Here is a 70,478-nt window from a genome sequence, read left to right on the forward strand (position 1 = left end):
ATATACTGTGCAAAGACGTAATACATAATGAGGTGAAGATTGCCCATTTAGCTGATGACACTACATTATTTGTAGAAGATGTGAATTCAATTTATGTAATACTTGAATGAAAGATTTTGAAAAAGGTTCAGGTTTTAAAATGAATATTGAAAAAAAAGGCAGCTGTCTGGCTGGGTAGTGAAAGGAATTGTAACCAGATATGAACTGAAAATGCTCAGCACGTGTTTCATTATATACCGGTTATGTGTAAATTTGAACCTTTGCCACATGTTTGCAACTTCATTGAAATTATTATGGTCAACATAATGAACAATAATCACCGCCGATTAATTCTAAAAGGTCATGAAGTATACAAATATGTAGTTAGCTGAAATAAAAATAGTAAAGTTCTTTGACTGCTGTCATTGTATCACCATTTTATATAGCAAGTGTAATTACCGTTGGCCAAGTCCTTCAAGCCATATATGCCGAGCTGTGAAAGCTCATTAGATATGCAAATTATTAATTAGTTGACATGAAAATGTGAAATGACTTTCGATATTGTTTTAATCAGGTATAATCATCAATGTACATAGCATGTTTTGCCAACTTTGATCAAGTAAATCCCAGTATATATCCCTAATAAGCAAAGTTCATTATGTAAATAAGGAATTGACTTAAGTAAAAATGCTTAATGATTGTCAATAATGTTGTATCATGGTATCTGCAATATATGTAGCAAGTTTTGTCAACTTTGGTTAAGTCAATTCAGATATATATCTCTAATTAGGAAAGTTCATTAAATATGCAAATTAGGAATTGGCTGAAGAGAAAATGCTTAATGACTTTCAATAATATTGTATTGTAATGTCATTAATGTACATAGCAAGTTTCATCAATTTTGATCCAGTCAATTCAGATAAATATCCCTAATTATGAAAATTCATTTAATATGCAAATTGGGAATTGGCTGAAGTAAAAATGTCTTTTGACTTTCAATAATGTTATATCACAGTATCTTTGATGTATATAGCAAGTTTCAACAACTACAATCAAGTTAATTCAGATATATATCCCTAATTGGGAAAGTTTATTAAATATGCAAATTCGGAATTGGCTGAAGTAAAAATGCTTAAAGACTTTCAAAAATGTTGTATCATAGTAGCTCCAAATACATGTAGAAGGTTTCATCAACGTTGATCCAGTCAATTCAAATATATATCCCTAATTAGCAAAGTTCATTAAATGTGCAAATTAGGAATTGGCTAAAGTTAAAACGCTTAATGACTTTCAATAATGTTAAATAATAGTATCTTTAATATACATACCAAGTTTGGTCAATTTTGAAACGGGTCAAATCAGACATATATCCCTAATTAGGAAAGTTCATTAAATATGCACATTAGCAACTATCTTTCATGTAACCCCTTAATGGTTCCCACTGCTGATATATCTCAGTGTGATCAACATTTGAAGCAAATCTCATCAAATTGTGTGTAGTCATTTTTAAAGGGAAACCTAAGTCCAGCGACATTGACCGTTTATCCCTTCCAAAATCACCCTTGAATAAAATGCAGCTCAAATTTGCAACATAATTGCACGCGCCGACGACTACGGAGCGACGAAAAGAGACATTGAAGTAGACGACATTTATGGAAATGAGCTCGGAATTCCATGGGCGCGAAAGGGCTCATGGGAGGCGTGGCGTGACGTCATCGGCGATACAGACGATTGTAGCTTGCAGCTGAAGGAGTTCTGTAAACAGTTCAGCGCGTTTGTAAGACGACTATGGAGAGTTCCGACAGCGATATTTCTGACATCGAGTATTAATTTTCCCCGACTGAAATCAAACCATACTAATTTGAACCAAGATATCATGAAAGCATCTCCACACATCGTTCATATTTGGTTGTTTGCGTTTTGTGTATGATTCCACGAAGGGAGTCACTGTGCTTGTACAGACCCCGAACTGAATTGGAGACACTGAGTGACCCTGCGATCCTTCAACGCTACGTTTCTAAAACATAGTTTTTCTTTACCAGTCGCTTAAAATTAATTTTTGGTTCGTGAATGATACGGAAGGATTGACTGATTGTATGTGTTACCATAGACCCTCGAGGGTCTATGGTGTTACCATGTAAGTCGAGCTTGGCCAGATCTTTAAGGTTGCGAAATCTCCGATATGTATCGGAAAATATTTATTCGCGATTCGACAAATCTATAGTGTCGTCTATTTTTCGAAGTTCGTTTCGAACTTAGGAAGTCGGGCTTACTCAGATCTACAAAGTGATGAAATCTCCGATATAGTGGATATTTGCCCGCTATTTAAAAAAGACAGTATCGTCTATTGTTGTAAAGAATGTATTTCATACAAGACCAGCCAAAACTCCCGATGATGTCCGATATGTCCTCTGTTCAAGTCCCGATCGATCGCCAAGTAAAAATGTATTACCTGTACAGAATGTAATTCGTGCAAGGCCCTCCCAAACTCACGGTGATATCCGATCGGCCCTCTCGACAAGTCCCGATAGTAGTGTATGAAAGTTCGCGTGGACATTTAATGAACAAATGCTTTGCATGTAAAACATGTATTTCGTGCATGAATAAATCTAATAATGTAAAACATACAGTATTCTTGACTACCGGCCATGGATGCTATTTTTGAACTTAGAGTCGGACAGAGGTAGTCGGATCTGTTAGGTGGTGAAATCTCCGATATACATCGGACATTTACCCTCAATTTGACAATGTATCGTCTAGTATCAGAGTTAAAGTCCCAAGTCGCCGATATTTATCGGATAAATATCTTATTTCGCAGACCCGGCGTGCCGACACCACACAGTGCAAGTAAATCTAGTGACAGTTTTTCGGACAGGGTAGTGAATTTCGCTCAAAGCCGTTTCATAAATGACGAGCACTGCGAAATCTTATTACCATATCCTTCGAAACTATTGCGCTTATCCTCAAACTGTTGACAGGACGGAAGTGTTATTTAGGGGGTCAAAGTTGCCAAATTGTTGACCCCATGTTGAGTGCGTAGTAATTGGACTGCTATCGCAGTAATCGGACGTCGTATTTCGAATGTGATTATAGGGGCTAAATATTGATATTTTGAAACTTCAAACCCCCGATTTTCAATTTCGATGTGTTTAGAAAACTGTTTGTAAAAATATGTGATAAATTAGTTACGTCTAATCCATGGACGACGCAACTATAAGCTTATTTCGACGTGTATGGCGCTTAAATATCGGACATGGGCTGTCTCTGTGTGTTGCGTTCGACACCTTGTATCGAATGGTGTGGCTAAGTTTGTAGCCCGAAATAGCTTCTACCGAAAAAATATCCGAAACGGGACAACAGCGTCACTTGACTTAATATGCTGTCAAATGACTTGTAAAACACTATCAATACAGAGCGAAGTGAGTACAACGAACAGCATGTCATTAAATGTCCGAAAACCGAGGTCGTCCGAAAACAGCCACACTGAATCGTCTGCATTAGTCTAGGAGTCCCGGCGCAATTGATATTTATCGGGTAAATATAATATCGGCGATTTGTCAGACCCTCCGTGCCGAGACACAATAGGCGAGAAGTCATTCCAGTATATCTGTTATATATATTACCAGATATAGTCCCGAAATTGACTATATTTATTGGGTATATATCGGCGATTTCGCAGACCCGGGCTGTCGAGATAAGAGACGCTTTGTGTAGTTTCCGTCTTCGGATTTTAGAGTCCCGAAATCGCCAATATTAATATTTATCTGGTTAAAACCGGCGATAGTAGGCTGACTCAGCATGTCAAGATACGAACCGCATTGTGTAGTATAGTCTTGTATCGGTATCAGAATCCCGAAATCCCTTATAAAATAATCATCATGAAAGAAGTAGAACATAACTTTTTATCTTTTAAAGATTTTAAAACTCGCCCGACTTTCTTTTAGCCACTGTCTTCGAAAAAGCTGTTCTGTGGGACGACGATAAAAGCTGACTCAGTTTGTTCTTCCTTGAGTGATTTTTGCACTCAAGTGAACAACAGTTAATCATTTTTTATGCTACTGAGCATTAAAGAGTCGTAACGTGCAGAACTGCACTGCTGCAGTCATAGACTCCAATGCTTTGGTAAGCTGTTACACACGTTCGTGTATCGCCGATGACGTCACGAACGCTCCTCCCATGAGCCCTTTCGCGCCCATGGAATTCCGAGCTCATTTCCATAAATGTCGTCTACTTCAATGTCCCTTTTCGTCGCTCCGTAGTCGTCGGCGCGTGCAATTATGTTGCAAATTTGAGCTGCATTTTATTCAAGGGTGACTTTGGAAGGGATAAACGGTCAATGTCGCTGGACTTAGGTTTCCCTTTAATGTATATCCGTTTTTTCTAGAATCATTAATTATGCAAATGAGTAAAAGTATGCAAGCCATACCCACCAAAAACTAATCACTTCTTGCCATTTGCTAACTGAATATATGTACCAGATTTGATACTGATCTGACCAGCCGTTTTTGAGATATCGGACAAACAGACAGACAGACAGACAGTACAGACAGACACACGGACACACAGACAGACAGACAGACATCGCTGCGACATATGCTCACTGTGTAAACACGCGAGCAAAAAATAAGATCGCTGATCTGAACTGGACTGACCAGCCTGTTAAAGCCCTTGGTGTCTGGTTTGGATACGATCGTGCAAAGTGTGAACATCTAAATTGGGGCTCAAAAGTTGTTAGTTTTGAAAATACTCTGACGTCATGGTGTAAAAGGCACCTGACAGTGTATGGTAAAGTTGTTATAATTAATGTACTGGGGTTGTCGAAGCTTACATATTTAGCTTCTATGATTCCGGTACCTGAGCATATTATTCAGAAAGTTGACCTGTTAATTTATAAATTTATCGTTAAAGGCTGTAGTAATATAGATAAGAGAATTTTGGCCGGCCCTTTCAATCAAGGGAGCTGTAACATGCCAGTTTTTTGTTTGAAAGTCAGATCTCTTCAGTTAATGTGGATGAAGAGAATTATCAGCAAGGGGGAAGCTTGATGGAAAAACTACCCTCTGTTTTTACTTGAACAATTCAACATTCTATCCTCCGTGATGTTCTGTCAAAGCAAATAGTTAATTGTGGGATTTTTGTAGCTAAATTGCTTGAGTTTTTTGACTGAGTTTTATTTAATTTATCGCTGTATTCTTGAAGATGGAACTTAATTCCAGCAAAAAGAGAACATAGTTTCTCAGAAAATATTGTATGGAATTCTATGTACAGAATTGTCATCTCTTCGAGACGTCGTATAGATATAGTGATTATAGGAGATGTTGTAAAGCTAAAAAAGCTGCATACAAAGCAGGTTTATAAGTTCTTGATTAACAGCATGTCACACCCAGCAAAATGTTCAGCTGGAAGAAAATCTTGTCCAAGCGGTCAATTGGAGCAAGATATGGGTTTTGGCACACAAGATTACAGACGAAAAGAAATTAAAAGAATTTAACTGGAAGTTTTTACATAAAAGATGTGTAAACAATTTAAAACTTTATCAGTGGAAGATAAAAGACAATGCTTTGTGTGATTATTGTAACAGTGTAGACACTACACAGCATCGTTTCTTTGAATGTACAGAAGCTATGAAAGTTTGGAAATTTGTTGAAGACATCATTCAGATTGCCTATGGAACACATACCTTTAAGGAATTGATATTTGAAAATAAAACTAATTGCTAAGTCAGGGATAGAATACAAGCTTTAAAGTGTACAGACTACTTATCTCAGATTAAGGTGGTTGGAAAGGCTAGAGCGTCAGTTATAAACTTCAATAAACTATTAAAATATAAAAGTAGTCAACATTCTCTGTGGAATAAAAAAAACTAGACATTTGGGCACAAAGGCATTTCAGAGTTATAGCCTGTTGAAACTTCTGAAAAACTGACCAAATGAAAAGAAGTTGGGGAGTCCTTAGTGTATTAACTATGGTAGAGGTCCCTTAGCTTTTAATAAAATGTTTGAAAAGGGAAAGTCATTATTTGCTGTTTTTCAGGAAAGTTTGACAAGGCTGTGCTGGCATTCAGAGTGAGTGACTGCTATTGTAAATGCATTTTTAGATTCTTTGAGTGTCAAAGAGGTGTCAAAAGTGAGATTAACCAAAAACTGCTCTGTGACTTCAAAAGACGGGTCAGCAAATATGGCATATTTTCAACATTTTTGACAGAATAAGAGTTTTCCTACATAATTGTATACCAATTTAATCCAACCTTTGAAATGAGGATATGGACATGGAATTTTTACAGCCTATGAACAAGGTTGCAGATAAGATTTGTATGGCACAATTTTCCTGTATTTGAAGTACTTTTTGAAAAATCACATTTTGAAATTTGAAAATTTTTAATAATTTTTTGATATGTAAACCCATGTAAAATCATAAAAACAAATTTTATTTAAAAATCCTGCCGTACAAATCTTACAATAAATGGTGTCAACATATTTATAACCAATTTGGTAATATTGATACTATCCAATTATTATTAATTCAAATATGTAAAAAAATATGAAAAATTAAATTTAATATTTACTGGTGTCATATTTCAAAATCATGGCTGCAAATATACAATTTTCATATTCTTTGGAGAAAGTATTAACTAAGGGAGTTATCCTGAAAATTTTAACTAAATATCTTGATTCTAACACTTGAAACTTGACATAAACTCTGAGAAAAGCATTGGTGCAAAAATAGTCTTTCAAGCCAACTGTCGCAGATTAGTATTGTGGTTTGGTTATGTGTTTTATGTGTTTGACAAACTGGGAAATTATCAGGACCACTTATGTCATTTAGAATTTATTGTTTCATTGGTCCTGTAGAATTCTTTTGCTTCAGACCTGTTGAAGTAAAAACTGCGATTCATGCACTCAGTTCATATTCGTCAGGTAGCCATTTAAAAGAATGCCATCTTGAACAATTATCTTTTTATATCACTTGTGAAGGTGGATTGGTAGTTGGTGCGTGTCCACATGGGATAGTGTATGCAATGAAGAATCTCATACGCTCTGAAAGTCCAAGGGATTATACAGACCAGTTGCAGTCCATGAAACACCACCCTAATATCTGCATTCTTGATATTGCACATTTGCTTGCATCCCATGGTAATGCCACAGTACCAGGTTTATTTAGCCAACATGGTGGAAGAGTGGCCGAGCCAACTGATGAAAACATGGAGGCAGCCAGGAATGGAGCCATGTTTTGTGTACCTGAAGTAACAGAGCACAATGAATCCAAAGGTGACCCAACTGATCCATTCTGTCATCCCCCTTACCGAAATTTTAGGCCTCCCGCAAACTGTTACTGGAAATTTGCCGCAAGCTTTGCAGTAAATTTGCAGCAAACTATTTGCCGCAAATATGCGGGTGGTTCATTTTTCAGATGCAAATTAGGTTTCTTGTGAACTTGCTGCAAATATGCAGCAAACTCCCTGCCGCAACGTTGCTGCAAACTCTTTGCAGCAAATTTGCGGCACAATCCTTGCAGCAAACTTGCGGTAAATTAATTTGAATGTTACTGAAAATTTGCCGCAAACTCCATACAGCAAATTATTTTATTTGCGCTGACCAGTGTTTCTTGTGAAACTGGTATTTCAGAATTTAGTTGGATAAAACACATCTTGTGCTGTCCACAGTCGGCCAATATATAAATATTATTTATCCAACTTAACTCTGAAATACCAGTTTCACGAGAAACAATGGCCAGCGCAAATAAAGTTATTATAAACAAAAGATGACAGAGAAAAAAAAGGTTTAATTCAATTGTGGTACAATTTATTTTATATGCCATGTTCATTTCATGCCACATATTTTCATAAGTGTCATGATCATGTCAAGATTTTCTTTTGACTTGAGAATTTTCATGTAACATTTACATTACTGTCAAGGCTGCGATTTGGCTTTTTGTTCTCTGAATTTCTTGTCCCTTTAGTGTACCAGCAATGGATTCTGAAAATATAAATCGTTCAGGGAAGAGTGTAAGTCTTTACCGTTTGACCAAACATTGTAAATTTCATGAAAGAAATCAATAATTATTTGAAAATGAGACAAAATCAAGTTGAAAAATTGAAGCAGAAAATGCATAAATATTCATGATCGAAATTAAATTAATAATGATTAAAATGTCCGACAGCGGACAACTCGCCGTATGTTGTTTACATACACGACGGCGACAATCTGCAAAAATCTCAGCACTTACTGTAAGTAACTATTGTGAAACAAAAAGTGAATTCAGTATGAATCAATACTCAACGAAAATTTATCTTTAGGTAAAGATTGCAATACAACGATTACAGAACATAATTATAGCGATCGATGTACAGACGAACGGTACATTGACTTACATTTCTGAACGGCTCGCAGACGCTGGACGATTCCCGGTCCGGTTGCAGGTCTCACCGTGCTGTGTGTAAATACCGTACTCAGAAAATATAGTCGGCATCTTTACTGCCGCTCGCGTTCACAAATTTAGAACTCCGCCTGTCCCTTGTACTGTATACACGTTTTTGCAACTATGTGATATCATTTGGCTGGCGATTCCATAGAAAGATCACGAAATTGTCCACTAGAAAACTCCCTGCTCACAAGTGTACGGAGCCGACACTGGCCCATGGTACTAAAATCTAACTTCGCGCCGATCAAGCCTCATGACGATAACGGAAGTGCGATCTATAAATCATTACGCGATTGATAATGTAGTCCCATTTTTAAATGCTGGAATTGACTCTACATCTGCACCAATCCGTTATATTTCATACTTAATATAGCATTTAATTTATTAGTTTAATGAAAATGGTTATTTTTATCATAGAAAGACTAAAAAGAGAGTAAAAATTCTTTCAGCACGAAGAATCAATATCAATGCGCAAACTGACCTTGATGAACCGTGACCGGAGAGTGTAAACATGTCGGCTGCTCGCAGCTGATACACAGGACGTGTTGGACGTTGGTGAAGCGGCGCTTTGAATTTTCGTACAGCGACTCGGGATGGAGTGTAATCCTAAATCTCAAATTTGTGCTCGGCAATACAACTCTAACGCTGAAAACATGGACAAAAGCCTTTTACCTCGACCCATGTTATCAGAAGGCGAGATTTTGTCACAGCATCGATGGGACAGACTGTAAGCTGCAGTGCATTGTACGTACCGTATACATGCGGTCTTACTAATTACTGCCCGTCACTGCCCGTCAGGAAATTATCCTTCCAATTAGTGTAATCTGTCGATATATCAATACCAAAGACCACTTAAACAATAGAAAGCTACAAAATAAGAGTCTGTTTTACTCCAAATGCCCGAGTCCTGTCACAGAACTAACGTGAATATTGGAGCGCTAAAGTTCTCTACTCGACGGGCAGTGATGATAGCTCACCTGTGTTCAAACTGTGTTATGACTTTATATAGCACTGTTCCTTTCACATCTCGACTAATCGGATCACGTTCCTATGATGTGTATGTAGGTAGGTAGGTAGGTAGGCAGGTAGGTAGGTAGGTAGGTAGGTATGTATGTCACAACACAGCTTGAAATACAGCGGTGGAACAAATCACATTAGAATTTATGATTTGCATATTCTTTTGTTAAAATATATTCGCTCCGCTGTAAGCAATACAAGTTTGTTCCAAATTTTGATGAAATATGCACATTTGTATTTTTCAGCCTGATATCGCTATATAACTCCATGGCTAATAGTACGGGGGGGGGCTCCGCACGAACATGGAAACCCAAACTGTTGTGATACCAGTTTTGAGCAAAAAAACCTACCCTTTCTGATACCTAGTTGTCGAAACGCAGCTATCTCTTGGCGGGGTAGCGTGGGGTTGACCTTTGACCCGCATATGATCTGATACCATACAATACCATACATACACATATGTAAAATGTAAAATATATATATATATATATATATATATATACATATATATATATATTGTTACGTGCAGAGAAAACGAACAAAAGGGTGAACTCAGCAGTTTACGTTTAAACAAAATTTATTACGAAAACAAAACTAATTGCTAAGTCAGGGACAGAGTACAAGCTTAAAAGTGTACAGACTACTTATCTCAGCTGGGACGGCAAAGCTCCAGTCTCAGAGTTGTAACAGTCAGTCGGATGAATGAACAGTCCTTTGGCTTGAAGCTGCACAAAGTCCACAGTATAAATCCAGCGTTGGCAGTGAAGGTCTTGAAAAGTCTTGAGAATGACTACTGCTGGAGTTTAGTAACACACAAGAGACACGATCCCAAAAGTCTGACTGGAAGCTGTGCACGTCCCTTTTATAAAGGCATATAAGAACAATCTAGAACTTTTATTGACATGCTAATTACTGTTCTAAAATTATCTCTCTTACACAACTAATCAACTTTCCAGAACATTCCAAACATGACTAATTGAATTCAAGGTTGTGAGGTCATCAAGGGCAGTGACCTTGAGAATGTTCTAGACTAATTGAACTCAGGTCATGATGAGTGTGGGGGAAATGACCTACATAACACACCCCCTCTTCAAAAAAAAGAAAATTTTTCGAAGAAAAATCTTTCTTTTACAAATGTAATCTTGAAAAGGATTTAAGTACTCAAATTTGTTTTACTCTAAAGTAAAATTTCTTGAAAGTGAACAACAATAAACTCTAAATACGAGAGAGACAGTCTGCAATTAAATTGTCTCTGCCTTTGATATGTCTAATGTCAAGATTAAACTCCTGTAACATTAAACTCCATCTTAGCAATCTCTGATTTTTGCCTTTAAATTTCTGCAGAAAAACAAGAGGGTTGTGATCAATATAAACCACTATTGGCTGATTTGAAGAAGTAACATAAACTTCAAAATGCTGTAAAGCTAATATCAAAGATAAACACTCTTTTTCAATTGTAGAGTAGTTTCTCTGGGATTTGTTAAATTTGCGTGAAAAATAGCAAACAGGATGATCTACACCATGACTATCCTCTTGCAATAAAACAGCACCAGCAGCCGTATCACTAGCATCTACAGCTAATTTGAATGGCAAAGTGAAATCTGGTGCAGACAACACTGGAGCACTTTGCAGTATGGCTTTAAGTGTATCAAATGCCTGTTGGCATTGCTCTGACCAACAAACTTTACTTTCTTTTTAAGTAAGTTGGTCAAAGGCTCAGTAATTGTGGAGAAATTTGGACAGAATTTTCTGTAGTAACCAGCCATACCGAGAAAGCGCATCAGTTGTCGTTTGCAGTTTGGTATGGGAAAACTTGAAATGGCACTGATTTTGGCATCAACAGGTTTTACCTCACCCTGTCCTACAGTATGTCCGAGGTAAGTCACCCTCGCCCAGCCAAACTCAGATTTGGCAAGGTTGACAGTCAACATTGCTTTACTCAGTCTCTCAAAGAACTTCCGCATGAGCTTGATGTGTTCCTCCCAGGTGTCACTATACAGGACGACGTCGTCAACGTAAGCTGCACATCCGTCTAGCCCGGATATGACGTCGTTGATCATCCTTTGGAACGTTGCCGGAGAGTTCTTCATTCCGAATGGCATCACCTTGTACTGGAACAATCCGTCTGGTGTAACAAAGGCGGATATTTCACGAGCACGATCCGTCAGAGGGACTTGCCAAAATCCCTTCAGTAGGTCAAATTTCGTCACATACTTGGCTTTTCCCACTCGGTCGATGCAGTCATCAATCCTCGGGATTGGGAAAGTGTCTGTCTTTGTTAAAGTGTTGACCTTCCTAAAGTCCGTGCACATACGATAACTGTGATCTGATTTGGGAACAAGTATACACGGCGAACTCCAGTTACTTTTACTGGGTTCAATAAAGTCATTGTCCAGCAGGTATTTGACTTCTTCCTGGAGATATTTTGCTTTTGTTGGATTCAGTCTGTATGGATGTTGTTTTACAGGCTTACTGTCCCCAACATCAACGTCGTGATAGATGACGTTTGTCCTCGTTGGAACATCTTGAAACAGGTGTTTATATTCGTGGAGCAGTTCTTTCACCTGTTGTTGTTGTTCCGGCTGGAGGTGTGCCAACTTTGTAGACTCCAGCTTCTCCAGGATTTCTGAGTTCTGAAGCTTGACCGAGCCCAGCTTTGAGTTTAGAGTATTTTCACTCAAGTCAGTTTCAGTATCACTATCTTCATAATGGCCAGAACTGACTGTACTGACAGGCTTTGTTTTAGTAGGATTATCCCTATCCAAATATGGCTTAAGCATATTTATGTGACATAGCTGTTTTTGTTTTCGCCTGTCAGGTGTTATTATGATGTAATTTAAATCACTCAATTTCTTATCAATTAGATATGGCCCAAAGTAACGAGCATGGAGTGGTTTGCCAGGAATTGGAAGTAGAACAAGAACCTTTTGACCTGGTTCAAACTTCCGTTTTGAGGTGCTTTTATCATATTTGGTTTTCATTGACTGCTGAGATGACTCAAGATTTTCTCTGGCTAATTCACATGCTTTAGAGAGTTTCGTACGAAAATCTGACACATATTGCAAAATATTCAGACAATCATCATCGTCTGATAGGAATTTCTCTTTAACGAGCTTAAGTGGGCCACGGACTGTATGTCCAAATACAAGCTCAAATGGGCTAAAACCAAGAGACTCCTGAATTGACTCTCTAACAGCAAAGAGCAAAAATAATTCTTCATCCCACTGCTTCTCTGTGTCAAAACAGTAGGTCCTAATCATATTTTTCAAAGTTTGATGAAATCGCTCAAGAGCACCCTGACTTTCTGGATGATAGGCGGATGACCTATACTGTTTAATGCCTAGCTGATCCATTACTTGTTGAAAAATTCCAGACATAAAGTTGGAGCCTTGATCGGACTGGACACATTTAGGGAGGCCAAATAAAGTGAAAAATTTGACTAAAGCTCTCACTATAGTCTTTGTCTTTATGTTTCTCAGTGGTATGGCTTCTGGGAACCGAGTTGATGTACACATAATTGTCAGCATGTACTCATTTCCTGATCTTGTTTTTGGTAGGGGCCCAACACAGTCTATTAGAATCCTACTAAATGGTTCTTGAAATGCAGGAATTGGCTGTAAAGGGCCTTTGGAATGGTCTGATTTGGCTTTCCTACCACTTGACATGTGTGACAAGTTTTACAGAAATGTGCTACATCCTGCCTGAGATTAGGCCAATAAAAGTGACTGAGAATTTTATGATAAGTTTTCCTGACTCCTAAGTGACCAGCCCAGGGCGTTTCATGGGCCAGGCGCAACATTTCAGCACGGTAGGGCTTTGGAACCACAATTTGATGTTTTATAGCCCAATCGTCATCAACCAAAACATCTGGAGGTCTCCATTTACGCATGAGGATACCAGATTTTGTATAATAGGAAACAGAGCTATCTGAAGTTTTACCTTCATCATCTACCCTGTCAAACAAAGACAAAATATCTGGGTCTTTGTGTTGTTCTGCAATGAGATTTGATCTAGAAAATGTCTGACTTTGGTCAGCAGAAGTTTTACTGGAAGTTTCAAATCCATGAGGGATAACGGAATGATCCGTGTCAAACACCTGACTGAGAAAGGTGTCATTTAAGTCAACATCAGTGACATTATTTTTGAGAGTATTTTGATTCTCGGAAGTTTTCTTTGACATGGCTCGAGTAATTGCACACGAAGGGAAAAGGCCCGGAATTTCTTCCTCTATTGGCTCTGGATTCTGATCTAAACTAGGATTATCAGTCACAAGTGGATTAGTAATGACCTTGTCCCCAGCAAGGTCGTTTCCAAGAAGAAGGTGAATCCCTTCAAAAGGCAAAAAAGGCCTAATACCTAAAGTCACAGGTCCAGAAACAAAGTCCGAAGACAAATAGACATTATGGAGAGGAACAGGAATGTAGTCATTACAATCTACCCCCTTAATAAGAACTTTAGAACCTGAAAATGACTTTTCAGAAAACGGCAGGGTATCTGCCAACAAAAGAGACTGGGAAGCCCCGGTATCTCTTAAAATTTTGACAGGGGTAGCGGAAGAAAAATCACTAGAAAGTGATATAAAACCATCATGAATAAATGGTTCGAAAATACCCATAATGCTATCTTGAGAAGAATTGACCTTGACCTCATTAATTGGGGATAAGAGGGGTTTAACCTCAGAAAATGTGTTGCACACATTATTAGACTCTAATTGAGTTGATGAAGAAATAAAGCCGGTGGGCTTAGATCCACTTTGACCACTTTGACCTTCACGTTTTCTTTTCAATTTGAAACAATCTGACATTAAATGGCCGTCTTTCTTACAATAATTACAAGAAAGTGTACCGAACTGTTTGTCAGAAGGAGATTGAGACTTGGGATCTGATGATGTGGGAGTGTTACTTGAACTCTGTGAACTGTTGTCATTTGATTTCCTACTGTCCTTTGAGAAATTCTTGGATGAAAAGGAGGAGTTAAATTTACCTGCATTGTTTCTGTATGAAAAGGACTGGGATGGTTTGCTGAGAAATGAAGATTTGTGGGTCAATGAATAATCATCGGCCAAACGTGCAGCAACCTCCAATGTATCTGCCTTTTGTTCATTGATAAACGTCTTGATGTCACTCCGAATGCACCTTTTAAATTCCTCAATCAAAACAAGTTGTCGTAATTTGTCATAATTCTGACTGACCTTTTCCGAAGAACACCAACGATCAAACAGTTGTTCTTTTGTTCGAGCAAATTCAACATAAGTTTGATCCTTCACCTTCTCACAATCCCTAAATTTCTGACGGTAAGCTTCAGGCACCAACTCATACCCTTGAGAATTAATTCCTTCACAGAATCATAATTTGAAGCCTGCTCTACTGACAACTGAATGTAAATTTCTCTGGCTTTACCCACCAAAGCACTCTGCAAAAGCATAGACCAGGACTCCTTAGGCCAATTCAGACTCTGAGCAACTTTCTCAAAATGAAGGAAATATTTATCAACATCCTTTTCTTGGAAAGGGGGAACTAGCCTGAAATGCTTAGTGATGTCAAAACCGTCTGAAGGGAAGAATTTTCCTGACTTTCCAAGCTCTAAACGTCTCATTTCTAACTGCAGTCGGTGTTCTGCTAATTCTCTTTCCTTTTCTTTTTCCTCTCTTTCTTTCTCCCTTTGTCTTTCTTCCATTTGCAATTCTTTTTCTTTCATTTCCAATTCCCTCTCTTTCTGTCTTTCTTCCATTTCTAACTGCATTTGTATTTTTTCTTTTTCTAATGCCTGTCTCTCCTTTTCCATTTGTAATTCTTTTTCTTTCATTTGTAATTCTTTTTCTTTTTCTAATGCCAATTTTTTTAGCTCGAAATCTGCCTGTATTTCTAATTCCAATTTTTTGAGTTCGAAGGAAGACTCAGGCTCATAATCTTTTAAGGCAGACTCCTCAAAATGGCCAGAATTAACTAAATGTTTTGCAATCTTGAACTGTATTTCTCGCTTGCGCATAGATCTTTTGACATCTACTTTAAGGAAATTGGCCAGTGCTATGAGGTTGTCTTTTCTGAGGGAATTAAATGTGTCCTGATCAAGGTCATCCATAAATTCGTCTGGCTTGAATTCCGCCATGATTGAATTTAGCTGAGTTCACAGTATACAGTAGTTTTGAAAAGGTAGGCAAAATGTTGTCAAACGGCTCAAAATATTCGTATCCCGGACGAGCCCCCAATTTGTTACGTGCAGAGAAAACGAACAAAAGGGTGAACTCAGCAGTTTACGTTTAAACAAAATTTATTACGAAAACAAAACTAATTGCTAAGTCAGGGACAGAGTACAAGCTTTAAAAGTGTACAGACTACTTATCTCAGCTGGGACGGCAAAGCTCCAGTCTCAGAGTTGTAACAGTCAGTCGGATGAATGAACAGTCCTTTGGCTTGAAGCTGCACAAAGTCCACAGTATAAATCCAGCGTTGGCAGTGAAGGTCTTGAAAAGTCTTGAGAATGACTACTGCTGGAGTTTAGTAACACACAAGAGACACGATCCCAAAAGTCTGACTGGAAGCTGTGCACGTCCCTTTTATAAAGGCATATAAGAACAATCTAGAACTTTTATTGACATGCTAATTACTGTTCTAAAATTATCTCTCTTACACAACTAATCAACTTTCCAGAACATTCCAAACATGACTAATTGAATTCAAGGTTGTGAGGTCATCAAGGGCAGTGACCTTGAGAATGTTCTAGACTAATTGAACTCAGGTCATGATGAGTGTGGGGGAAATGACCTACATAACAATATATATATATATATATATATATATATATATATAATATACACACACATACACATATTTTATTTTATTTATTAGCCGTGTTCACAATAATGACATTGGCTCAGAAAGAAAGAGAAGGGGAAGAAAATGTATAACACTGAAAAGTTTTCAGATTCACTTCATTCACATTAGCTCAAAAGTAATTAAACTTTCTGACTGAAAATCTGTAACAATTCATTCATGTATTTTGCAACAACATGAACAATGCAACTGTCAGTACATGACAAAAGTACTTAAGAAGAGAATCATTGTCAAAGCATTTTAGCTGGTTCTGAATGTTAAAAATCATTTCTAAGTAAATTGTTCGTACAGTGTGTGCTGGTTTACTTGGACATAATAAAATACAATGGATTTCATCACCAACACCAGAATGACAAAGGGTACAAAGTCTAAGATGTCTTGGAATGTTTTTAAAACGACCAATTTCTATTGCAAAAGTATGATCAGAAATTCTTGCCTTTGTCAAAGCAATTCTGTGAAATGGAGACTTAACAAGTGATAGATAATTTTCACATTTAAACATGTTTTTAATACTACAGTATACATTTAATTTGTTATTTGTTATTTTTGACAAGGCATTTTTCCAGGCTTCCTTAAATTTAGATAAAGACTTTTCACAAGTTCGATAACTGTTGAAGGTTTACATTTCTCACAATTCAAAATGCTAGAATTGCACAGTAGAAGAACAGACTCAACAAAATGTAAGAAACACGAGAAACCTTTCTTGTGTAAGCTTTTTCGAGTTCAAATGCAGTATACAGCAAACTGCCCTTGGACAAATTCTTAAGGCGAACCCAAAATTTAATAACATTCAAAATAACTGATATCAGTAACGGGTAACGCCAAGTTCACCAAGACAAGCATGGATGCTGGCAGTTTTACTAACGCCAAGAATGTGTTTACATGCTTTCATATGAATTGACTCAAATTCACTGACAGTTTTGCAAAATAATCTGTAAATCTTTCCACTGACTTTTCTGAATAAGTACAACCCACATACGTATACAGTTACGACTCACTCGCCTTGCGTACCAGGGGTACATGTACCAACAGTCAAACCGACAGATCGGAAATATTGATGGTAGATCTGGGATGTAGATACATGGGTTTCCAGTGTTGACAGCATTTTTTAACAAATGTCAGTTTGTGTTAAAACCGGACCCTTTCTCATACCAACACCTCGTGAAAAGTATACCCTTTCTGATACCAAACAGTGCAAAAAAACGACCCCTTTCGCGCGGACCCTCCCCGTATAGCCATCTATGGGAGTTACCCCCCCGGGGATGATAGGCAGTGTTCGGACATCGATTACGATCAGCGTTGCCACTCGTTCGCAAATCAACGTTGTTGGGGTCTGGGACGACAATTTTGTTTGGTTGTATAGTAAGTAATGTGTTTGATATGAGATATCAACTGATTACAGTCGTTGAAAGGTAAATTTCCCGACGGCAGTGACGGGCAGTGGTCGGACGTCGACGGGCAGTATGTATGGCCAATGGTGATGCATGTACGATCACACGATTAGCGTTGCTACTCGTTCAAAATCAACATTGGAATATTATTTCGTTCCTTTTTTACAAAGAGTAGTGGTCTTTGGTATTGAAATATCGACAGATTACAGTAATTGGAAGGCTAATTTCATGACGGGCAGTGACGGGCAGTAATATACATGTACTATATTGATGGGATGAATAGCTTGGAGCACAGCCATTACTCTGCTTGGAGGTAGTAGCGAACATTACTGTACAGATTTGCAGTAACAAAAGTCTACGACGTGTCCTTACAGACCATCATCAAACGCACATTTCGTATGAAACTGTTTGCATTTTGGTATCATTCGCAGAAAATACAGGGTGTAACTTGCAAGACAGACAAGTCCCTGTTTCAAAAATTTGTTTCCCTAAAATTCAGTTTTCGATCCAACCATAATTTTACCCAACCAGATTGTCAAAGGGTACTTTTATTACATCATGTCACTATAGTATATACTACAGATGCACTCTATATCCATGCAATGCTTTCACCAGCATAACTGAAGCTGTTCATTATCTAGCATTACCAGTTATTATAATTTAAAAAGTGGATTGTCTGTTATGAAATAAAGGAACATAAAATATAAATGAAAGATCAATTTTATGTTGCTTACACATGACTGGTCACGAAGTGCAACAGTACTCAGTGTGTAGTGTGTACTCCCTGGTAATGAAATAGTGGGATATATGTCAATCATGTGTTGCTGCATATTTGCAGCAATAATCTGGTTTGCCGCAAATTTGCAGCAACTTAGTCGTTTACCGCAAATTTGCTGCAAACTGACTTAAGGGTTTGCAGGAGGTCACATCTACCTGCAAACTTCTGCAACTCCTTCCTGCAAGCTATATGCTTGCTGCATATTTGCAGCAAACTTACGGCAAATTTGCAGTAGAAATAATTTTCGGTAAGGGAGTTAACTGTTTCAGGGTCAGCCAACCACTATGCTCTCTTCGATTGGTTTCATCAAGGCAGTATACAGAAATACTAAGGAATGCAACGGCTATTGTGAACTTTGCAGGCAAAATAGACATTCAGACTGTAGAACAGTTATTTAGTTCACTGCGGCAAGATATCTATTTTCTGAATAAGCCCAGTACGCATGTAAGTAGTACACATGTTCATGTGTAGACTTCTTGTAAACTTGCATAATGAAGGTGTTAATAAGAAAACTCCTTGGATACCAATTTCAGTGATGCAAAGGGCAGTACTCTTTCAACCATCTTGGCCAAATTATGCTTAAATTTGGTAACTTGGAAGATATGACAGAGATTGAAGATCCTTCAAGCGACACAAGTGCTGTACAGGTTACAGCTGACCCTGTTTCTAGATCTGATCCTTCCTGCCATATAGATGAGTCCTATGAAGATACCTCAATCCATACAAATATTGTACAGGTTACAGCCGATCCTGTTTCTGATCCTCCCTGTCACATAGAATGACAGTCTTATGGGAACTGAAGATACCTCAAGCCATACAGCAGATAGACTGAGTATCCCTTTTCTATAATTCTAATTTGCCAATGTCAGCAGATCCTGCATGCGATCCTTCTCATCGTGCAACAACTGCTTTAGTTTGTTCATCACAATCTTCTTTGCTTGAAGCTATCAATTTTATTATGATGAATCAAAGATTACAATCTCAAGAACAGTTGAATCTTCTGTACAAGTGTGAGGAATATACAAGGGCAAACAAGAATATTTCTCCCCAAGCAGTTGCTGTAATTAAACAAAAGATCAAGTACGCAACAAATACTCTTTACAGAACAGGTCAACAATGAAGTCAGTGAATTTGTCTGGAGTAGTACGTCATACAGATGCAAGGTTTTTCAAACTACTTTGGGACATGTTGTATTAACAATGCCATTTGCATTGAAGTTAATAAGCTGTCCTACGGCACAGAAACCTTGAGTGTGTTCAACTTCATGCAGAAATTGTACAACATACCAGTGATTAGAATGTAATTCATCATTGCAAGATGCTGACCAATTCAGCTGTTCCATCTTTCATCATTAGGCCTTGCTACAAAGACCACTGGGTCACTTTAAAAGCAGATGAGAGTGGTTATTTTTACCTCATGGACAGCCACCATCAATGAAACTCATGAGTGCATGCAGATGAAGCTAGTTCTTACATCAAGGAAGTGTTAGCCCAGGAGCTGTTTTTCAGGTTCTGGGTCTTTCAAGAGCAAGTGTTGTGGTAGGTTGGACAATGCAATACCATACACATTATAGCATAAACCCCTGGACTGGCAATTAATGCAAATCTTTAATTATATTGGAAAAACAGTTTAAAGGCCTGTGTTGGCACCAGATTGTCTCGTCAGAAAATTTACCCACAAGATTACAATTTTGATAGAAAACAAAAGGCTATCCACCTCCATAATCATCTTACAGACTTGAACAAAGGCGATCCCAGGGATTGCGAACATGCCTTTAAGATAAACACCTGGCCAGTACAATGTTTGATTTCTATAAACATTAATTACACAAACTGATCTCAACCTTTTGCTAATCTTGCGAACAGAGTTTATACAAGTGTTTGATTGATGGTCGGTTCAAATCGCCAACAGTCATTGATTCCCACCACCAACGCTCGAATTTCCTAAAAAATACCGTCAAGGACACTATGTGCTCACATTGGGTTTGAATTGCTAAATTCAAGAAATATTTAAACCAGAAAACCAAGAATGACAAGAGCAAATAAGGTCTGCAACTTAGGTACAGGAGGTCATCTTTAGGAACATGCATATCAACTTCTATAGCAATGGGACAAGCAGATCCTACATACATAAGCAAATGTCAACAAAAAAATTAGCCAGAGAAGCTTAACAATAAGAAAGGGGGGGGGGGAAGTGGGGAAAAAATAAAGAGTGGGAAAAAACTTTCAAGGGATGTGGTAAAAAGTAATGCTACCTCATCAATCTTCTATCCCCTACCCCCTCCTGAATATCAAATGTTCCACCCCTTACATAAGACAAGCTGGCAGGAAATGTATTTACAACCTTGGGGATGTTTTAATTAATGCTATGAGTGCTATCATTCTAATGTAAACAGCACTTAAGTTAGTTACAGATAGTGAAATGCCTTCCACTATGGGGGATTACGACATCTGGAATTATTCTGGATCCAAATTTCTCAGTTAATTCTTGTGTGTCTTACATGCAAAAGTTGGTTCGCAATGAAAAAATTTACCTCAACTTTGTTCTCTGGATCAAATTTTACTACAAATTGATATATTAAATATGACAAAATTATGTTCACAGCCTTCGAAACTCTCACAACATATCCTGGGTTGGTGTAGTCATTTAAGGTCACAAACTGAGAAAATTACCTAAATTATAAAAATTTGGGGTTTTCCCAACACTTTGAGCAGAAAATTTATCTAATAACATCCCTCAGGACTTTTGTACCAAATTACAAAGCTATCAGACAAGTAATTTTGAGAACAAGTTTTCTTGACCAAAAATGACAAAATTGTCTTAAAAATACAAATTTGTATATTTCAGGACAATTTTCACATATCTAACCATTGTCATCCCTGAACATGTACATCAAACATAAAAGCTGTCTGTCCAGGGGCTTTAAAAAGAAAATATTTTTTAAGATTTTTTTACCCAAATGACAAAAATTGCCCCAAAACAGTAATATTTCAAATTTATCGTAATTTCAACAGTTAGAAGGGTAACACCCTTGCAAACATCCAATCCAAATTTGAGAGCAATTGGGTCACGGTTTCAGAAAAGAAAAAAATTACTTAAAAATGAAAAAAAACCAAAATTTCAGCAAAAATACAAAATTCAAGATATCTTCACAATATTCATAAAACTGATTTTGATCAACCTGAGGAACCTGTATACCAAATATCAAAGCTATCAGATTAGTAGTTTTTGAATAAAAAAATTTTTGACCAAAAAATCGGAAAATTGCCCCAAACTTACAAATAAGAAAATTTCAATTCAATTTGTGTAAACTTGACGGAGGTCATCCTGAGGAACATGTATACTAACTTTCAAAGCAATCAGATGAGTGGTTTCAGCGAAAAAACCTTTTTTGACTAAAAACTGAAAAATTACCTGAAAAGTAGAAACATGCAAATTTCATCCAAATTTTAAAGAACTAATTTAGAATACCTAAAGGAAACTGCACACCAAGTTTCAACCCAACCTAACCAACGGTTACAGAGTTTTAGCAATTTGCAGTGTTTTTTCTTTTTTTCCCCTCTCATTGTATATTTTTTACACTGACAAGTTCATTTGAACAAATTCACATCTCCATCCCTAGGTGCAACTGTACACCAAATACTAAGACAGTAGGTGCTACAGTTAAGGTGTTTTTGATGTGGACGGACGGACATACATATACATACATACATGCACACGTACATACATGTAAATCGGATGCAAATGAACTGATTCAGCTTATACGATAACCTCACATTGGTATACCAAATGTGAGCTAAAAATTGTATACTAAAAATACTTGATACAGATGGTGCTCAATAGCCAAGAATGAGTTCCACGATGAAAACATAAAACCAATGTAGGCCACCATCCTTAAGTTCATTAAATGAGTCAACTAGGAAATAATCAACAGGATGTTGCAAAACATTTTTGCATACTATCCTATATGCAACCAGTTTTCAACGATTTTTTCATGTGCAGAGTCATAACTCAGACATGTTTCAACCGATTTTATTCAAAGTTGATACAAGGACATTGACCAATGTCATAGATATGCACATTGATTTGTTTTGCCATACAATCCAATATGGCCGCTCAGTGGCCATTTTTTTACAATTTTTTCATGTCAGAGAGCCATAACTCAGACATGTATTAGGCAAATTTATTCAAAGTTTATGCAAGGTGATAGACTAATGTATACATATGCACATTAATTTGTTTTGTGATACGATCCAATATGGCCGCCAGGCAGCCATTTTATTACGATTTTTTCATGTACAGAGAGAGCCATAACTCAGACATATCTCAACCGATTTTATTCAAAGTTGGTAAATGGACATTGACTTATGTCATACATATACCTGTTGATTTTTTAAAAAGTAAGATCAAATATTGCTGCATGGCGGTGATTTTGTTACAATTTTCTTATGTACAGAGCCTTAACTCAGACATTTCCACCACAATCATTCAAAGTTGGTACAAGGACATTGACCTATTTCAGATGTATGTTCCTCAATTTGTTTCACGTTATGTAGCAGTATCATGTCAATTATTGTATTGTTATTATATGGTTTTGTAATTAGGCTGATATGTCAAGGAATACTGTATCAAATTTCATGAAACTTTGTACAGATGTCAGGCTCACATTGCTTTAATAGTGAAAAAGACATTTATCAGTGTCATTTTAATTAATTTGTAATATTGCATATGTAATGAACTTTCCCAATTAGAGTGATATATCCACAAATACAACGTCAAAATTGATGAAATTTGATACAGATGTTGATCTTATAGTGTTGTAAATAGTGCATCAAACTTTATGAAATATGGTACCGGTGATTATCTGTTAGCGTTAGCAGCCATATTGGATTGTATCACAAAACAAATTGACGAGCATATCTATGACATTGGTCAATGTCGTTTTACTAACTTTGAATAAAATCAGTTGAAACATGTCTGAGTTATGGCTCTGTACATGAAAAAATCGTAATAAAATGGCCGCCTGGTGGCCATATTGGATCATATCACAAAACAAATTGACATGCATATGTATGACATACATCAATGTCCTTGTATCAACTTTGAATACAATCGGTTGAAATCACGGTCGGCCGACGTACGGTACGTGGCAGACGAACTGCATATGAAGGTGGCTAGGCAGTGGGCAGTGTAGCTGTAGCTTGGCAGAGTTGGAACAGCGCCGCCAGCTGATAGAACGAGGAAATGGACAGCGCGATCGGAGTCTCTCGAGCTCGCTCGGCCGTGGTCGGGAGCGAACGCAATCTTTTTGAGCATGCGCATTCATTACGTTTACTCATCTCTCTTGCAGTTTGTCGACTGCGGCAGCCATCAAGTACATAAATACAAAGAGAGGTTATGCAACCAGTTTTTGGCCGTTTTCTCCACTCAGCAATAATGGCTGTCTGGGTCTCTAACTTTCGGGCATGATATGTTGTGGATGGTCATTTAAAAATAATCTCTGTCATGAGAAGTCTGCAACTTTTTTTCTGGGCAGAAAATTACCGATTTTTCGCAAAACTAAATTGTTACGTTTGCGTGTACGGAGAATTAGAAATGATCAGTGTTCTCCATTGACAAATACTGATCACGTGGCCGATCATTTTGGCGTGTCGACTCGCTGCGGAGAGTGGTTGTCTGCTGTTTGTACAAACCTTTTTGAGGGTAAGTTGCGATGTTTACAATATTTATTGTGTCTAATAGGCTTGGTTGTGTATTATTATGTGTTGTCGAGTGATTTAAGGCCTCTTGTCTAAGATTTTTTCGTTTTCACGAAGAAAAACAGTAATGATCCAAATGACGACGTGCAGACCTGCCTTGTATAAACACCATGATGCTGTGAGTTATTCACGTGTGATGTGTGGCGACCGCACTTCACTTAGTACATTTTGCTTTAAACATTTTCGTGATAGGAACGTTCTAAATCATAACATACAGCTACCAAAGATCAAATGCAGTTTAATGATTGTATGTCGAGTCACATTTTAGACTGTTGACCGTTTATGTGAATCTTTTGATGTGCGCGACAGTGAGTTGACTGCAGACAGCAGCGGGAAGATTGGGTGATAAATTTCTCAATCACTTGTCAGGGTATACCACCGGGCCGAGGAGAGTCTCACAGAAGTTGAACGATCTCCTGATTTAGGCAAAACCTAGAGGACTGAAAGCGATCGAGTAGACATTTGTGTAAAAGGATATCCGTGAAAGAGAATAGGGACAACGCGAATTGATACCAACATTTTTTTTGCTATTTTTTATTTTGAAATTTTCGTTATTTTCGTTCTTTTACAGAAATTTGGGGGGGGGGGCAGAGCAGTCCTGTAGGACGGGATCACCACTTAGCGCGACCCCATTCTGTATTGATGTCCCTTTTCTGTCGACCAAATCAACAAATGAGAAAAATTTAACGATTGCCATTGATAAACACGCCGGTCTGGATCATGTGACTGTGACTGATCATTTTGGTGCGTAGATCCGGTGTGGTTGGCTGTTTTAATACCTTTTTAGCTCACATTTGGTTATACCAATGTGAGTTAATCGTATAAGCTGAAGTCGATGGCGTCTGTATGTATGTGTGTATGTATGTATGTATGTATGTATGTATGTATGTACGTACAGTATGTCCGTCAACATCAAAAACACGCAAACCGCTGCACGTTTCAGCTTGGTATTTGGTGTGTGGATGCATCCTGGGCTATAGATGGGATTTTGTTCAAATGAAGTCTGCATTGCCAAAATTATGCAAATGAGCTTACATAATGTGAAAATGGTTAAGAATAAATAACTCAAGAACTGCTTTTTTGATTGCTTTGAAAATTTGTGTGCAAGTACCTTAGGTGAACCTTATACAGTTTTATGAATATTGTGAAGATATCCTTAATTTTGTACTTTTGCTGAATTTTTTGGTGATTTTTCTCATTTTCAGTAAAAATTCTTCTTCTCTGAAACCGCCAACCCAATCGCTCTGAAATTTGGGTTGTCTCTTTACAAGGGTGTTACTCTTCTAATTTGTTGAAATTATGACAAAATTGGGAAAATTACTATTTTTAAGCAATTTTGTCATTTTTGGTCAAAAAATCTTAGACAGTATTTCCTTTTAAAACCCTGGACAGACAGCTTTCATATTTGGTACGCAGACGTACAGAGATGACAATAGTTAGATATGTGGAAATTGTCCTGAATATAAAAATTTGTATTTTTAAGACAATATTGTCATTTTTGGTCAAGAAAACTTTATCTCAAAATTACTTGTTTGATAGCTTTGTAATTTGGTATAAAGTCCCTTGTTTTGATAGCTTTGTAATTTGGTATAAAGTCCCGAAAGATGTTATTGGATAAATTTTCTGCTCAAAGTGTTGGGAAACCCCAAAGTTCGTTATTTTTGGTAATTTTCTCAGTTTGTGACCTTAAATGACCTACACCAACCCAGTATATGTTGTGAGACAATTTTGAAGGCTGTGAACATAATTTTGTCATATTTGGTATCAATTTATCGGAAAATTTGATCCAGAAAACAAAGCTGAGGTGATTTTTTTCATTTTGGACCAATTTTTGCAACTTTTCTATGTAAGACATACAAGAACTGATGAGAAATTTGGATCCAGGATAATTCCAGATGTTGTAATCACCGCCAACAGTGGAAGGCATTTCACTATCTTTAACTACCTTAAGTGCTGTTTACATTAGAATGATAACACTCATGGCATTAATTAAAAAATCTCCAAGGTTGTAAATGTACTTCCTGTCATTTGGTCTTACATAATACCAAGGGGTAGAACATTTGATATTCAGGAGGGGGTAGGGTCTAGAAGATTGATGATGTAGCATTACTTTTTTACCAGATCCCTTGTGCATTTTTTGCCCACTCCCACCTTTTCTTTTTATCAAGCCTTCTCTGTTTTTTGTTGTTGACATTTGCTCCCATTGCTATAGAAGTTGATAATATAATATTTAAAGCCTCATCACTCCGCTCAAGGATTATCCTATTGTTTAAGTATTGGGATCGGGATGTTCATTGTGGAAATCCAGAAGCGAAGTGGTTAAGACATTCAAGGCGAGGGTGGGTGGGTGGGAAATTTTGACCCACCTATGCCATGAACATACATTCTACCTGATCAGCAATACCCCTAAATTGTTCGCAGTTCTTGCCCTCTTCCTCGGTGCCTAGCCAAGGAATGACACTGTATCTTGTCTTCACTTAGCTTTTATATACTTCATGAATATTAATGAGATATCGCGGATGTATTTCGCTCAGTAATGAGGCTTTGAATAATATAATATTTAAAGCCTCATCACTCCGCTCAAGGATTATCCTATTGTTTAAGTATTGGGATCGGGATGTTCATTGTTTTCATCTTTGCCACGGTTATAACATTCCAATACTAACTTACATTCCACCCAAATCCTCCAAATCTTAAAAAACTTTTCCCTTCACTCTCCCACAACTCATCCCCAACCCTATACTTTATACCACACTTCCCAGCGCACCCCATACTCACACCCAAAACATACCAAATATATTATCATACATACAACCTTGAGTGCAGTTAATTCATCAAAAACTATATTTTACTTCCTTATATAACCTATACCACTAGGGCTAATACTAAATTATTTTCCACACCAAACAACTTGTCCATACATGTGACACTCAAATAGGTTATATTCCCCTCTGTCAGTATTCTATATTTTATATATCCTTCCAGTTGAAACTGAGTGTAATGATGTGTAGTGTTTTTATCCTAAATGTGTTCTATGCAATGCTAAAAAGCGACCGTAAACCCAGATAGCTGGTCCATGTCCTCGTAATTATCAGTTTCGACGATGCAGTCTGTTACTTCTCTAATCTTTTCTGCCGTAGCTCCCGGTGATGACACAGACAGCAATTTAGTGTAATGGTTAGCCATATTCTCTGTTCGCCATCCAACATGGTCCATCACTTGCTGAATACTAGCCCCAGCTAGAGACATGGTGATGGCACAGGCACTTCTAATACTATGTGGTGTCTCCCCTTCATCAATGTTTAGTTCTTGTAGGTATAACTTTAGTCGTTGATAGACAACCTGCGAAGACAGTGATTTATTTTCCACATAGCCATCAGGGGTTGTTGGTCTAAAAAGGAAACCGGTACGCAATGAGTAACCAAGGGTCTCCGCTAGCTGAACATATTGCTCGAGTGTATTAATTGGACACAGCCTTATATTTTGACATCTTTTAATTGCAAACATATTCATTCCGGCTCCACGTAAAGTCTTGCCAAACGTATGATTAAAGATCATGCCCGAATTATCTGGGAAACGGAGCACTTCCTGAGTTTTAACTTGTCCAAGATCCCCCGCCCTGTCACCTGAGAAGAATAAATCTTTGAAAAAAGCAAGATCCCTCGCATACATATACAGGAGTATCGTTGATGGCGCTGTTACCATCTTATCTAAGATGTGGTTAAAAACCTTATCTAATTTTGGCCAAAATAATGGTTTGGGTTGTTTGGGCGTAATATTCGCCTTAGCTTGCTCCTCTGATACCTTTTTATATAACGTTGTACCATTATGGAATTTGCTGGATTTGTGTGTGTGTTTACATTGATACTGTCGTATAGCTTCATAATAAGCTGACAACTTTGAAACCATATTCCGAATTGTACCCACTCTCAAGTGCTTGGGCAGTCACATGGCATATGACCAAAACGACCTAAGTATTCGCAGTCAAATCGATGGACCTGTGTTCTCGCGTCTTTGTCTTTGAAAACAAGAAAACGAACTACATCTTGCGGACCCGCTAATAGTACTGACGTCGATGTTGGTAAGTTTGCCAAAAACAGTTCGAATTGCTGGATTAAGCGATCCTTCTGAACTTCATACGCAGATTTTTGGCCCAATAAATCAGAGATACGTTGATCAATCTCATCTAGCTTTATGGAATCATTATCAACCTTGGGCACTGGTGTCGGAATAGCTGATTGACATACGCCACATAACTTGAGGTTAGGTAAATTCAAAGCACCACAAATCCAGCACATCTGTTCACAAAAAATAACACACAAAAGATTAAGAAAGAATGTTTTATAACATTTTCAGCATTTATTACATATCATCTCAGAAGTAGTTGCCAGTACATGCAGTGACATTATCCCTGCAGTACTAGTATAAAATTTACACAACCAAAGGTTATCACAATACAGACAGCTATAAGTAAAGTTTCAATCTGTTCACTATAATCCCTTATATGAAGGTTCGACAAATCGTAGTACAGTATTATGAATACTCAAATGAGATTACATAGAGATCACATGGGAGTGGGTGGTCAACATATCCTCCCCGTGAGGGCGCTTTAATAACATTCCTTTCCCCTTTATTAGCGAATTTTGTTACTTTTCTGGTTTCATGTCTAATCAATGGCCAGTATGATTTCAAAAAACGAAACCTAGGCACTAAGACTGTAGCATTGAGTTTACTTTCAATAATGTGCTTAATTACCGCTGGCACAAGTATAAATGGCGGGTATACATATATCCTTTCTTTAGGCTTAAAACTATGATGGAAGAAGTTAACTCCTTCACAACCCATCTGATAAAACCGGGATACATAGCGGAGCAACCGCCTATTTGAGTAGCTCGCCATACCATCTACGTGATGTGGACCAAAGGTTCTGTCGAGCCTGTTCCACATGTCATCTGACAACATCGCATTGGTAAGCGACGTATCTCTCGATTGAGCATCAGCCTCATTGTTCTGAGATGAAACATGCGTCATAGTGAGTCGCACGTTACACTCAAAGCACAGATTAAATATCTTCTTTAAGATCTCATTAAGACCAAGTACACGGGCCCCTGGAACACCATTATGCCACGCTTGTACGACTGGCAAGGCATCCACGTACGCATCTACTCTCGTGTCACGAATATAATGTTTAATCGCAGTTAATGCCCTGAAAATCGCCTCTGATTCTTTCCTAATTATAGGCATACCCCTCCATTCCTCCTCCCACATATCACCCACCTCTATTTTCTGATTACCTAAATATGTTACAGCACCCACAGAAAGCTACTTGAATCAGTAAAGATTGTTACACCCACATGTTTTTCCGTAGCCCAAGTGAATTTTCCCGACTTCTCAATAATCTCCTTCCATTGCTCAATTTCTTCCTTAGTAGGCCTCTGACAGGTACAAGATTCTTTGCGTGTTGTGAAAACTTACTAGACGCTATAGCCATCTGCCGAATGTATAGTCGGGCGCATGGTATAGCTAGGGCAAAAGAAATACATTTTCCCATAAGTTTTTGAATAGAGAGTAAGGGAACGGCCCGCCTTGCTAAAATCTGATCAACCAACGTGAGGAATTTACTTTTTTTTGCATCAGGGATAGAAAAGGATTGAGACTCCGAATCCACCGTCAAGCCTAACATTATGAGAGATGTGGTAGGATACGACACACTCTTCTCTAGTGCTACGAAATATCCCGACTCTATTGCTAATTTACAAAGTATATAAGCCGCAGCTTGGGCTCTTTTAAGTGGGTTCCATGCATCAACTGCAACCATGTGATCTTGCCGTGGTATTAACCCCCCACCATGCCTATCATCAATATATTGAATACAGGGGACCCCAAGTAATCTCGCAAAATTGGTAACACAATATCCCAATGTATGGTATACATACGCAGACAGTTTCCAACCAAAAGGCAATGTATTATTTATATACCATACTCCCGCCCATTGAAAACCTACATACATTCTGTCACATTGATTAACTAAAATATGGTCGTACCCACTCTTGTCGTCACATTTAAAATGATAGTCGTTACGTTCTAAATATCGAGAAACTTCAATCAAAGTATCCAATTGGAAAGGTATATCCCTAATCCACAAGTTGAGATACCGCATGTCTATGCACATTCTTGGCTTGGTAGGCTCTACAGTAATGGGCATGACTAACAAGGGAGGTGGATCCTGACCTACAATACCCCATACTGACACTGCTCCTGACATTATTCTATCACTAATAGTTTTTGCTATGAAAGCACCATATTCTTTACAGTTCTCGTTATTACGAAAAACTCTCTGCGGCGGCAATGAGTGGTCATACTTTTCCCCTTTAAATTGTCCTTTAAAGTGAACGAAATATTCAGAAATACGGATCTGATGACGAATCCAGTCTATAATCTGTTCCTTATCCTCAATTGTTTGAACAAGTTCATTCCACTTGTCAATATGTTTATGGACCTCACCAGCTACAAATTCTGAGGGTTTCTGAACGCCAGGTCGTCAGTGGTAGCAAAGGTCTCTCCACAGGCAACAGACTGTACACTCGGCAAACTACAACCATCATTGTCCCGTCGAGGGGCGCCTTCTATGGTCACCCAATTATAGTGATTACGTTTTACCACTGTCGGATCAACTGGATATTGTAACTCCCATTCTGGTACATCAAACTGAAACAACAAACACGCACGACTAAATTATACTTATGCAGAACACGTATCCCACAGAAGGCCCCCCAAGACAGGACCATGCGAATGGCAGGTTGCAAAAAGCAAAGGGCCTAAGTGAGGCCCCCCTGTCAAGGAAGTCTAAATGAGACACTAACACACTAAGCGTATACAGTTGACATTTTTTTTTTTTTTTTTTTTTTTTTTTTTTTTTTTTTTTTTTTTTTTTTAATTTATTTACAATGGCATCTGCCAAGGGAAATTCTCACAATACACAATGACACATTCTCTTGTGAAACTCAATGTTCATTTTGTTTTTCTCTACACTCACGAGCAAAGTGGCCAGGCTTGCCACATGTATAACATTTAAGCTCTCTTTTGGGACGTCTAAAAGTAGAACCTGCCCTCTGGTTATATGGTTGAAAACGATAGTAGCTACGAGCACCGAAGGAATTACTAGCATTACTATTGGCGAACTTGGCAACCTTGGCAGCAATTTCTTCCTCCTCTTTATTCCCAAGTAATAACACTATTAAACGGCCAGCATCGGATCCAAAATCATTTGCTTCAAACTGCGCTAACACGGCCCTAAACCGTGCTAATTTAGGGTGGGCTACTCTAGTAGCTCTATCCACTAGTGTACGAAGTGCATTCGTTATTTGTAGCCGTGACGTATAAGAGGATGGTGTATGGGCTATCTCCATCAACTTTTGAAGAGCATCATCCACGTTAGCCCCGCCAACAGCTTTCTCCATTTCTTCCACTTTCGTCACTAAGTCATTAAATTTTGATTGCATCTGAAAAAGTACAAATACGCCATAGTTCATCAATTGCAAGTCCAAATATTTACGACATCCTGCAATCACCAGCCACCGCAGTTACAGAACGATATATATTTTATGTTCCTTTTTTTTCACAAAATTTGGCACTTACTTTTCATGTACTGTGCCCGCAAAAAGTTGGCACTTACTTTTCATACACTATGCCCACAAAAATTGGCACTTACTTTTCATCCACTGTGCCCACAAAAATTGGCACTTACTTTTCATACACTATGCCCACAAAAATTGGCACTAATACTTTTCATCCACTGTGCCCCAAAAATTGGCACTTTTTCATCCACTGTGCCCACAAAAATTGGCACTTACTTTTCATCCACTGTGCCCACAAAAATTGCCACGTAAATTTTTAATCCACTGTGCCCACAAAAATTGGCACTTACTTTTCATACACTATGCTCACAGAAAATTGGCACTTACTTTTCATCCACTGTGCCCCCAAAAATTGGCACTTACTTTTCATCCACTGTGCCCACAAAATTGGCACTTACTTTTCATCCACTGTACCCACAAAAATTGGCACGAACATTTTTAATCCACTATGCCCACAAAAATTGGCACTTACTTTTCATCCACTGTGCCCCCAAAATTGGCACTTACTTTTCATCCACTGTGCCCACAAAAATTGGCACTTACTTTTCATCCACTGTACCCACAAAATTGGCACGTACATTTTTAATCCACTGTGCCCACAAAAATTGGCACTTACTTTTCATACACTATGCTCACAAAAATTGGCACTTACTTTCATCCACTGTGCCCACAAAAATTGTCACTCACTTTTCATCCACTGTGCCTACAAAAATTGGCACTTACTACTCATCCACTGTGCCCACAAAAATGGGCATTTCATCACTGTGCACCCACAAAAATTGACACTTACTTTTCATACACTATGCTCACAAAAATTGGCACTTACTTTCATCCACTGTGCCCACAAAAATTGGCACTTACTTTTCATCCACTGTGCCCACAAAAATTGGCACTTACTTTTCATCCACTGTACCCACAAAATTGGCACGAACATTTTTAATCCACTATGCCCACAAAAATTGGCACTTACTTTTCATCCACTGTGCCCCCAAAAATTGGCACTTACTTTTCATCCACTGTGCCCACAAAAATTGGCACTTACTTTTCATCCACTGTACCCACAAAAATTGGCACGTACATTTTTAATCCACTGTGCCCACAAAAATTGGCACTTACTTTTCATACACTATGCTCACAAAAATTGGCACTTACTTTCATCCACTGTGCCCACAAAAATTGTCACTCACTTTTCATCCACTGTGCCTACAAAAATTGGCACTTACTTCTCATCCACTGTGCCCACAAAAAATGGGCATTTCCATCAACTGTGCACCCACAAAAAATTGACACTTTCATTTTTTTTTTTTTTTTTTTTTTTTTTTTTTAACGGCGCTACAAAAATTTTGGCATAAAAAGTTACTCACTAGGGCCCACAAAATTCACACATGGTAAGCCGTACAAAAGCTATTCACCCGACTATTCAAGCAAGAAAAGAACGTTGAACTGCGACCCCCTCCCTCAAAACCAATACAACAGTGTACTAAAAAGAAGGGATAAGAAATAAATGTCCAAAAAACACGAACTTCCAACCGGCCTAACATATCAAAATCACCTATAAAACTATCCTGTCTAGGAAAATGGGACCACACCCTGCCACGAACCAATTCGAACACAATCATGTAAAACGGTCATTGTGGCTGTGATGAAACACACATGACACCTGCATTCTATGGCAAATATTACACCTGTAGAAAACGGAAAATGTACAACTATGCATACCTGCTTTTCTTTATCCTCTGTCACTGTAACATTCGCTGAGGCAGCTGCAGCTACTGCTGGTCCTGCAGGTTGCATGGTAAGAGTACTTGTACGAGTTGTCTTTTGCGGACCCTGGGTACGGCTTGTACTGGGAACGGGCTGACTATGCGCCTGTACGAAAGAAGCACCTGCATCGCTCACGGTACTTGTAGTTCTTGTAGTGCTAGTGGTTGTAGTTGCAGCTTCCATGCTCGCTTGTCGGTGCCTAGCCAAGGAATGACACTGTATCTTGTCTTCACTTAGCTTTTATATACTTCATGAATATTAATGAGATATCGCGGATGTATTTCGCTCAGTAATGAGGCTTTGAATATGTTTTTTCCTAAAGATGACCTCCAGTACCTAAGTTGGAGACTTATTTGCTCTTGTCATTCTTGTTTTTCCTGGTTTAAATATTTCTCGAATGGACCAATTCAAACCGAATGTGAGCACATAGTGTCCTTGACGGTATTTTTTAGGAAAAGTTGCGATGTTTGTGTGTGTATAATAAGCTTGGTTGTGTATAATTATGTTTTGTTGAATTCGTTAAAGGCCTCTTATCGAAGTTTGTTTTTCGTTTGAACGTTGAAGAACCTCCCATTTCTTTCCTAATGACGTGCGGATCTGCCTTAATAAACGCCATGATGTTGCAGTGTGCCAGTGGTTCATGTCTGCCGTGTGGTGACCGCACTTGGTACGCAAATTGATACCAACAATTTTGTACCATTTTTTATTTTGAATTTTTCATTCTTTTACAGAAAATGTTGTTGGAACTGAGCAGTCCTGTATGGGCGGGACCACCATTTATCAGTGTGGCTAGATTTTGTATTTGATGCCTCTTTGAGCAGACCTGTTGGGCGGGATCACCAATTTATCAGTGTGGATAGATTTTGTATTTGATGTCTCTTTGATCAGACCTGTTGGGCTGGACCACCATTTATCAGTTTGGCTAGATTTTGTATTTGATGCCTCTTTGAGTTGTTCTGTTGGGCGGGACCACCATTTATCAGTGTTGTTAGATTTTGTATTTGATGCCTCTTTGAGCAGACTTGTTGGGCGGGACCACCAATTTATCAGTGTGGCTAGATTTTGTATATGATGTCTCTTCTCTGTCAGTCAATCATAGAATGGCTGCCTTACAGTTGGCTACTGATGGCCACAGTTTGTTGTTGACAGGCCAAGCTGGAACAGGGAAGACATTTCAAATTAGGGATATTGTTAGAACATTAAGAAAGAGAGGGGAAAATGTGGTGGTTACGGCAACTACAGGTCTTGCAGCATTGCTGCTTAAAGATGTGGATGCAAGGACTGTTCATTCTACTTTTTGTCTGGGTGATGGTAGATTCGAAAGTGACGAAATTGTATCTAAAATTGAAAACGACTCATTGTATATGGAGTGTAAACAGAAGATAAAATCCATGGATGTCCTGGTGATAGATGAAATTTCTATGTTAAGTGTCAAGGTGTTTGAACAAGTGGAGTCTGTCCTTACGGCAGATACGTAGTAGTAGTACAGTTATGGGGGGTGTGCAATGCATTTTTAGTGGCGATTTCTTCCAATTAAAACCTGTGCCAAACCGTCATTATGGTGACAATGGTCTATATGTATTTCAGTCCCAGTTATTTGTTAAAGCTGTTCCACATATTGTAACATTGACCAAAACCCTGAGGCAGTCAGAAAATGACTTTATTACCATGGTACACGAGTGTTCAAAGGGAACTGTTTCTTTTACATCTGAACGACTAATAAGATCACTTGATCGACCACTGCCCCTTGATGCAAAGCCTGTACAATTGTACGCCACCAACTATGAGGTTGATTTACACAACGCAGAGCAGTTGATGGATACAGCTGGTGAAGTGACTGAATATCACTCTGAGATGTTGGTGATCCACTGCTTTTGAATAGGTTACCTGTCCCGAAGGTATGTATTAATGGAACAAAATTCTCGCAATCAACTGTGTGGTTTAATCCTTTGTTTGACAGCTCTCTCAAAATAATCTACTTATTATCTGCAGAAAATTACATAAAATGCAAATCAAAGCTAAGCGTCATTTTTCATATCTTTTTGGGTGTCACAGACCCCGCAGGTTTTTTGTTTGCATTTGTTGGTCCTAAAGGCTAATGAGCTGCAGCTTTGAACATCAATTTCTTGATTTTACATTTAGATAAAAATTCCTTCATGTGAATGTTCTCAGAGGTATGTGCACAAATATAACTTCACTGTGAGAGGCTGCATGTGGATGTCAAGTACACGTGAATTTATTTTCCATTGTGTCCTCTAGATAGAAATTTTTTTCGCTGTACTAGCACTCAAACAATGGTCCCAATTTTTTTTTTTAGGTTGTCCGATTAAAAGAAGGGGCACCAGTCATGCTTGTAAAGAATATGTCAAAATATCTTGTCAATGGTCTCAGAGGAACTGTCATGAAGAATGAGCCAGAAAAAGTACATGTCTACTTTGATCAGATAGAGTCAACGGCTGTGATAACATATCAAGCTTTCTCAAGGTAGGTGCAGTTAATGTATAGCTACAGTATTCTGATTATTAAATCAGTCGTTAAATCTAGTATATTAGTAGTTTGTAAAGTTGCTAGATGTAGGTTAGTTTATGTCCTGCTGATAAACATCAGAAAATGACGTCATGATTACCACCTAGATACCTTTTGTTAGGAACTGTTGGGTGTATTTAAAGATTTGTGATCATACCCATCCATATTCTAAAGTTCATAGGTCAGAAATACAGTGTTTACATGGCCAGTTGCACAGACAACCAGTCTGAAAAGGGCATAGCACAGACAGTCCACAAAACACACAACAAAGTCAGGTCCTTGGAAGACAGATAATATTATATTGTCTTCTGGCAAAAAAAGACTGGGAAGTGTTGTCAGGTGTTTCAAAAATAGTAAGCGAATCTTGCCCCATACATGGCACCTGCCAAATGAACACGCACTTCCTTTGTGAGAAAGTGACAGGTTATTAGTAAATCTTAATTTTTTTCACTTCAAAATATCATTTCAGGGTTTAGGGGTTTTGGCCTAGCCCTCTGTTTTTAACTGTATGTCGTTAAAACTCTTGAGGCCCATGTACCCCTCTGCTTAACCCCTTGGTCACCATGGGTGCCGTCTTTATCCGACACTATATGTATACTTATATACCTTGAGTGCTGGAAAAAGACAGCATAAAACAGTAGGGATGTACAGTTTCTTTGGTATTGAACTTTAACAAATCTATGGTACGCATTTCAGGTACGATATCCATAGGTGACGTGAATGACCTTGATCCCTCACAAATCAAAGTTTGGACACAAATTTTGCCAAACAATTGACCCTTGACTTGACCTCAAAAGGTTAATATGATTTTCATAATCATAACAATAGGAATATCATTACAATGAGAACTTATTTTAATAATTTTGTTCATATTTTTACATAAAAATTAGTTACGATGAAGGACATGTTTCATTATGGTGAAAAATACAATATAGAGTCATATTTGTCCATAACATTTTATATCAATATTTACAAAGCACAAGTTTTGCTGGGGAAACTTTTCCTTTTGTTTTCACTGGCTATTTTTGTCACACGACAGGTCTTGTGATAGATTTTGTGATAAAATTATCCAAAACATGTTTTTTATTTAAAGAAAATAATGAGGGTTCAAAAATCATATGGTTTACTTGGTCAGATAGAAACTTATCAAACACAAGTACCTGTTAACAGACCAAATCCATTTTTAACCCTATGTCAGGGGTTAAAATTTCCTGAGACGGCCATTTTGTTGTGATTTTTTCGTGTCTTTGAACCATAACTCAAATATCCTTGAACGGATTTGTTCAAATTTTGCAAAAATTGGCCTACATATGCATGTCAATGTATTTCAGGATATGATCCAGTATGGTGTCATTGAAACTCGATAAAAAGATAAAGTGCTTTGGCATACATGTACATGTGCACATTAATTTGTTTTCATATGATCCAAAGTGGCCGATTACATCAACGTACCTGATCTCATACCACTCCAGAATGTTGTTCAGATTACTTTATTTTGCAAGTCACAGACCTGATGCAAGTTGCATCAATGTCATTTCACAGCTACCTAGATACCAAAGATTATAACAAAATAGTCAAGCGGGGACTGTGTCATCAACGATGACTTGTTTATAAGACTTCAATGGGTCCACCCTGAAGTTAGTGCACCAGTTTTATCAGATACATCAGGACATTGCCGACAAAGAGTGCCCATTGTTCGGACCAGGAGGGCATAAAGCGACGCTTCAACTTGTCATTTTTTTATCCTTTGGCCAACCTTCACCAACTGGTAATGTTGATGTTTTTACGAGAGGGTTTGTACTGGATTTGCATTTCGGAGATTAAAATTCAGCACAAAGGTAATAAAATTATTCTGCTTACTCCCGATGTTGTAAGGCCGTGGGCTTGTGGTAAATTGAAATAGATTGCCCGATGGTGAAATTAGCAAGTCCGGGACGTCGGGCTACTGGAATTTTTAACCCTGTATAATATTGTATGGATTGGCTCTGGTATATAGGGTTACATAGGCATTGGTAGTCAAGGGGTTACTATATTAGTAAACCATGCATACCCTGGTAGTGATTGTTATAGTCACACATATTATTATGACAGTAAAGTGCAGTAACACTGGTGTTTTTCTTTTTTACAGATACAACAAGGAGCTGGGTAAAGAGGTTGCTACAAGACGTCAGATTCCACTACGTTTGGCATATTGTCTCACCATTCACAAGAGCCAGGGAATGACACTTGATTCGGTTGTTGTGGATTGCAAATGCATCAGTAACCCTGGACAGTTAGGAGTAGCCGTAAGCAGGGTTAGGTCGCTTCATAACCTGAGAATTATAAACTTTAAGCAACGGCACTGTCCTGTTCAGCCACCCATAATTTATGATTATCTTCGACAACATCCAGTTACCCCTTCTATTGACAAAGCATGTTGCAAATCAATACACAAGAGGTAACAGAAAACTTGGAGCAGAGTGCAGCTGACTGCAACACTGATTCTGATGGCGAGTCATTCAACAGTGATTCATCATGTGAACTTGGTCCTGAAGAGGTTGAAAGCACAGATCCTATGGTACAATTATCTGAAGAGAATGAGGGGGTTCCTGACATGGAAGAAACAATAACTGATACCATTATTCCACCTAATTTTTCAGGGATAAGTATATTGCAGGACATCACATTCAAAAACCCAGAAACAGAGAACCAGAAAGAACAAAACAGAGTTATTCAACGTCTTGCTGCAGATGAACATGTGTTGCAGAAATTTTGTGAACAGCAATGGAAAACTATTCATGAATTGTTTAGAGTTAACTGCTTGAAAAGGAAAAAGGCTGAAACCCGAGATTTTACTGCCTTCTCAGCATCCTTTTTTTCTTATTTGACATGCAGAGAGTATACAAATGTGTGTTTGTCACTATTTTGTAAGAATTCGCTCAGTACCCATGAAGAAAGTGTCATGACAAAAATTCATACATCAATCAAAACCTCAGTACTTAAATTGTCGCACCTGAAAGACTCAGTTGAAAACCAGCAGCCTGTAAAAGGAAATGCAAACGTTGACAAGATGTCAACTGATGGCATGGGCAGTTTAAGATACTTAGCAGGAAGATGTGTTTCCAAGTTGAGAAAACGTTTGAAAGCTAAAGTTTTGAGAAATTTATACTCCAGAAGAATGATTGAAGTAAACAAAGACACAAACAGGTTGATTGATCTACTTTCATATCTAGAGACACCCTATGATGAACTTGTACAAAATACCAAATATAAGATACACTTGAAGGTGTTCAACGAAGACAGTATTCCATGGGTAGGCTAACACATGTTAGTGATGCAACATTTGATTTCTTTTGTCAAATAGAGAGAGAGAGAGACCAAGTACAGACCTTTGAATTACTCCGCGAGTCTGTAGGTAATGTTTTGGTTAGAAGTACGAAATTAATACTTGAAAGTAAAGATCTTTCCAGTCATGGATTCAGATCTTTTCAAATTACAGAACTCCAGTCAGTTTAGAGAAGGAGGGACAATATTCTAATGTCTGCAATGATACATGTACAGAACTTGTTGCTTTGAGCTCATCCATAGTTGAATTATATACGCAGGTTGTAACATCATATATGAATGTTGCCAATAATCAGTTTCGTAAAGAATTGCTCAGGAAACTGAAGAAGAAGAAAAGTGTGCCCCTTAGACAAGCCATCTGTAAAGAACAGATTGACAAACAGAGAGCACAGGTGATGACTTTCCAAGAAATTCCAAATGATTTATCCGAGAACAAATTCACAAGCCACACAAAACTTGTTGAGCATCTTGAAGCTGATAAAACCTATTTTGACAAGGTGCACTTTAAGAAAAGTGAATTGATGTTACTGTGCAGGGCCTACAACATTAAGTTCAACACAAGGTCCACTGTGAGAAATTTGAAGGATGCTCTTTCAAACACTATTGTGGAGTCATCGGGAATGCCGAATCCTAATGTATTTGGGATAACCTGCACAGAAGATACCGCCAATAAGAGTGGAGGATTAGAAGACACTGTTTATATTCAAGAGCCTTAAGACTATACGGAAGGGTTCAAAATGTGTTGGTTGTCCTGCATAGGAATATTTCACCATAGGACCCAAGATATTCTACTGCTGGACTATGAATGTGGAGTAATGACAACCATACAGGCCTGGATCATGAGGAAGACTGTGTATTGTGGTACCTGACCCATAGCAACTTGATTCCAAAAGGTATGATTCAGCAGTTAAACATCCAAATACATGTATGTATTATCTCTTGGCAAATTTCTGACAAATTTTGTATTCATGTATGGACTGTAGTTTCTTGTTCAGGGTTTCACTAAATTTTGAAACAGGCGACCATTTAAAAAATATAGGCGACCAACTTTTGCCAATACACTGAATTTATTACCAGCGAAATGTTGCTGACGGCTATGGGTTCAAGGTTATAGCCGGCCAAGACTGTCTTGAGATTGTCTTACAGCCAACCATATGGCCGGGGGCGGGCTTTTAACGAAACCACTGCTTGTTTTACTCCTTACAATATTGAATTTCACCACAGAACACAATTGTAAATGATCAGCCATGTTAGTTACTGTTAAAGGCCCATGAGCTGCAACTTTTGACATTATTTTCATGACTTTATATTCAGATAAAAAGTAGTTCATACAAACATTCTTATTCAGAGACGTTTACTCAAGCATAATTATCCACTGAGTTGGACTGTATGGGCAGGTTTCAGTTAGACAAATAATAAAACGGTGCCGCACCCAAATATGGCCGCCCACATGCAATTATTTGATGAGCAGTGTAAATGGTGCATGTACACATTTGAATCTTTGCAAATACAACATGGAGCTACCCACTGAAAAGACAGGAAAGGGATTCGTTCCGATTTGACGAAAAATCCTACGTGTTTTACATATTATGGTGAGATTTTGAAAATGGCATGAAATTCAAAATGAACAATAATCTGTCCAATTTCCTGTCTAATCTGCCAAAAGTGAAAGTTGATGAGGCATAGTTAATGACTACATCGTTAAATTTATAGATAACAATGAATTTCTAAGAAAGTTGAAAGGTATCTTGAGGTTGAACATTTTCGGAGAGTTGCAGCTCATGGGCCTTTAACTGCTGTTATACATCTGTATTTTCTTTAATATTCATTTTTTTCATATGTGAAACAAGCAAAGCAGTACAATTGAATGTCAACAGTTTCTTCCTATTGAACAATAAGATGTTATTAGTAAATAGCCAACAAATTGTGCAGCAGAAATTAAAGTTGTCATCTCCATTGTCTATTAATATTGATTTTTATCACAACTGGAAGTTGTGATATAGTGGTAGTTTCAACCGGTGAAAGATGTCGTCCATTTCCGTAAACGACAAAAAGTCAAAAACCGCTGAACAGACTGCGTTGATATTTGGTACAGATATTTAGACTGGTTTCAAGGTTCCAATTCGGAAAAATGGAGCCAAACGGAGTGGCGGTTAGATAGTTTTGCGAAATTTCTAACCCCCCCTTTTAACTAATTGATTTTAGGGGTCTTTCATATATGTAGTTTTGGAATGTACACCAATCCTGCATTGTGGACTATTTTATGAGTTGTGGAACAGAAATGAGGGTTTGATGAATGTTAGAAATATGCAGGATGGCTGATTCAGAGTATCAGAGATTTTCATGAACTTTTGGTGATAAAATTGATAAAAAACAACATATTTAATGTTTTAGATTTCTCACTTTTGTTAAGACCCTTAACATTTATTACCCGACTTGATGACATAACTAGCTGCTGGACCTGTTTACTGGCGCATTGATTTAAAGACAAAGATAGTTTTATTTTGTGATAAGAACGTGTGATTTCGTAAAACATAGTCTATTAGCCTGGAAATGTGATTGTTGCGAATATTGTTTACCCCACTGACAACAGTGTGGTTTGAAAATGGCCGGAATGGGCTACTACGGAACTTCTTTTTGTGTGTGCATGTGGATCAAAACGTGTATGGTGTGATCAACCCGTTCAGTGAGAGAACAAAGGACTCTTGGCTTTGATATCGAAATCAAGAACAGAAGACACTACCGTAGGTCAAGACAAAGGTATGGTATAAATTATCATTATTTATATTGGAAAGAAGCTTGGTGACATTTTGTTCATGTATTGTGCGATAGAGAAGAGTGTGGGGCATGATTGTTGATATATATATGACGTCACGATAGGATGAGAGCGATAGGTGAGGTTGTGGTCGTGAATAGTTTTACATGTAAGTTTATTTGCATAAATCACAGAGGGACCGTGCGTAAATGTTGCGTTGTAATTGAGTGTAACCATTCTCTCAAAGGGCTGTTTTCAGTGAAATGCTGCATGCTGAAGTCTCCTTCTGCAGGCCGTCTCATCAAAATGACGTTGATACTATGCAAGAGAAACTTATCACTTTGAGTTGCGGCTTGATAGGGACCGTGGGTGACGTGTAGACAACGTGTACACTTTAATTACAAATGGCAAAATATTGACGTCTTTGCATACTATATGTTTTTTTCTTCTCATGAAATCATGTCACGATGCCTCCCCAACAGAAAACTATAGCTATAATAAAATGTTGTAAGGTGTTGAAACAATTTACCCTCCTTCCTACAAAGTTGCAATGTATTGAAACACTTTACTCTTCTTTCTACAAAGTTACAAATTCCCTGGTACGTGAAGCAAACATTGTTGCTGTTCGATACTGTGCTACAATACATCATGGACGTACTAGTAACGACCATGGAATACACTGACTGAGGCTGGGCTTGGCTTTGCCTCTAGTCCACCGTACCGTTCGTCCTTTTAGTCCAAGTCTTACCTACCTTGCTTTTATCAAAATTTGGCCTGCAATTAGTCAGTTTGATAGTAAAACCATTATTTCAAAGGAAACTTTCACAAACAGAGTCATAATACAAGGAAAAAGGAGAAAAACTTGAGGTTTTCTGAAAGGTCAAATCTGGGTCATCTCATGTGATGTCATGAATGAAGACCCCTTAAGTACACAATTATGGTTCAAAAGAAACCACCTAGGGAGGTCCAATAGGTACAATCTTATGGTAATAGGTATAATTTCTTGGTGCTTTCCAACTAAATGGCATTTAGCTTGACTGACAGTTTTAAATTAAATTTTATTAACAGTTATGGCAAACGGAAATTGTCAACAGTAGTTGCAGTAAGCATATCCATTTCAAATCTTTTTTTAGAGCTGCAATTTTTGCATGGTTACTTAACATCAAAGCAACAATTCAAAAGTAAAACAATTAAAATTATCCATTTGGACTATTTCAAACTGCTTTAACTTTTGCAAGAAATGATGTGATTCTGATGATTTTTAATATTTCAGCAGATTCCTCCATTTTAATGATGTAATAGTGAACATCACCAGACATTTCTTGATCATATCAAAATATCAAATGAAAATGTTCCTGGGCTACAATGTTATCATTATCATTAAAACTATTATTACTCTTAAAAACATTTGAATTGAACAATATCATTGTGTCTTGTTTTAAAGGATTTTGGCCTAACCCTTTTTGTCTCAAGAAAAATACTTATGCTGAAGATGTTATTGAGCCTGCTTGATCACAACTATGACACAACACCACAATACTTGTATCTACCAGTACACTGCCACTATGCTACCGAATGCTTTCTTCTGCAAGGAAAATTTGTATTTGTGTGGCTAACAAAATTTGACTTCATGACTTAAAGACTGCATAAATGTGGCACATAATTTGAGGAGCTTGTAGTGTATATGTATGATAAGTTGTCATACTGTGAACACTGACTGAATGCTGCAGAAGTATTCTGTATCTGTGGTAATATATTCATATTGCTACCAGTAATAATTCATATTGCTACCAGATTTTTAGAATTGCCACCTAATTATTTCTTGTGGCAAAAGTTTACCACCAGAAATGAAATATTTCTATCCCTTTAATGTCATAAAAACACAGATAATTAATGTAATAAAAACTAAACAAATATTTCTAAAAACTATGTAAAAACTATCATGAACAACATACAAAACATTGTGATCCGTAAAATTAGGAACTCCTGAATGCCGAGAAAGCTGTTGCTACACTTGAGATCATAAAGTGTTTGAAAAATTTTTGAATTTGAAAGGAATATTCATCATTGTGGTTTAACTTTTTATTTGATAAGTGTAAATGTCAAGCACTTTAATGGTCATGTTTTGCTGATATATATTTCTTTAGATGTTTTTTCCATAATTTTTCACTGTTGTACATTTATAGATGTAATGTCTATTAATGATTACAAGTATAATTGTAGACTTTCATTGTTGAATGCTTATTGATTATTATAAACTGAATAATTTTTTTCTTGTCTCTCTACAGGATAGTGCTCAAGCTACAAAGTTTGCTACATCAAAAGACCATGAATGGACCTTGTGCAATGAAACCAATGAAAATACAAGTAACATTGTGGCTCAACATACTACTCATGATATGACAAATAAAAGTACAGTCAAGAAAAGCAAACATAGTAACCTGTATCATGTAAATCAAAGTAACCTATGTCATAATTTAAATGTAACCAAAGAAAGTACACTTGAAAGTGACACCTGTAACAACCAACAAAGTAATAGTACCAACAAACATGTAACTGATGTAACCAACAAGGGTGAACAAAGTAACTTGTACCATGTTAACCAACAAAGTAATTTGTGTCCAGATAAAAATGGAGACAATAGAAGTACATATGTTAGCAGTATTAAATAATATACAACAGCAAAGTGTAGTTGATAGCAGCAACAAACATTTTAAACTATATTAAATTCTGGTATGTGGTAGTACACATCAAGGAAGTACACAATTTAGTATTGGATCCAGAGGCAAACAGTGCACATGCAATGCATTAATTTCCTTTGTATGTCATTACAGAGGCACCTTATGACAAGAGCAGATTTAGATAAAATTCTGCACCCGGGATGAACTATATATTTCCATCATTACAGATTTAAAACTGAATGATAAATTTGTTAATGACCTGCTCATGTTCGATGACATACCACACACTGTCTTCATAAATCCATGGCATTATGGCATCAAAAGGGGTCAAATATATACCTTTGTGATCAGTCACCTCGCAAAAGCTATTTTTGCCATTTGTAACTCACACAAGTTTTTACAAAACCAATAAATAATACAGTAACTTCGGTTTTAGGGCTTCATCAACTCCATGTAATTTGAATCATGGCAAAAAGCTCCAGGCTTGGAGCTTCCATCACATAATATGGAAGAGCCATCTTCCGATTGGTATGGCATTGTCCACTCACCTATGATCAACCAGGCTGTGGATATTTACATAACTATTGTTGAGACTGAGTATCCTTTGCAAACAATGAATCACTTATGATGAACTGTCCACTGTCAGATTCTGTGCTGCTGTTTACTACTAACAAGTGAGAAATTTGACAGTGGACAATTTATTATACGGGATTCATCGTTTATGCAAGGATACTCAGTATCAACAATAGTTATGTAAATACACACAGCCTGGTTTGAGCCTGGGTGACTGGACAATGCCATACACACCAGAAGATGGTCCTTTCCATATCATATGTTGCAAACTCCCAAGCTTGAAGCTTTTTTCCATGCTTCAAATTACATGGACTTGATGAATCCCTAAAATGAAACTTCCTGAACATATGTAAAATCATCCTTGGTGAACTTCCCCTTTCAATGTATCTACAGTTTGTAACTTTATCATCATTTGCATATCCTTACATTTGCCGCAAGTTTGCTTAGCATGATGACTTTAGCCGCTTAGATTACTTAATCCTTGGATTACTCTACAATTTTTATAATCATTTTCCATTACAATCAGAGTACATTTGCATTTTTGTTAGTATTTTATTTAACTTCGATATTTACTTTACACTTACTACCATTACAGTATATTTTATTTACTCATTACATTTCTACATCAACAACCATTTACAATATATTGCCTGCTTGATTGTTCAGTGTTTATATATTGAATAAAATTTGTTTACAGTTAAAATCCATACTTGTCCCATGTCACTTTTTCCCCAGCTGTCAGCTACAAATACCAGGTGGCTATTCTTTAACATTTGAAGTGCAGGCACAATCAACAACTTCTCCTCTATGTCAGTTTGTAGACTAACCCATTCAAACTCCCATATGGCCAAGAGTATATGCGCCTGTGAAAACTCTTCTTATAGGTTTGAGATTGCCTGTCTTTGAGTTTGTCTGTATGTATATGATATGATTGTGCGGGTGTGTGTGCTGCAAAAACTCCACAGCCGCAGCACCTACCCATTTAGTATTTAATGTACAGGTGCACCCAGAGATAGAGTAGTTTTACAATGTGCCAGTTGTGATCCAGTGCCATTGGCGCTATTTTTTTGGCATTACAGATTATCCTCAAAGCAGTCGGGTTGCAAAGTACAGGAATTAAGGTAGGTGTAAATGTCTGTATTTTTTTAGCTCAAACCAAAGGTAGATCATTTTGATAAAAGGTGTATTTTTCTCTTTTTTGATGGTTTGAGGGGCTCTCCTGTGTGCATATGGTATGGCAATGCTGAGTAGCCAGATTTGTTGACAACTTTAACATTTGATTTCTTTGATAGAATACCTTGCGTTAAAATGATGGTGTTTATACTTTTACCATACTGTGTATAATTTGGATTAGTACATCCACCATTTGACATACTACGTTGAGAGCAAAAAATATTCTCGACTACAGTCCAGCTCAGAACTCACTTTCCGACCTCGTTAACGCAAGGCTAACGCAGAGCTAACGCAGCGTTAGCGAGCTCTATGACGCTGCGTTAACGCCTATTGTTAAGCCAAACAAAAGAAGCTAACGCGCGCTAACGCACAACAATGGCCGGTGGCCTACCCAGAATATTCATGATTAAATGGTTGACACAATAGCTAGTGGCACATGGGATTTTCCAACTCGAAATAAAGTGTTGTAGTTGGTGAAAAACTGGATGAAATCGGAGCATAAACAGTGGGAAACATTGCATGCTCTAAAGGGGGTATATCTCAGAAGCATGTAAACTTTAATAATTTTACATGCCGATTTTAACTTCACGTACGCGACTTTAAAGCATGGACGTAAAGTCATGTACAAAGGTTGAAAATTGCAACAAATTACTTCAATAGTTGCCATTGTCGTTGTTCAAAACAGCGAACGTTTTCTTTTACCATGTCATGTGATTTTTTTCTTCAGTGTTATTTATTTCCGCAAACCCTCTTGTATAATTATTTTGGTACGTAGCAAAACATCAGTACAAAAGTGTCATTGACATTACTTCTACCAGCGGTCCTCCGAATATATTGATGTCGTTATCGTCCACTGAAGACTTTCTAAAAAGTTTTTCAATAACATTAATATTCTGAAAAACTGCCGTTCAGATATTTTTCATATTTTTTTAAAGGGGAGGGGAATAAAGAAATTTTTGGAAATCATTGTGTCGGAGTCATTATATAATTCAAAGCCATTTCGTGCATTTACTTCTTTCCATATTTGTTGGTTTACGAAAAAATTACTTTATCAAATCGTTTTTGTTTCTACAAGGTGTGTTTCATTGCTGAAATTTGTGTTATTAGATCGAAAGTATTTTATCATCAAACTGACACGAACCTCGTAGACTTATGAAAACAATTTATTTTTTACTTCACGTAGGCTAATATACGCAATGGTGATTGTAAATCCATGGCCAAGGCCGATGACAGATTGTTATTCTCAAGAAAATTCTACTTTCGAGTTTTTGTACAGAAAAGAGGTTCGTGAATTTCAGTGCCAGACTTGTGCATCTGTCTTCTGAAATTGTGTCGTTCTTTCATTACGACGACAATTAAAGTACGGTAGCATCGGAGGAGCCAGCAACACTTCGTTCTCAGGGCAGCGTGATTGATTCATCCACCTTACAAACCGTTAGCTTATTCGAAGTATGAAGTTCGTCGATACTTGCATTTATGAAGTTCACAGAATTCTTTTTTTTACCTGTCAGTTTGTTTTAATTTTCAATGTAATGCCAAAGACATTACCATGCCAAAAAAGTCCGATATTCAAAAACTGTTCCAACCCCAACTTTTAGTGACGAAAACTAAAACATTGTGCCAGTTTCTGATAGTATTTTCCGTTCGAGTCGACACCTGACGAACCGAATTTCAAATGTTCCCCCTCCCCAAACTATTTGCTGCAGAAAAAAATGTCTTTTTCATGTCGTATTTTCCGTGATCAAATCAAACTCGGTAAAATATGCGCGGTGCAGTGTGTTCTGAATCGTAGTCCTACTCTGAACGTTATTAGTATATCACAGTGAAGTCTATTACGTCACCACAGGTCTTCAGGGTCGTTTTATTTTGTGACAGTCGTTCGGGCGACGACATTCCCTCCACATCGAAAGTAAGCTTATAGTGTACACATTGAGGTACCAGAAGAACGAACTTTCCTGGTTACATTGTGAACAAAAGCTTGGGGCCGAAACGGGAAGAGTTGCCCGGGAAACACGTCAAATTTTGCTACACTGTCGTCCAGATGACCTTGAAGACTTGACGTGGATTGCAATCACCACCCAGAGTAGACATTGTCCTCGGCCTATTCAATAGCGTCTACGCACTAATCAGCATAATCAGGCGATGGGTCACAAAGGTCATCGAAGTATGCAACAATTTACAGTAAAGATTCGCGTCGGCATGATTGTTTAAATAATTGCGATCACATTGCTGGTGTATACTATCAAGTTCGGAAACACTTTTAAAGGAATAAATATAACTTTTTTACAAAACTAATTCCGTAATTTTTTGAAGGAATCATAAATCCATGAACTTAACGTTTCGAATCTGCAACTGGGTTATTGTTTAGATAACTCAACCACGCTGAAACATGGGTACTGTTAACATTGGCGGCACTTTCCCCACTGCCAACTTCAGTCATAACTTCAGTGCAATGGGTAGTCGTAACGAAAGAACGATGTCGCTTCTCGCATCAACGTGTCAAAGAAAGCGACATTTTAGTGTTGAAGTAAAGCAGACGTATAATCACTACTTGTAGAAACACTAACGTACCGGCATTGGATGTTTTTTGATAATAACGCATGCTGGTATCAGCCTTGAATCCACGGATACATCAGCACCAAAAATTCTCTAACTTTCCGAGGTTCGTGTTACAGTCGGTACGATTTAAAAATACTTGCGATTAAATCGTTGTTTGACGCAGTATTAAATGTCGACAATGCATTTGACTATTCAAAAACTAAAAGAAAATAAAGTTAATGTCCACATAAGGGCCGCCAAATTTGAAGAAGGAATTACGAGTAAAAGTTTGGAATAAATGACTCACACAAGGATTTCAAAGATTATGTTTTTATTTCCACCCCCTAAAAATTAAAAAATCTGAACCGGCGATTGTCTGAATATTACACCTAATTAAAACTGCAATAAAAAGTTTTTGACGGGGCGCTAACGCGGAGATGTATGACACCAATTTTCACCATTCGGAGAACTTCTGGAAATGTGTTGTTTATGACACATTCTCCACGGCTTACGCGATTTATCGAAGTACATGTTCGTCGTCTTTGAGTTTCCAGAATTGAATAAACGTTGAGAGTATATAACCTTGATATGTATGTATGGTGCGTTTTTACACCGACAATGACAACTTTTGATGTATTTTTTGCTATTTCCATCACTCGAATCTTTGGTTCAAAGTGAAAGTTCGGCATGTAAAATGTTTTATTGAACAAGACCGCATCGGTCAACAGTCAATGGTCTAAACGTCGCATGGTCGCTATGGAAACCAGCAGTTTCCAAGAATAGCAGGCGAATTCCTCGAAGCATTATGCTCCCATGGGACTTTGTCGGACCACGGTCCCACAGAGGGCTTTCAATTCGACAAAATGGAATTATTCACGTTTTTTATCTGTCACTTCTGAATGTCAAATACATGTTGACTACGAAATTAGTTCAGTCAAGTCACGTCAATTTGTAAATTTTGGTACATTTACATTTCAATGTATGTTTGACTCGTCATGAAACAAAGGTCGCAGTTCTGGTCCAAGGACGTTCACGGAGGAGACACTTTCGACTGGAGTCTACCCCGAAAATGTTTAATATTTTTTAGAGCCGATAGACGCAAGTTGCTGTGAAGACCAGCAGCCCAAAACTGACAGAAATAGTCTGAGATTTAGTTCTTTAGTATGTATCGCATCGATATAACTTTCAAAAAAAAATGTTATGCTTTTAACTTTCTACAAACTGTGCACGGACGGTACATCGTAATAAAATACAGGACCTGTACATAAATGTTTAGAACTTCTGTCGTCATATTTCCCGGTCGGATAAAGCCGCCTGCTTTAATTCACTGAAACCTAGAATTGTATTTTACACGATGACTACAGAGGCAGATTCGGGCTTAGCGGTAGCCATATTTGCTTGGAAATGCCCGATCGGACAGGGCATGCAGTTTGCAATCTGGATACTTTCGCGACTTATAGATCATTTTGGAACTGGTTTTCTCGTTTCACATTCTGGCATCTCAGTGCCCACTTTAGTCGTAGAGTGTACTACTGACCCTCTTTAAACACAGTGCATGCGTGATGGCTCAGATATTTTTGAAAACGGACACGCACCAGGACAGACCGCGGATGTATTTTTGTACATCAATGGACCACGGTCCCTCTACAAAACTCGGATTGGCATCTCAGCAAAATGGTTCGCCGATTCGGCTACCTTCGAAACTTCAGTCCGATTTTTTTTTGCGACAAACACGGCAGAATTAGCACGAAAAATCAGTAAGCCAATGAAAACACTTGCATTTTCCTACGACATCACCGCTGACTTTACTTCAGTATGAAGTGACTCGATATTGCTAACTGCAGTGTCTACTATAGACAGTCGGATCCAGAGCAAAGTCGTTCGTGTAATCGTAAAAAGTTCAGAACAAAATACAAGCTGTTGATTTCAAAAACACATTTTATTTCGATGCTATTGTTACTTCCTGGTCGCTCTCGTTTCGTTACCTGTGTGAAAAGGATGCGTTGTTTTAAATACAACAAATTGAACGGGCAACAATGCAAAACTTGTTATTCTTCACCCTCCCTAATATGAAATAGTTTACAATACGGTGCTTCTATGTATCAGGTTTCGTCATCATGCTTTCATGTACGATGTCTACTCTACGGCAAATGACGGACGAATTCATTCAGAAAATTCCACTGGCATATTGCATAACAATGTGGTCTGTGCCTGTGATATTACTAATACTGTGTCATGAACTTTATTTATCATGGCCACAATAATGTTCACTTGTAGCAATTTTTCACAAAGCACGTCCAACCATAGTCTACACGTCCGCCCGTCCGTGTTCCAACCTTAGACCACGATCCGTCAAATGCCAGCACAATGACAGGTTCTGCGTGGACTGTACTGTATGTGTTACCGGCTATTGTTCTATGCTCCGCACCGTGCGTTAGACTAATGAGGTCCGTTCTGCGCCACTGTGCGCCACAATGCGTTACTGTGCGTTGGCGACCAATTCACACCTTTCAGAACGCGGCGTTAACCTGCGTTGGTGCTGCGTTAGCGCTGCGTTAGCGAATCGGAAAGTGAGTTTTAAGCTGGACTGTATATCAGAGTTAACCCGCCCAGGAATAATGTATCCCCCACGACACTGGCCAAGTTTATTTTTGCATAATCTATCAAAGCCCAAGATCAAGCTGATCAGATCGTCCCGTGTTTCCTTTGACAGCAAGCTTCTCTTTTTCTCTTCAGGTGACATGCTGTCATCATCCATTACAGTAGCTTCCCAGTCCGAAAACCATCTCAAGATGTTCATATTCTCATGAAGCCTGGTGTCGTCATATTCCTTAATGGGACGAAGATCTCGAAATTATCAATCAATTGGGATGTCTGTTCCAGTAACTCTATCGTCTTGTTAAGATGCCACCTGTCAATCTCAGTGGGAAGTGACTTTTGATACGCCTAGAATTGGATTTAGATATCTGGTTAGTAACATATAAAAAGGAAACCATCTTGGAAAATGTCTTTGGAAAACAATGTTTGGCTAATCTTGTTACCACAAAATGTCACTTAATTCATTCATTCAATCAATCAGAAATTATACGAAGAAAAAAATCTAGAAAGTTGTTTTAAAGGGACAAAGTATCTCTTTTTTACTTTTTATTTCATGAATTTTTTTTTACATCTAGAGCTGTTCCTGTTGTTTTTCTACTTGTAACACACTGAGAAACTGGCTAACTGTACACTATCTCTACTCTGCCAATAGATAAACAAGATCTAAACATCAACTGAAAAATAAAAGGTTTCTACCATTTATTCAGTGTTGAATGACTTTTCATCTATAGACTGCACCAGATATCCAGTGTTACATAATGTTCAGACTTGATGGGGCTTGTAATGAGATCTCAGTGTGTGTATTCCTTTCATGTAGATAGGATAATAGCTGTCATGCACACTGCCTAGGCAACGTTTATTTGTCAAAGGAAACACACTTAGGAAGGAGAAGTTCATTCCATCTACATTTGTAGATGTCACACACAAAATCACCACTTTTCACACTGCAAAGGGGTCATTTTTGACAGTTTGAGGTTCTGTACTGACATTATTCTGCACAAGGAGTGATTTTATACAAGTATTCCCTGTATTTATGATATCACAAAGGTTCAAAAGAGCAACTTTGTCCCTTTAAGTGAAATTTATGCAGATTTATCATGAAGAAAACCTTTTTAATCATATAATCTAAAATGTTTCTCTGTTTTAGCATCTTGTTGGAGAGTATGGAGAAAACCTATGAAAGCAAAGGCTAAATGGATTTGCACACATGGTAAGTTAGTATTTGAATAATTCGGATCCATCCTGTTTCGTGAGTACTCTGGTAGACTGAACAGAGCACAAATGTCAGAAATGATTACCAATTGAAAGACTTGGACCATTTTAATGTAACTTACAAGCATTAAGTAAAGCATGTTCTTGTTGAGAACTTCCTCTGCTAGGTGATTCCTCATCTTTGCAGTTTGATCTGGGTGCAAGTGTTCTTCTGTCAGTTTGAAGTGAATCCTTACAGGATTTGTGTTAAGGTCCCATTCATATGCTCTAACCCAATGGTGCCATATGATGTCATGGTCTCCATGCACCAGTGCCTTGGTCCTTGTCTCCTGCTACTTTTGAGAATGTTGTTTCGAATCTTCTTAAATTCATGCTGTAAGAAAAATTATGGTCGTCTTTCTAGATCTTTGTCCCCTGGACACTTGGGCTTGAATTACACTGAGATTGCACAACCATACACTGAACAACATCTCATTTTATTTTATCTGTACTAAATGCAACCTTTAACTTCAACAGGTACCCAGATACACATGATATTTAAATTGTGGTTACCAATGTACAGAATATAAAGGTAAGTAAAGCAAAAAACATCATTAGTTTAACTTATCAGACTTTTGGACCTGTTATTGTTTACTTGCTTTGTATAGAACATGACATACAAGGTTTACCATGGTCATCATGATAAAAAAAAATGTGTGGTTAACAGGTTTTGCCTTTGTCACCTTTTCGCCATTTGGGTAGGTAGAGAAATCAAGCTGTCAACTACAACTGAGAAAACAATGCTGTTTTGGCACTATCAAGTTCCACAAATGGTGAAAAAAGTGAACTTTATATAAATTCATGGTAATTGTTCTACTTACTGATGGATCAAATATGAAAGTCATTTCCTTATTTGAGTCATATATATTTGGCACTGTGAACTGTAATTCCTTTGGATGCGTGTTTTTGAAATGGAGTTTTACAAATGAACGATTGCTTGAAGCACCATCAAAGCATCCATAGTTGACCTGTAATAATGAATTTCAAAAGGCATGCATTTTAGCAAGTGATCAAAGTACAACTGCATATGAATGCCAACATCTTTCCTGCAATGATTGTAAATAGCAAACCAACTTTCCAAACCGATTACAGAAGTGTGATGACACTTAGATGAACATTTCTTTCTTAGTGGGCTGGGAAGGACTATTATAGAGAAGAAATGAGTTCCCGCCATGTTGGAAGGTGCAGTGCTCTGGGATACATTCAACAAGAAGTGTTGGGGGTTGTTATGTAATTAGGACCATTGTTTTGGATGTTTATGCCTCCTCCCTTCTGTCAAATGTGTCCCACAATGCATTGCAATTTCTATGATTATTCCTTGCAGAAAAGGTGTGTAAAGTTTAAGAACATCTGTAATACCAAGCATAAGTGCATACTTGACATTAATTTTGAAGTTCAGTGTAAAATCCTGTTTCAACAAGTCCCTGTGTATAATGTTGATTTCACACAAAGGATGACCAGTCTACTTACATTGAATTGCCAATCTTTCAGCAAACCAACACACCTCCAAAATATGTCAGTAGTAAGTTTTTATTGGGGTTTGGGATACAGTAAGAATTTTACACCCATTTTATTCATTTATCTAAATGGAGCGAAGGAAAATTTAACCATCCATGTAACTAAAGTGCGACCCTGACCTATATATGAACTCACGCGCAGTGCATTGTCCTGAACTAAGCGGGGAAATTCCCTGCTGAGTCAGGTCCTGGACTTGCGCAATACACTAGCTATGACTCACCCCCACTGGGCAAAACGGAACGACATTCTCATTTGTTAGATAGATTCTGACTGAGCCGTACCGGAGCCGGTCTGCTCTTACAAAGGCAACCCTTCGGTTACGGTTCCGAAGGTGCGGGTCTGCTGGCTGTTCCCTTTTCACTATGTTTGGAGTCGTCGGAACGAGCGGAACCATAGGGATGTTGCGCAATACCCCCTTTTCAGGCAGGAACTTTCCAGCAGGGAATTTCGCAATACCGCTTTCGCAATACCGGGCTTCGAATGTTGCTTAGTAACTTGTGATGTCATGTTCAATGTCTGTCATTCTACAGTTTTCAGAAAATTTTCTGAACGACTCTAGTTAACTTGTTCACCCGATAGATAAAATTTTAGTAATTTCCTCTGAACTTAAAATGTGACGGAAGACCATTACTTCAAACAAAATGAGACGTTTCAGATGAATGGTACTGATATCTAAAGTGTTCACTCTTTTATCTCTACGTACAAATGTAGTTCCTAAAGTCGTTCTCTATTCTATTCCCACCAACAAAACATTCAATACTCATTTCATTACGATCTTTATCGATACTTATGATAATATCACAAGTTGTTCTGTTATCTGTTTTCATAGCATAATATCCAACCAAATCGTCAAATTCATCTCCAGTAGCTAACTTTACACATCTAATGAGAACTGTACCATGTTGAAGTATTTTCATATTATCAGTCATCTGTTGATTTACAGTCTGTAAAGTGAGAACAGCTGCCTCATCACCGACACTTTTAAGACCCAGTTTCTTTAAAGTTGTGTCCAAAATAATCTAACTGGAACTCCGCTAGCTGTATACGAGCAATAATTCTCCCCCTCGTTTATCCACCTTCTTAGTGTATTATCTGCCTTCATTATTGTATTAAGAGGACTAATTTTAAGATGAATTGGTATACCAAGAAGTGCAATGTATGGATTCGTAGGAGTAAGCCAACTACGAAAATCTAACAACTTGTATTGTTAACATTGCTATCGAAATAAATAACATTCGGAGTTCCTGGTGGTTCAGCAACTCCACCACTAATTTCACTATCCAATATATCTAAGATGTTACGCGGCACATTATAAGGCATGAATTTCTGACTAGCCGAATCCCATGTCAGAGCAAAAGGAGTAGGATCATTCGAAGCCTTTGTGGCGTCAATTACAGTTTCATCAATGTCTTTAAGTTCGGAAAATTCTACAGCATGCTCGTGGGGTGGCGCCGCGGCATTGGCTAAAACGAAATATTTTTCGCGGTCTTTATAACGAAGGACGTAATCCTTATTATGATTAGCAGCCATCTTAGTATTATTGTTAACTTTAACATCACTCAGATCTTCAAGCTCAAGATTTTGCATACGAATTGTACCTAGACCGAAGCCACTTGGATCAGACATACTCCGTAGGGACCTATATACAGTGAAAATTAAAATAATACCTTGTAATATACTACACAACCATGGCTTCAGCTATAGGAATGACAGTTCTCGGTGCTGTATTAAATGCAACGGCATTCACAGGAGGAAATATTATCGGACAAAAGCTTTCCGGTAATGGTGACGCTCTTATTGAAGAGAAGGTCCGACATGATAAAGCATTAGAAAAATTTGAACATGATCGCAACGTCTGGTCAGAAAAAGATTACTACAGGCTGACTGGGAAAGAGAAAATCAAGCAAAGGATGCGCATGCTGCGGCAGAATTAAGAGATACAGATGCAGAAATACTGGAAGAAGCAGAAGCGGTGCAAAGCCGTTCCGAAGGGGCAGTTCAATTCTCAGATTATTATCAACCCAGTCCTGAGCAAAAGAAATATGAGATGATCTATATTGCTGGAGGATTGGTCGTGGGATGGTTTATGTTACACCGGTAGGCGGAACGACTACAATAATTCAATACAAAAGCTAATTGGCCAGTTATTGAAATCGATCATGTTCCCATCCTGATCTGTTATCCAGATACGCATTGAATTCATGTAATCTCCCCCTTTTCTCAATGGCATAGAAATTGCTCCGTTTTTAAAATCGTAAGTAACCTTTTCACTTATTTCTCTCGTATCCCGGATGGGAAGTATTTGTAAACAGTTCGATACTTTCCCCTGTATGTATCCTCCGGAGGCACCCGAACCAAATGAAACATAATTTCCAGTAACATCGACTACATCTGATGAACTATATATTTAGTGACTGTTAAGAAATCCACTTTCTTCGGACTCATAGTACTTTTTATAACTGGGTTGTTCTCAGGTTTATCTGAAAAGCCGACGACGTTGGCGAAGCTACCTGTGGCATTGAAATAGACTTTAATATCTTTAGCCAAAGTTAGATAAACATGGTTTGTCGGCAGATGTTTTTCAAAATTAATTTTTTGCTTCAACCCGATTGCTTTGTTTAACGTATCGATATTGTAGTTACCTGGACGTATTGATTTAGTCTTCTTCGGTTGGTCACCTTCTTGATATTTTATTACATTATTCGTTGATGTTATGTTATGCCATGAATTATATAGTCCGCACTCTAGCAGTCTTATCTTCGTAAACTGTGTCGTGTCAATGCAAGGGTAAAAATTAACAGTGACTGGTTCACCTGTTTGGCTTTCAATCCAAATGATCATTGTTGTGCGCTGTATATATTACTAAGTATAAATGTTCGATGAATAATATTCCGAAGGTGCCCATTACAAAGTATAAGGTTCTGCAGGAATAATATTTTTCTGTTCAAGGAGATCTTTGGTTGCTAACCGCCGCAGCAGTTGCACCGCCTAATTTTGCTAATCGATTAAAGTTGGTCGACTTGGATCGCCAACCTCTATTTTCAGAAATTTGCTGGAGATCATAAGATATCCCATCGCAAGTCCTGCGATTACAATACCATCGTACATTGTGTTTACAACTGTTTTAGTATCCATGATTGCTGACTAGTATATAAATAAAAATAAAAATAAAAAATATGGGGAGTTAATCCATCTCATACAATGTAGAGGAGCTGGCTCCCTCCCCTCCCCCTCCCCTCCCTCGGAACCCTGTCGGAACTGTTCCGGATGGAGCTGCTACGTGCTCGTTTTTTTCGCTTTCTGGGAGGATCTTTCCGGACGGAACAAATATGTCGAGCACGCCCCCAATATAGCCCTAATGCAGTCAATGAAACTCCCACAATTCCTAAAACAAGATAACATTTATTATACCAGCGTGAATTATTATCACACTGTTCTTTCATTGTAGGCGGTAGGGTCTGCCGCTACCGCATCGCTATCATTCCCCACCATTGCTTGGCGTTTCTTCTCCTTGTTTTGCCTGTTCCATTCCGCTAGTCGCTTGCCCCGCAGCAACTCTCCCTGGATGCTTCGGCGGCAACGTAACTTTCTCTATGTTGCGCTGTGTCGTGAGTCGTCGGAGGTGACGGAGTCGGCGGAGCTTCTGACGGAGTCCCTGGCGGAAGCGTTTGCTGAGTGCGTTGCGAAGTTGAATCCATTTATTTCAGGTACTATATTAAACCCGATTTTTTTAAAATTTAAATGTTTACCCGTAATTAAACCGGTGGAAATTAGAGCAAGTATGGGTCCCCACGTGTAGGCTATCCGTCCTGATAATCGTTTTATTTCACTGTTTAGAATAAAATCCTTTTTAAGATCACTGCATAGTTATCTCGATCATCGATTGGAACTACCTGACTTATTGCACGGGCTCCTAGATCTATGAAACTTTTGAGTGATATTATCACTTATAAGAGAACTGTATTTCGCTTCATAGACTTTAAATGCTTTATTCACCGTTTCATCTCCCCATTTTTCTACGTCAGCAATTGAAATCTCCTTACCAAAAAATAACTTACTTTGACCACTTGCGATGGCCCAGAGTATTTTTTCACGCTTTGTTTCTATTATGGATCGAGCGTCCGACGCCTGCGGTTTGGTAGTAGCCACTGTCGTATTTGCCGCTGCCGATGACTTTATTAAATTCTCCATTGTTTGCAGTATGTTATCTATTCTTAGTAAAAAATAAAAAATTCGTTTAAACCTGAATCCGAAATATAGTATTAACATAGTCTGGAATGTCAGGACCCCTAACGGAACCGTACCGATAGGAATTCCGAAGTATGGAAAATTCTCCTCCATTAAAATCTATCTGTATATAGAAACACGAATAATGAGTACAGACGCATTCCCAGTTGCTTTTCAGTTGAATAAGACGAGCGTACCGACAGTACAGCATGCTGATATTCCTTCCAAACCGAATGGGGGAATAAAACCTATTCTCATGGACTTAGAAATATATGTAACGCCGACAGATAAATTTACTTTTCATCCACGGGATATATTTAAAGATAATGTAATCACTCATCGATCAGCGAAAGAAAGTAATGTCTGGCTGGGCGGGCCAAACATGAAATACTGGGACCAGCAATTAAATTTTGCTGTATGGTGCAGCACTACTGGTTGTGGTATATCATTCGCCCATCTCTTCGATAAGAAATTTCCGCCACAAATACGATCATTCTGCCGTTTTCATGTATATTTTACAATACGTCGTATCCTTCAGAAATGGGCGTTGCGCTTCCAGACGATACCCCCACCTTCAAAGCGGCGACAATCCATACAATCTCGTCCAATATGAACTTCTATGTACAGAATTTGGAATAAGTCCAACGAAGTCCGACTTTCGTTATCGAAAAGGTCAAAATCAGGTCTTGGTTATGGTTATGAATATTACACTAATCGTGGCCCGTTCGACAGCCAAAAGCAATATACAATGGTCATGACTTTTTCTCTCTCCGCCGACGGAGGCGTTTTCTATACACATACAATTTTTGGAAAGAAAAAACATGTACTGTCCGACAAAGAACGACCACACTATTATTTCTTCCGAAATGATGGATCGGAGGGACAATATAATAGTTTCATTCCTCTGAAGGGAGACTCCGGACTAACAAAGGCCGGTCTCGCTCGCCTCAATGAAAGCCTTGAAGCCTACGTATATTGCATACTCGGCGCACAAGCGAATATTCGTAGTACCATAGTAGGCGATACTGGCAGTGCAGAGCAAGTAAGAAAAGAATTCGGTGTTCTCCTCGAAGATGAAATTCGTAATACCGACAAAGTAATTAGTTATAGGCGATATCAAGACACAATAATGAATACTGGTGTCAAACTTGATATGGCAGTTTCACCAAATTTACTTCTCTTACCGTCTGAGATGGTCATTCTTTCGGGCCCGGCAATCTCGGGTTATAATAATGAATTGCAATACGCTACTGAATCTATGGTCTTCGGGGTGAATGGTGATATAAACACGGAAGTTCGAGAAAGTGCTATACATGAGATGGAAGGGGGGAGGATCCTGTGAAGTGGCAGGACGAGCCCGGAGAGTCACCTCACAATGACACGACTCGGTCCCCGAAGGCGCCTTCGGAACGGGCAGCAGCAGTGACCGGCGCAGACCCTATTCATGAATATGGTAAAATTGGTTTGTTATCTTTAGCAATATTCATTACATTTATTTACAGTATATAGATCCGATCCGATGGAAATGTTCGCAACCCCACCATTCAACATGATTATAACTGGACCGATAGGTTCTGGCAAAACAGAATTTGTAATGGACCTCCTCACCGGTCCGTACCTAGAAAATTCGAATATATAGTTTTCATTTGTCCGACATTCATGACAATACAAACGTACAATAAAAGATTCATTTTCACAGATGACAACGTATTCGTGTTTCCGGTCGACATCGATGCTGTGAATGATACACTAGCCTTCGTACGGAACGAATGGGCCGGCACGAACACTTTAATAGTACTCGACGACTGCGCCGCGTGCAAAGATATGAAGAATCGCAGTGACAATTTAGTCAAAATTGCTTTCAGCTCAAGACACGACAGATTATCTGTCTGGGTTCTGACTCAACAATATACTAGTATTAGTAAACCATTCAGGGAAAACATACAGATGTTAGTACTATTTTTCACACCGAGCGAGACAGACATCAACTCTATTATAAAACAATATGGAATGAGGATGTCAAACAGAAGGCAGATTCACTAATCAATCATTGCAAAATACACCATTCAGTAAACTAGTATTTCGTTTACGGCATCCGTACGACATAAATTTTTCGTATAATATAGCAATTATGGAAGCTGAAGGCACTCTTAGAGAATTATATTACAACCCGAAAACTGGTTTTGGAGGTGTACAAAAATTGTATGACGCAGCACGGGCCAGCGGACTCCACGTTACTAAGAAAGAGGTGCAGGAGTGGTTAAAAACTCAGCTAACTTATAATCTACATAAACCGGTACCTCGTACTCGTGGCGCGTTCCGAAGGGGCCGGCGCGTTTTCGTAACATCGATAGACGCCCAGTGGGAAGCGGATCTCGTGGAATTCCCTTCATCATTCGCAAAAGAGAATAAAAACATTCGATACATGCTAACAGTAATCGATGTGCTCAGTAAATACGCATGGGCCAGGCCGATACAGTCAAAAACGGCTGATGATACGTTACAGGCGCTACAAGACGTGATTAAGAAATCCGGGAGAAGGCCCAACAAACTTCAGACAGATGAGGGGCGGGAATTTACTAATCGAAAAATGCAGGGGTGGTTGAGGAGGCGGGAATTCACTGGTTTCACACCTACAGTGACAAAAAAGCTAGCGTCGTTGAACGTTTTAATCGGACTCTTAAGACGATGATGTGGAAATACTTTACATATAAACAGACACGTGAATGGCTTTCTATTTTACCACAACTTCTCGAGAATTACAACAACACCGTTCATGGAAGTATCAAAATGAAACCCAGGGACGTAACAGAGGAGAACGATTGGCAGGCATTTTATACACTATTCGGTCCTGAGTTGGCAGCCGGGGGAGTTAACCCTGAATTCAAGCCGGGAGAACGGGTTCGAATTACAAAATACAAGACCACTTTTAAGAAAGGATATTTACCAAATTGGACAGAGGAGATTTTCGTGGTTTCAAAAGTTGTGTACGCAGCTGGCTTGGGAACGCCGCCAGTTTACAAAATAAAAGATCTGAATGGAGAGGAAATACTCGGCACTTTCTATTCTGATGAACTTCAGAGCGCCCTTTCGGAAGGTGCCGACGAGCTGTACAGAGTAGAACGAATTTTGAAGACGAAAAAAATTAGAGGAAAGAAATATTATCTGATAAAATGGCGCGGTTATCCGGAAAGTTTCAATAGTTGGGAGCCAGAGGAAAATGTTATTAGTACTTCGTAAGTTCCTGTGCTGGTTCTTGTCAAGTACTAACGTAAGTACTAACGTAAGTATTTACGAAAGTTATTCAATAAGTACCATGGAAAAAGTCTTAATTTCTTGAAAGAAGAAAGTGTCAGTTTACCACCTCGCTTCCACCCACCTGGCCAAGTATTTATCATGTACTGTCGTAAGTAATGTTCACTTATTGCATCTTTTTCGGCAGTATGTGGATGAGGTGGTACCTCAGTTCCTGAACATATTAAGTTTGCAAGATCTTCAAAGCGACTTCTCATTTGTTACGAGTCCGTTCTTTCCAATCCTCCTTGTTCAGCTTTATCGATAAGTTCTGGCTGAAGTATAATGTACACAACTGACATGAACCATAGACAAGTAACTCCAAAGTCCACCCTTTTCATCATATCAAGTGCCCGTAAGTCAAACGGAGCATTATAAGCACACACTGTTTCACAAGCATTAAGAAGTTTGTGTAGGTTCTCGAGTGAGACTCGAGGTTGTTCTAGTTGTTCTTGACCAGGTGGAAAGTAAGCTTTTTCAAGTTCCTCCTCCTCGAAACCGTCTATTAAAAATCCCTGGCTGCCGCCGGTCACTGCAATTCCAAAGTCAAAAGCTTGTGGAAAATCTACTGGTCCGACTGTCTCAGTATCAATTGTTGGATTAAGTATATTCTTGAGAACGAGGGGCGTAAGAGCGTTCCGAATTACCAAACATGGAAGCCTGTAGTCGTGGCAAATTTCTAAGAAAGTCTGTTTGAACTTGTTGTGAATCTCTTCTAGTTCTTTTAAGGCGGCTATTTCGTACGACCTGGCTCGAGTCAACACATTCCGCCTGCAATAATCCCAAGGCATATCTTTGAATATGATAATGAAACTGGGTAAATGGTCAAATGCTCTAGAAACAATCTTTTTTTCTTCCGTTGCCACGCCCCGGATTCGAGAAAAAGTCAGATGTTGAATTATGGAAGAGTCACAAATAATGTATTGTTCCGAAGGGAGCCCAGCCTGACATTGTAAACTAAGAGTATGTTCTATAAACTGGTTCTGAAAATCGGCAATCGAAACATCGACACGCCCATTATAAAAGTCAGCAATGTTGCTAGAAAAACTAGTGTCAAATTCTGGTACGTGAGTCGCAGCCAAATTTACTGCATCGTAGCTCTTACCACTTCCAGTTGGTCCATTTATGAATATGTATGACATTTTTGGGGTACTATATCATAGAAATTTTTTTAAAAAATTTTTTTTATTAAGATATATACGATAAGACAATGACAATCCTTTCTATTTCAACTGCAATAAAAATACTTGAAACCGGAGAAGAGAATATTCAAATCAGTGACGGCAAACTCATATTTGGTGAATCTTTGGTAGATCCTTTCATATACGTAGACAGTGAGCTAGAAGTGGTTTTCCCCATCGGACCTAAGTACGGTTCTAGAGATCCTGCTACATGCGATGGGGTGTGTGTCCGTTGGCAACCGAGTCTTCAAAAGTTTACCGATTTAATAATATTCCGTACCCTAGGTGAAAGTTTCGATGCATCTACTGCTAAAAGTTATGCTGCAAGCCTGACCGCTCACTCCAAGACTGGATTTTACAATCCATCTAAAGTGTATCAGAAGCGCGGGGCGCAGCCAGTGGCGTATTTTAAATTTCAGTTTAAAAGCGCTACATGTATTGATATGGTTCAAGAAATTGACTGTGCTTTTAAAACAGTGAGCCCATTGCCAGTCCGAGAAAATCCTGCTATTGTACCTCGTAATATCAGGAAAGGTAGTAAGATAGAATTCTTAGCATTTAAACCGCGCTTAAGTAAGCGTGCCCTTTCTTTCACTGTTGAGAGGTTATTTTGTGCTGCGCCTAATAAACCAGAAATTCAAGATGCGGAAGAACTAGTCGACTTAGAAAGATTAGGTGAGATATATAAACAAATAAATGCTGCCAAAAATATTATAGTGGATTTTGATGACCTATCATAGAATAATTATTTTTCATTTTAAAAAATTTTAGGATAGTATATATCATAAAGATTATTATGGCCAGTCGATTACATACAGCATTCAAGGGAGCAGTTTTACGAAAAGAATTTCCTGAAGTCAAGCGAGTCGAGGATATCGGGGAGCTGGTGGATATTGAAGGTATGGCCAAAGAAAGAAAGATGTACTCTGTTTATACTGAAATGGAAGTCAAATTATCGGATCCGAAAACTGGTAATACACAAAATCGTATATTGCCTGTTAAATTAAAAGATACATACACAAAAGATGTAGGAGGGTCGGGATGTGAAAGAACAATTAGTAAAATCGCTACGACGATATGCTTGATACAATTGAAGCTGTTGAGGGTTCTGGCCTCGTTCTCGAGGAGATACTTAATTTTGAAGTAATTCTAGTAGAAGTTTTACTCGGGGCTGGCGCAGTCCAGCTTCCCGGATGGTTAAAAAATAAGCATTGTGTTAGCGAAATTATTCTACCGGTGGGGTCTGAGAATTGTTTTCAGTATGCTGTCGTAGCAAGTATAAAGTTGAGCGATCCCAAGTTTCGCAAAAAGAAATGTGGTCAGGTAAGGAGAAATGGAATACATTTTACAAATTTATTGCTGACTACTGTTGGGATGGGTACCATTTCCTACGCCCGCTGATCTGTCCGTGTTCGGGCGCTTCGAGCAGCAAAATCCAGGCACGAAACTTCAAGTGTTTCAGATCTATGAGTCCGATCCCGACCCGTCAGACATAACTATGTTATATAGCGGAGTCCCTGACGGCGGAGCGGATCGGGTAGCAAATATATTACTGATAGTTGGAGGGAGGGCGGGGGTCACTTCGTGCCAATTACTTCATTAAATCGTCTTCTTAATTCATATACTAATCGCAAGAATGAGCACAGAAGGAAGTGTATTTGCCCGGTTTGTAAAAGAGGTTTTAAGTCAACAGAAGAATTAGAAATACATCAGGTATACTGTGGAACAGACGACGCCCAGCCAGTTTTTCCTAAGGAAGTATGTCAATTCGAAGGACATCGGAAGAAGGTCCCCGCCCCCTACGTCGTCTATGCAGATACTGAGGCAATTATTGAGAAGGGGACCGGCCGACACATTCCAATTTGTCTTTCGTATGTTATGGTGGAACGAGGCCCGGGCCGGCCCACCGTTTATGGTAAAAGAACATTCACGGGCCTCTCCTGTGTTACAGACTTTCTAAAGGATATGAAAGAACGGGCTGAGAATTATTCGAAATCGTATTATTGGAAAATAAAACCGATGGGGGATCCTTCTAATTACGGCAATCCAGTCTGTATTGCATGTGGAGAGCCGGCAGGATACCGAGTAGTGAAGGAGGAGGCGACTTTTTATTGCGAAGGATGCCGGCCGTCGAGAACCATTCCTATCTACTTTCACAACCTCAAGGGATACGATGGTTCTTTTATTTTGAAAGAATTACATGAAATAGATGATGGTCCCGGACAAGAGCCAAATATCATAGCTAAGACGAGCAATGGAGGAATTATGGGTCTCTCGAAAACATTTATCTTTAGCGCCTCAGTTGTTGTCGATGGGGAGAGGGAGATAAAGAAACGTTTCTTTTCTATAAAGTTTATGGACAGTGCTCAGTTGATGATGGGGTCGCTCGCGAAGTTGGCAACGACTGTGCCGGACCACGGATGGACGGTACCACTTACGTACCCGGACATTCAAAGGGCGAAAGGTTTCTTCCCCTACGAATATTTAGACTCGGTTGACAGACTGGGAGAGAACCAGCTCCCGGAGAGGGGGGAATTTTATAGCGAATTGACGGAAGAGGGGATTTCAGAATCTGATTATGAGCATGCATTGAAGGTGTGGGATGAAGTGGGATGTAAGACGATTAAAGATTATATGGAATTCTATTGTGAGACGGACGTTCTCCTTCTTGCAAATATATTCGAAAATTTCCGCGACACATGTTTAGAAGCTTACAAGTTAGATCCAGCCCACTATATGTCGGCGCCCGGTCTAACATGGGATGCTATGTTACTTTATACAGGTAATAAGTTTGGGCTCATTCAAGATGCTGAGCAGATGAATTTCGTACAGAGGGGGATTCGAGGCGGTATCAGCCAGTGTAATATTCATTACTTACAGACAAATCATCCTGCGCCGCCACTGGCGGGAATTACGACCCTGAGAAACCGTTAACCGAAATAAAATATCTCGATGCAAACAATCTCTACGGCTGGGCAATGAGTCAACCAATGCCCACGGGCGGACTTCATTGGATGACGATGGAAGAATGGTTAGAATGCGGAGCAGGCTTGGGAGGGTGGGGACCCGGTTCCACCTTTCCACCAAGTTTTCTAGAAGTAGACTTAGAATATCCCCCCGAATTACATGAAGAACACAGCGATTTGCCATTAGCGCCACATCACTATGAATTTCCGAGGCAGGGTGGTCGACTGATTACAAGTGTGATGGATAGAGAGTCCTATGTCTTACACTACAAGTTGCTGGAATTCTATCTTCGGATGGGAATGAGATTGAAAAAGATTTATCGGGTGCTTGCTTTCGATGAGGCGCCATGTCTTGCAGAATATATTGACTTTAACACTAAAATGAGGGCAAAGGGAAAGACAGATTTCGAAAAGAATTTCTATAAGCTGATGAATAATGCAATGTTCGGTAAGACAATAGAGGATGTTCGAAAGTACAGAGACTTTAAATTTGTTTCGGACTGGAACGGTACGGATAGCGGCCGTAAAAAGATTCAGAAGTATAATCCAAAGACGAAACATATAACTCTCATAACTTCCGAAGAGGATGGCGATTCCTGCGACAGTGCCCTACTGGAACTGAAAACGGATGAGCATAGATATGTAAAACCAGTTTTCATCGGCGCCGCAGTACTGGAACTTTCTAAGCTGCTTATGTATGAGACGCATTACAATTACTTTCGAAAGCGGTTCCTGGAATACGATTAGCCTACATGGATACTGATAGTTTTGTTTACAGTGTGCCACTTCCCTCCCCGGACGTAACTTTCAATGATATAGTTCGGGAAGATGTGGAAAAGAATGGTGAGAGTCGATCTACGATACTAGTGGGATGAGATGGACAGTTCCGAAGATTAAAAAAGTGATAGGTAAATTTAAAGATGAGTTGAATGGTGAACCTATTCTTGATTTTGTCGGCATACGCTCGAAAGTGTATGCTTTTCGAACTCCAACTTCGGAGACGAAAAAAAATAAAGGGATAAAAGATGTTTGTGTTAGAAAACATTTGAACTTTGAAGACTATAAGGATCTGTTTAAAACTAGGAAGGAGCCCGAGCAGGCACAATTTGTACAGTTTGTACGGAAAAAGGCTGGAGAAATCCGTAGTGAAAAGCGCAGTAAAATCATGATGGCGCCAAATGATATCAAACGTGTGCAGTTATACAATCTGGACACGGGCGAATGGTTGGCAGAAACACGGCCGATAGGAATGAGTTATGGTTAAAATTGAAAAGACTTTAATCTACTATTTTCAACAGTGACCTGGGCATCGCTAATAACATAAACGTGAGCAAATATATTGTCATCGCGAGCGTCGTCGGCACCCTTAACTGAGGTGTCTTTCTTCAGAATTTCAAGTTGAATTCCGTCCTTTGTGTTCATTACTTTAAGACCATTTCCATGAAACTCAATATCTTTAAAACTACGCAGATCGATAAACAGACAGAATTTATTCTTCAAATAATCGACCTCATCTATATCAATTTCACACCAATCTTTATCTTCAGCAAAATACCGTCGTGTTTCTTTCCAAAATTGTCTTGGTATCATCTTCTGAGCGTACACTTTATTTGCAATGCCTTCGATTGATACAGACACAGATTCAATGGAGGGGTTAAAGAAAAGTTCACTGTTCAGTTCTGTCTGATTCTGATTTTTAGTGAAGAGTAATAAGATACCTCTAATGCTACGTCGTGGTACATTCACATTTTCATTGATAACCGTGTCCGATTCTTTGAATGGGATTGTTCTAAAATAATGTATATGCTCGTAGAGAAAACTTTTCCCACTGTTGTAATAACCAGCAGTATCTCTCGCGAGTACGGAATCAGAAATTGTTTCGTATTCCATTTGAATGTTTTTTAATTTATAATTGGTTGTAACAACATTATTACTGACAAGTAATGTGAGGCGGTGCAGCGTAATTTCCCATTCGATATGACTCCCTAACGCTTTTGGATATGCAACTCCATGGCCTGTTATGAGGGGGTGAGTGAGACGAATGCATATTTTGTTTTATATGTGTCGAAAAGTAAAATATCGTCCCATTTTGAAAGCCTGTCAGCATTTGCATCGGCCGCGCCACTTCTCAATTTTCTTAGATTTTCGTTCTGAATTCCGTACAGTGTCATGTTAGTTCTCTCCTTTTTATGTTTGAAGAGATCGCGATAACATTCAATGAGGTTATATTTATTCAAATTGAAAAGTGCTCACCCTCAAATGTGAGTTCCATACGCTCCACCAAATTTTTTGCAACATTTTGTACTACTCGGTTATCTTCATGTCCTTACTTCGAGATCAAAAACCAGGTCGAAAGTATCTGGAACTAGTACTACTCCGCTTTCTAACTTTGGACATCGTATGATAAGTGTCTGGCCTGGATCTGCCACAGTTGGATTATGAGCAATCACATGATGAGTTCTTTCTGACTTCGTTCCCTTCGGTATTCGGTTGGTGAAAGTCGGTAATAATGTTCTATCGTACCCCATTTTCGTGTAATGTATATAGTAGAAAAAAAAAGAAAATTAATCACATCTTTACATAATATTTCCGTCTGACTGAAAGATAAATCGATTGCCTGTGTCGCGAATCAATCGAAGGACCCAATATTCTTGGAGATGATGAGCCTCTTGGTCATCCTCAGTATCCTGGAATACAGCTATGAATTCTAGTCGCTTAAAGAAGTTAGTCTTTTGACATTCCTTCACGAAAGCTAAAATGTTATGATAAAGATTATCATCTTTGAGTCGGACACCTGGATTTGCTCGAAGGATATGTCGATTTACCCGCCGAAGTTTGCACCATTCCAATTCGACAGAGAAACCAAACAGGTCTTTATTTTTAGAAAGAAACTTTGCAATATTCTTTTCACCAAACATGCGCGGCCATATATTAGTACATAATTTTATTTATAATGACTAATGTTAATCCAGTCAAAAATATCCATAGCTGTTCTCCAACAAATCCGACAACCGATCCTGCTGTTTTTAATAGAAAACTGACGAGGGAACCGATTAGACCGGGTATTGCAGCAGCACTTTTTGCAGCCAAGGTTTTTAACCATTCACCAAATTGCTTTACAATTTCTTTCGCTTTTGTATATACTTTGGGCGGACCTGAACCAGACCTGCCAGTTCCTCCTCCCCCTCCTCCTCCTCCTACTTTAGTCACAGCCAGGGCAATTGTTGATATTGCCATTCCAAGGGCAGTCAGTATTGCAGCGATTGTAATACCATTTCGTTTAAATAACTCTGTCAGCTTCAGCCTGAGTGACAAATCTGGATCAGAAATTACATCACGAAGAGACTTAGTCGTAGCCAGACTTTCACGTGCCTCACTAATCTTACCATTTTCGTATTCAATTCGATTGTCAATTTTAGCTTCTCTTGTTATGAGTTCAGCTAGTAGTTTTTCGGCTTTTTCCTTTTGCTTGGGTGTGTTCTTCAGGAATTTCCTTTAACTGTTTTTCAACTTCTCTTTTCTCTAGCCTTATTTTAACTTTTTCATTGTTAAGGTCGCTAATACGCATATTCGCAATCCTTAATTCATCATTAATAGCTCTATATTCAGGGTTTAGATTGTTCCATTGTTCGATTTTATTTTCAAAAGCTTGTATTTTATCTGCATTACCAGAAGCATCTTGCCGTAAGAATGTCAGTTCATCTTTGTATACACCCATGTCTTCTGGCGTCATCTTCTCAGCCGGTATTTTATCGTTTTTCACATCTTCAGAATACAATGTTGAACTAACAAATTCGGGCTCTGCCTGCTCCCCTCAAACTGTATACTTTATTTACAAATTCAGAACCTCCTACCTTCTTTTTTAATGTGGATTTCTCTAAAAATCTACTTCCTTTATCTGTTGTAACTCTGATGTTTTTATAATACAGATCATTACCAATAATCTTAGCATTTATAATCAATTCGTTTCGTGCATACGGATTAGTAATCTTATATTTGTCTAAGAGTCGTTCAGCCATTTGCTTTGTAATTTCTACTCTCTGTTTAGTCGCACGATCTACATACGGACTATCGCGTGAGCCAGCCTGGAAAGGATCGGCTTCTGCAAGGGCATTATCATCGTCTATAAAGAATGTTTCATCAATAAGCATCATCATCATTTAAATTTGCATCATCGAAATCCTGGAGTGGTATATCTTCTCCTCCTTCTGCCATATTGTCTTTCTATATTACTACAATTATTTTTTATCATCCCTTACATATACAGTAAAAAAAATGCACATCTCAGTTGTTG

At 38.4% G+C, this 70,478-nt stretch overlaps 1 protein-coding gene and 1 long non-coding RNA gene across 5 annotated transcripts; one reads left to right on the top strand and one right to left on the bottom strand.

Moving 5' to 3' along the window:
- Window positions 1–23,997: 23,997 nt before the first annotated feature.
- LOC139117361 (uncharacterized) lies at window positions 23,998–54,517 on the top strand. Of its 4 annotated transcripts, none has more exons than XR_011548520.1 (9): window positions 23,998–24,122; window positions 34,311–35,477; window positions 35,897–36,063; window positions 38,234–40,322; window positions 46,518–46,559; window positions 51,886–52,118; window positions 52,895–52,957; window positions 53,476–53,530; window positions 54,490–54,517. It is a non-coding gene; the product is annotated as an uncharacterized lncRNA (long non-coding RNA). The 4 variants fall into 4 exon arrangements; XR_011548537.1 differs by having other exon boundaries at window positions 51,913–52,118; XR_011548527.1 differs by lacking the exon at window positions 23,998–24,122 and adding an exon at window positions 24,510–24,922.
- On the bottom strand, window positions 31,109–33,882 carry LOC139117298 (uncharacterized). Its single transcript, XM_070680324.1, has 2 exons — window positions 33,535–33,882; window positions 31,109–31,680 (listed from the first exon to the last, which is right to left on the bottom strand). The coding sequence occupies exons 1-2, from the start codon at window positions 33,760–33,762 to the stop codon at window positions 31,183–31,185; spliced, it is 726 nt and encodes a 241-aa protein (XP_070536425.1). The 5' UTR covers window positions 33,763–33,882; the 3' UTR covers window positions 31,109–31,182.
- Window positions 54,518–70,478: the final 15,961 nt, after the last annotated feature.

This window comes from Ptychodera flava, chromosome 1, assembly GCF_041260155.1.
Source record: "Ptychodera flava strain L36383 chromosome 1, AS_Pfla_20210202, whole genome shotgun sequence".
In the NCBI taxonomy this organism is placed as follows: Eukaryota; Metazoa; Hemichordata; class Enteropneusta; family Ptychoderidae; genus Ptychodera; species Ptychodera flava.

Coding starts and splice junctions, on each gene's coding strand:
- LOC139117298 (XM_070680324.1), bottom strand. CDS start 33,762: ATGGAAGCTGCAACTACAACCACTAGCACTACAAGAACTACAAGTACC. Junction 31,681..33,534: donor CAGAGGATAAAGAAAAGCAG/GTATGCATAGTT, acceptor GTACTTTTTCAG/ATGCAATCAAAATTTAATGA.